General features: G+C 35.6%; 4 protein-coding genes across 5 annotated transcripts; 3 read left to right on the top strand and 1 right to left on the bottom strand.

Annotated features, from left to right (window-relative positions):
* Positions 1–6,997: 6,997 nt before the first annotated feature.
* On the top strand, positions 6,998–30,190 carry LOC114271435 (protein RNA-directed DNA methylation 3-like). The gene is made up of 17 exons (XM_082883113.1): positions 6,998–7,187; positions 14,963–15,210; positions 15,312–15,467; positions 22,643–22,801; positions 22,945–23,028; positions 23,611–23,678; positions 23,777–24,112; positions 24,221–24,272; positions 24,343–24,498; positions 24,597–24,740; positions 24,821–24,923; positions 25,018–25,167; positions 25,849–25,903; positions 26,010–26,065; positions 26,310–26,379; positions 28,048–28,084; positions 28,275–30,190. The coding sequence occupies exons 1-17, from the start codon at positions 6,998–7,000 to the stop codon at positions 29,742–29,744; spliced, it is 3,534 nt and encodes a 1,177-aa protein (XP_082739239.1). The 3' UTR covers positions 29,745–30,190.
* Positions 30,191–35,309: 5,119 nt separating this feature from the next.
* On the top strand, positions 35,310–42,225 carry LOC145797037 (uncharacterized). 2 transcript variants are annotated; one of them, XM_082883115.1, is made up of 11 exons: positions 35,310–35,544; positions 37,326–38,284; positions 38,374–38,514; positions 39,153–40,002; positions 40,216–40,302; positions 40,401–40,704; positions 40,800–40,884; positions 40,973–41,062; positions 41,186–41,437; positions 41,553–41,692; positions 41,773–42,225. In XM_082883115.1, exons 2-11 carry the CDS (start codon positions 37,328–37,330, stop codon positions 41,957–41,959), a joined length of 3,093 nt encoding a protein of 1,030 aa, XP_082739241.1. In that variant the 5' UTR covers positions 35,310–35,544; positions 37,326–37,327; the 3' UTR covers positions 41,960–42,225. The 2 variants fall into 2 exon arrangements, with proteins under 2 accessions (XP_082739241.1, XP_082739240.1); XM_082883114.1 differs by lacking the exon at positions 35,310–35,544 and having other exon boundaries at positions 37,226–38,284.
* A 579-nt stretch (positions 42,226–42,804) lies between these two features.
* Positions 42,805–45,966, bottom strand: LOC145797971 (uncharacterized). The gene is made up of 3 exons (XM_082885412.1): positions 44,582–45,966; positions 43,691–44,034; positions 42,805–42,819 (listed from the first exon to the last, which is right to left on the bottom strand). Exons 1-3 carry the CDS (start codon positions 45,669–45,671, stop codon positions 42,805–42,807), a joined length of 1,449 nt encoding a protein of 482 aa, XP_082741538.1. The 5' UTR covers positions 45,672–45,966.
* Positions 45,967–61,833: 15,867 nt separating this feature from the next.
* LOC114271407 (serine/threonine protein phosphatase 2A 57 kDa regulatory subunit B' beta isoform) lies at positions 61,834–68,440 on the top strand. Its single transcript, XM_028213027.2, has 2 exons — positions 61,834–63,380; positions 67,700–68,440. Exons 1-2 carry the CDS (start codon positions 62,238–62,240, stop codon positions 68,018–68,020), a joined length of 1,464 nt encoding a protein of 487 aa, XP_028068828.1. The 5' UTR covers positions 61,834–62,237; the 3' UTR covers positions 68,021–68,440.
* The last annotated feature ends 3,649 nt before the right edge of the window (positions 68,441–72,089 follow it).

The raw sequence follows: 72,089 nt of genomic DNA on the forward strand, positions 1-72,089 counted from the left end.
TAAGCTAAGAAAACAGGGAATCGCCTCGGGAAATGCACCGTCATGCATAGGCTGCCTCTGTTTTCCTTCCTTCACTCCTCTGGAGGCTGCCAAAACCTCAGGACTGCTTCCTTGGATGCTGGGAGACATCACCGGCTGCATGGAATTGCCACCGGCAGTGGGATGTGGCCACGGGCACAAAATGAAGCTGTCGGCAGAGAAATGATTGCCGGTCGGCACTTTACACTGCCGGTCGGCAGAGTGTTCCTGCAGAATCTGCAAATGACAGCAACAGAGGGCAAGGCAAAGCATGGCAGCACAATTCAAGGCATATATGCACCAATCATGTCCCTTATCATGGTAATGACTCAAAGGGGCACGTGCCTCGATTTTTGGACCACCAATCACGTATTTCCATGCATGACGGCCCGAAGAATCAAGTATGCAACTTTCATGTCAAATGAAATGCAAACCAAAACAAACAAACCAAGGCCCAATTCCTATCATCAAGTCAAGGAATAAGGCATGCATGCAAGATGCAATGCAACCTAGACATACAAGCTAAGGATGCAACATGGCATGGCAAGGCACTTACGCAAGCATACAAGCAAACATGAGGCAATGCTAATGGATGAAAAGGTGGTCCTAAACATGATTTAGGCAGCTCTAATAAGGCCTAAAACAGTGGCTAAAATGACCAAAACAAGGGACCAAAATACACATACACACATGCACATGTTAAGGCCCAAATGCTTAAGCATCAAAGGGCTATTTCTAAGCACATTTGAATGAGGCAATCATGGACAAATAGCATGCATTATAAGCCTTGAAAATATGTAGGACATGATGCCAAATTGACCTACCAATGCAAGCTATACATACAACGAGGCCCAAGGACCTAAAGCATGATCATATGACTCATGAAGCAAATGACCAAATTGGGTCAAAACAGTCCCAAATCATGCAAAAGCAAGCCTCAAGAATCACTTAGATGGCATCTAAGCAACCTAATCCTAGAGGTATACATCATGGCACAAATATGAAGCATGGAGCATCAACTCTTGAAGCAACAAAAGGGCCACGAAATGCAAACATTTAGGCATGCTAAAAGGACTGAAATAACATGTAGGGCGGTTCCAAACTACCGAAATGATGCAAGCAACGCATGCTACACATCCGCATACTTGAGGCCAACAAGCCCGAATACAAAGGAGCTATACTAAGCATGCCAAATCCGACCCAAACAACTATGGACAGACCTAAAACATGGCAAAATATGCACAAAAGCTTCACAAGACTAAGCCTAAAACATGCTTGAACAAAGGCTAACAACCTAAGGCGCATTGAGGCAATAACAAGGCATTACATGGTAGGTATGCTAAGCATGCATGGTGTACCAAAACCAACAATAAACAGAGGTATATTACAACATATTAAGCATGGAAAGTAGCCAAGACATGGTCAATACGCACTTTAACATGATGCTCCCTCAAGAGGCCAAAAACGGTCCATTTCAAGGACAACAAGGAGAGGGGGTGGCCCTCCCCTTTTGGAGACTTCAAGGCACCATCTTCACCACTGAAATCCCTCAAGATTTCAGTGGTGAAGAGGCCCAAACACAAAAGTCTCGAAACTTGCTCAAAATAGCACAAAATGGGGCCTTTCAAGGCCTAGGAGGGGTCAAACACCCTCAAACCACAAAACACTCTTAATAAACAACCAAGAGGGTCTAAAAACAGAACTTTTTTATATTATATACTAAGCTCAAAAACGATTTTAAGATAGGTAAAAACAAGATGCAAAAATGGGAAATAATGGGACTAGATTCTCACCCTTGAAGACCCCTTCACAAATGATGCTCCAATGGCCCTCCTTGGCTTGAATCCAGCTCCAAAACTTCAAAACCAACCCCTTAGAACCTCAGTAGCTAAGTGAAGGTGAAACACTATGTGTTTGTGTGCAATAGTATGACACAAACACACTTTTGCACACACAAGAGGGAAAAAGAGAGAGATAATGTGTATCAAACCCTAACCCTAGAACTCAAACCCTAACAATGGCTGTCTAAGCTCTCTCAAGTGTCTCAAGTGTCTAACCCTTGCAACAAGAGAGAGCCCCTCTCTTTATAGAACTTCTTGTCTTGTAAAGCTTACAAGACAAGCTTCATAAGAGGGAGATCCCTCCATACACGTGTATGGAGGGGAGCAATGTAGTCGGCCGGCCAAAAATGCCATTTTGGCAAAATTGAGTGCCGACCGGCAACAAACAGTGCCGACCGGCAATAAAAAGTGCCGATGGCAGCAAAAACCAGCCGGTGACCTCTAGCCACTGCCGGTGGTGTATGGGGATGCCTCACAAGGCATTCCCTGCCCTTCCAAGGCAAAATGCAAGTGTTTGGTGCAAAACCAGACACTAAACGGTCAAGTTCGGAGATCTTGAGGTAAGGCGCGTAGCCGAGACCTCCGGGAACTCCAAACGAACACAAACATGGATGATCACCGAGTGTTCAAACGATGACGTCCATGTCTTGAGGACGGTCAAAAATGGGGTGTCTACAATAGTAAATTTAAATATAATTAATTGGGCTCTAATGGAAGTAAAATTAGATTAATTAATTATGTGAGATTGTGATTAGTCATGATTAATTTAATTATGTGTTAATCAAGATTTATTAAGAATAAATGTTATTTAATTAAATTAATCTTAACCATAAATTAAATTGTAGAATGATTTAAAGTTTGAGGATATATGTAGGTGTGCGTGCTAAGAAGTGTATGTGTGTACAGAAATTTGTGTGTGCACGTGTGCCTGTGTGGGTCAATGGATGAAGGTGTGTGTATATGTATTAAGTTGAGGGATGCCTTCAATTCCTTTGCTGGAAGAAAGAAGAAAAAGGAGAGAGAGAGAGAGAGAGAGAGAGAGAGAGAGAGAGAGAGAGAGAGAGGTGTGTTGGAAATGCAACTAAAGAACCCAAGTATGAAAGAAGAACAAGAAGACTAAAAGGAAATTACTTCTAATTTTGAATTTGAAGTCTTAGGTAAGAATTCTAAGCCTAAATTTTGTAGATAATCCTGCATACATCATAAATTAAGAAAGTTCCATGAAATTTGTAAGGAAATGGGTTTGAATAAGAAAATAAAGCTAGGTTCATGGTTATGGAAATAAACATGGAAATTGATTATTTTTGGTTTGATGTTGAATATCTTGCATGAATTTGGGTCTCATTTCTACATGTATGTAATTTGGAAGAATTAAAGAATAAATATGGAAATAATTGTAGGAATTCTTTAAATTGAGCTTGGATTTGTGAACCTTGATATATATATATATATATATATATGAGATGTATATTTGCATGCATCATGAGTTTTGAAAGGATTTGAGCCATGCAAGTTATTATACATTTGATTTTGAAGAAAAGTTTGAAAACCATGAGTTCATAAGAATATGAGTTTTGATTTTAATTATTAACCCATGCATGTAATGCAATTTAAGAGTTTTATTTAATTTAAACAAATTTTGGAATATATTAAATTAGTTAGTTTTATTTGAATTACATATATTCAATGTTTGCTAGGAAATTGACAAGAAAATGAAGAATTGGAGCTAAGATCAAGTTTATGAATTTAAATTAGAAATTAATTATTTGGGGTTTAATTTGTAAAGTTATTATTAAATTAAGCTCCATAAATTACATGCAACAAAGATTTATTGAAGATTGATCATGGCTCATAATTATTTTCATGTTTTGATGAAATTTTGCATAAGTTTTGGACATAAAATTGGGTTTTAAAAGCTTAATTTATGTTTTAGAATTTATGAGTTTGAAATTGGGTTTGATATGAAGAAAATGAATTAAATCTAAAATTGGACAAATTAAGAAATAAATTATAATTTGAATTTGACAATTTGATCTTAATTTTTATTTAATATATGTAAATATTTTTCTAAGAGCCTTATAGCTTTAATTTCATATTTTGTAAGAAAAATGAAGAAAAGTTTTGAATCATTATATTCATGAAATTATAGCTTTAACCGTATCAAATTAATGAGGTTTTTGCATTAAAATTTAAAAATTAGTTATGTGTTCATATTTATTAATGATATTACATGTTGAAAAATGCATAAATCTAAGTTTTGAATTGAAACTCGGAAGGTAATCTTCAGTTTTGAAACTCAGAAAATTTACAAGCGGCTTGAGCAACCAATTGGTGGCTCGAGCGAACATTTTGAGCTTCCAATATTTTTACAGGCAGTACAGTCCGCTCGAGCGACCAAGTGGTGGCTTGAGCGGCAAAGCTATTTTCAGCATATTTTGAAAAATCACACTTTGTTTATATTTTCATCTCATCTCCTCCCAAAGCATTCTAGACATTATTTATGACTCAATGAAGATTAATAAGCTAACAATCAACATAAATTAGTTGATTAAAGAATAAGTTATTAACTTAATAGTAAGTAATTAAGAAGCCAAGTAAGAAATTGGTTTATTCATAAAAGAATAATTTAGTAATGAAATAATATGTGAAATGAGAACCCGATTCATTTGACTAAACAAGAATAAGCGTAGTAGACCTTCGAATTATTTAGACAGAAGACAAGAAAAGTCAAATTTCACCAAGGAAATGGATATTGTGTTTCAATATGTATATGTTATGTGTTTGTGGAGGTCATGTGCTATTGTCTGACTGATTTGTCTAATCTGCTTCTGCAGCTATCTATGAGTAATAACTTAGTAAAGCTATGTTTGTTATGAAATACTTTCTGAACAATATGATATGATATGAACTGTTTTTGATTGATATAAAGGCTATTTTGTGTTTCCATGAATAATGATCCATATTTTTGAAATATATTTGTGGTATCCTTAGCAGAGGCCCTCGCCCGGGGGAAATAATATTGTGGCCCAAGCCCTTGCCCGAGAGAAACAATACTGCGGTACAGGCCCTCACCCAAGGGAAACAATATCGTGGCCCACGTATGAGATATGTTACCCGGTACCGGAAGTTCCACTATGAAACTTGATATGCTTGACCAAAGAGATATGTTAATGCTAATGGATGTACCACGTATGATTTGGATATGAATATGAATATGAATCTGTTTTTGAATTTGAATTCTGATTTTTGAATCTGGTATGGACATCATTCATTAAAACCTTTTACTTTGTTATTATTCACTGGGCTCCAACTCACCGTATTACTTATATATGTCAGTGATCAGGCACGTGACCAAGCTTAGAGGCGTCTGCCTGGAATTTGTTTTTGTTAGCCAACCTATGTGCCTCCCTTGGAGGTTCCGGATATGTCAAGTGGTTATGGCTATGTGATTAAAGTTTAAGTTTTATTTTCTTATTTGGTTAAACAAGTCCTTGTTTATTTTGTATATAGAGCTAAATCCTTTTTTGTCTAATTTGCATATATATAATGACGTAATGATGATATGTAAATATGTATATAAAAAGTTTAAAATTTTTCTGTCTCACAAAAGTCTGCACAGCTCAATAGACGTTGTATATTTGTTATTTGCTTCTGCTAGCCCCTAATATTATGTTAATCTGTCCCAGAGGCCTTCGGTAATCCTAGGATTACCGGTCGGTTACGATGCTAAACCTATAGGAGGTTTTGGTCGTGACAGAATATTTGTTATTTGATTTTTTTTTTTTTTTAAAAAACCCGAATAAAGGACTGCCTTAATATAGGCAATGGAAAAACCTTTTCGGAAGAGACATGTTCGTTGCAAAATTTGAATATAAAATTCAAATTTTTCCAGCAAAAAATTTAAAATAACTTCAAATAATTTCGGCCCAAAAAAAGAAGTAACAGGCCAACCCAACTCATACTTTGGGTGTCCTTTGGGCTCATGCCCAAGGTTCAATCTAGGACCTTATATCTTCTTCAAATTTTTCCTAACTTTCCTATGTGGGACAAGAACACTCAATACTATTTTGAGAATTTTCACCAACATGTCTAATATTTATGAACCTCACTTAAGAGTCAATTTTTCATTTACCTATAAATTGTTTTGACTCACTAATTACATAATCTTGTTCACCACACGGCAGCGAACACATTGCTACTTGGACCCTCCAAAATCGGCTTATGGGTTCTACATAATTATTAGCATAAAGTTTTCGAAAAATTAGCATTTAAACCATTTTTTTCCAACATTAATAAGCCAATAAACAAACATTTTTTTGGTGTACCATAGTTAGGTGGAAGTGCCAGAGGGTGTAATTAGATTTATCTTTATTTTTTTCACTTTTGATAGATATTTGGAACTATATTGCTTTGTCACCAAAAGTAAATTTGTGTTTGAATTTTGAATTTTTGTAATGAAAAAAATTTGTCTAGTTTGGAGTTTTCAAAAGTAATTTGTTGCGTTTTCCATTAGCATTTTATTGTTTTTAGTGATATTTTTTAATATTTAATGATTTGTTTTTTACTTTTTAAATTCATATGATCTAGATATAGTTAAAAAGTACAAAATTCATGGAAAAAAAAATCTTTAAAAAATTCGTTATATACAAAAAATACAAAAAAAAAGAAAAAAAAAGAAAAAGTAAAAGAGTTCATTCCATTTTTGTTTTTTGTTTTTTATTTTTTTGGTATTTATTAAAATATTTTTAAATTTTTTTACAAATATTTTACTCTTTAAGTGCATCTAAATTAAGTAAATTTAAAAAGTAAAAAAAAAATTACCATCAACAAAAAATATAAGAATTAAAACCAAACTGATATTTAAAACTCAAAACCAAACTGATATTTTTTAGGGTAAGTAGGAAAATATCTTTTTTTAGGGTAAGTAGGAAAATATCTTTTCCATAAAATAAATATTAAAAACTTGCGGGTCTGAGTTTGAATAACTTCAAAAAAGAGGGACTTGAGTTTAAAAATAATTCACAATATTCCACCTGTCTGACATGAGACAGGAACACACCATTCTGATTGTGTGCCTATATGATCACAATGTTCACGTTCTGAGCTGAGTGAGAGTGAGAGTGAGAGTGAGAGTGAGAATGGCGTCGAAGAAGAAGGGTAAAGAAGTCGCCGGAGAGGACTCGTCGTTGTCGGGGAAGAGAAAGCGCAGCGACACTGCCAAGACCGGCCCTCGGCAGAAGAGGAAGAACCCCGCCGTTCTTCAGTTCTTCGAGGATGCTGCGTTAGAGGTTGACGATGATGACGACGACGACAGCGGTTTTGGCGATGGTAAAGGGAAAAAAACACATTTTTCCTCATTGGGTGGGTGGGTGGGTGGGTGTGTTTTATAGCTTTTTCATGTGTTTCTACGGTTTTGATGTTTGTTGTTTGTGCTGTTTTGCTTCAATTTTGACGGATTGTTGAATGGGGTTTGTTGAAATGAGGGATTTGAGGGAAATGATGTTGGAATTCTAATAAAAATAAAATTAATTATTTTTATTTAATTTGTTTGACCATTATGAACATTAATATTTATTTTAAATATTTTGGTTAGAAAGATATTATTATGTTTTAATATTATAATTATGTAATGATTAAATTTTATGAGATTTTCACTTATATATATATATATTCCTGTGTTTTCTAAAGATGGATGATGGACAAAAATGGGAAGAGATATGTATATGTGATATTGAGTTTTAACATAAAAGTACTTTATCTATTTTATGTATTTCTGGGCAACTATGGTTTGTGACTCGTTCATATCCTCGTGGTGGACATGAACATCGGATGAGGAAGGTTGTGAGCGCTTGGGTTGTGTCTTGGAGCCTTTGCACTCCAGTTGTACCTTCACGTGAGGAGGAACAACAGCTTTAGGGCAATGACTACACGCCTCTCAATCTCACAGGCCAATTCTTTCTTACTTTTTGTGAATTTACTTGCTTTCATATTTTATTTATCGTAATTCTCTTAATCATTTTATTAATTAAATTATATTAGTGCATAGCTTTTTTCTAACAATCTAAAACCGTTGAGTTTTTTTTTTAAAGAAAAATATCTATTTCAAATGTCAAGGAACAAATGTTTGGTACATGTTGAATTTAAAGTCGTCCCTTACTCTTCATATGTGAAATTAGTTGGTATCTTTGTCTAATTTGTTTGTTTTCATCCATGTGAAAGTTATTGAATTATCAAAACGAGTCTAGAATCTCACAACTATATATCTCTACTTTTGTTGTTGTAAATTATTTATTACTAGATATGTAGCTTGAAATTGGTTTGTTAAGTAATTCCTTTTAAATTATTTGGTTCGTGAGTTTATGTAATTCTGAGCCTTCCTCTAATTTGTAGAAGATTAATACTTATCTCTTGGCAACAGAAAGTTATTATAATTATTTATATATATATATATATATATGTATATAAGGGAAAAGTAGTTTTGTGTTTAACTTGTGAAACATTTTAGAGAATGATTAATATAAATTTCATATGTAGGGTTATTTGAAATTAGACTTTTATGATAGTTAGTGGCTTTTATAATTCTGTCATATGTTCTATGATAAATAATATTATAGCATATTTGAAATTTTTATTGTATATGCAATTGGTAGCTTTTAATCATTGGTGGTTAATATTGAGGATATTGTATTGCAATGTTAATGTTAAATAATAGCAATAGTCAAGGATTATAAATTAAAATAACTTGAAATGGAATATAATTGTTATCAAACAACATTTCGAATTTGTTGCTAAGTAGTACGTGAAATAGTTGCATATTTAATTTATTGCTCAATCTTTGATTTACCGTTGTTATATGTAAGTGATAGCATGTGACTGTTGAATATTAGTATTTGGATCTTAATAAATGTGTTATAAATTTTGAGAATAAATGTGTTATAAATTTTGTAACTGTTAAAAACTTAAAAGTGTATTGTGATTTTTGAGACATGATAGAATGTATGCAACTCTGTGTGTGATAATAGGTTTGACATGAGTAGATAAATAATAAAAATTTGATAACATTAGATTACTTGTTCTGTTTGCGATTTGTAGTTTGTTCATAATTGACAAGATTAAGATTTGAATTATTTTGTAACTGCTACAAATTTAAAGTGTGTCATGAATTTTACAATTAGTGAATTAAATGCCATTGGCCTTGTTAATGTTGTGGTTACAAATATTTTGAGGGTTTACTATATCCTGTAAATTATATTGTGTATGATTGGAAATTTATGTGATTTCTTTTATTTTAAAAAACAAAACAAATTATGTGCAAGCAATGATGTTTGTAAGTATGATTAGTCTTATTTGATTTTGTTTAATCATTTTGGTCATATCACAGCCATACATATATTTATGACTTATTTAGTTCTACTTTATTACGTAATCAATTATTGTACATATAAGATTGGATGCTATTTTGCCATAGGTTTTGCTATTTATAAAATATAAATTAGATTACAATGGGTAAATGCCATAATATTTATTTCATAGTTTAATTTAGAATTCACCATAAATGTCATTTAATATGTAATGGGAGACTTGAATTGTAAATTGATTAGCCCCATAGCTTTTGTAAAGAGTTACAAAGAATTTATATATATTAAAACAATTAATTGGTTATGAAATATATCATTTGAATATTGATGATTTTGGGAATTTTAAAAGTTTGAAAATGTGAGATAAATTCAATTGTGTTATTTGAGCAAGTTACATAATTATAATTGCTGGTAGAGTCATTGTCTTCTTCGCTTTAAATTATTTTTTAAAAGTTTAAAAATAAAAAAAAATTAAAAGAGAGAGAGAGAGAGAGAGAGAGAGAGAGAGAGAGAGATTGGAATGTGGTGAATGAAATTATTTGTATGTTTACAAATTCTTAGTTTAAGATTGGTTTATTCTAGGTACTAGCATAATGTTAATCTTGCATCATTATTTAGTATAATTAATTGTTGGTTTCGAAAAGGAAAAAGAGTTGTTGTGATGTAAATTAATAATTTTATTTTGTTAAAAATAATGAGGATTGCAATGTGGGGGGAAATTATTTTGAATAGTTAGTTTGGAGCTTGATCAATGTTTGTAGGTTTCACTCTGAAATCATTCTTATTAGCTGTGTGCTAAACTGAATTTATAAGTTACAAATATTTGAGGGTTTTTATATTCCATAAAATTACATGACTTAACATTATGTGTGAATGTGTATTCATGGGTTTTAATTCTTTATAATAGTTAGCAGTTTAATATACATATTGCTCAAATTAGTTGCCTCAACCCTTATTGGTGGAAAATATTTTGGATTGGAATGTAGTGGTAAAAATTATTTTGTTCAATATTCATATGAAACAATTTCGTTTGATTATGTCTAATTGTGTTACATGTAACTTTCGTGGTGTTAACAAAGTTAGTTCTATGTGTGGGAAGTGGTTTTGAATTATTACACCATTAATCTTGCTTTTGTAATTTTTAGTTAAAGTTTATTTAAAATGAAAGTGTGCCCACTTTTGTGTGCTCATAAAAGGGTTTTCATGATGTGTTTGCAAGAATCTTATATATTAGATTGGATGTTCTTGATCAATATTCTTTTAGATTTCTGTTTTATTTATTTGTATTGTATGATTAATTTATGACTGATTAATGAATTGTTGTCAAATAATTAAATGAAGAATTATAAATGCTCTGTAACTTACGGTCATTGAGTGGGGCTTGCATCTCATTGGTTGTTCACAGATTATTAATTACAGAAAATGTTCAATATATATTTCATGCTTACCATTTAGCCTTGTAGTAAAAATTGTTAAAGTTGAGATTTTGTTAAAATTCTTTTAAGTCTTTGGGAAGATTGCTAACGTGAAGTTAAATCTCTATTCATATAGTTGACTATTGCTTACTTTGTGAAAATTTTACTTTTTCAAATGTTTAAAAATAATTCAAACTAAATGTTTAAAATTGGTTAAAAAAATGTGAATATATGAGAGTTCTGTGCAATTATTGTCATACTTTAGTTGTTCTTATTTTATGATACTGTCTTCAAATGTTAAAAGATAAATATATTTGAAAATCTGAATTAATTTGAGGTTTTAAAAAATTTTCTATTAAGGAAATGGTGTGGAGAATTTTAAAGGTATGAAATATTCTGAAATTAGTTTGCTTATATAATTGAAGTTTTTTTCAAATTTTCTATTTAAACTCAAAATGAAAAGGAAAATGAGGTGGCTATAGCTAAAAGCACTATAATATTCTTGTTGTGTGAAACGAAAAAAAAAAATGAAATGAGAAGTGTTGTGAGGTTACACTAATATCTGTGTCTTGAAGAATTCTTATATGTATATTATGTAAAAATGAGGTGGAAATTTGAATTTTTTATTTTGGTTAAAACAAATTTGAATGTTTGTTTTGGCTGAATTATATCTGATAATTGTGAGAAGTTGTGTCTATTTAATTCAGTGTAATTTGAAAATAAATTCTTTATTCATAGGTCATGAATTAGAAGAGAAATTCGTAATACTTAATAAGGTTTTGATTTGATAATTGAATGGCTTATATATATTGTCAATGTGTTGTATATGAGTATAATTGATATTTGAGAGGCTATGTTAACATTGTTTATTGGAGAATTGTGTTTGAAAATTTTATAGGTGTATTAAAGATAAGTAGATGAATGTTGTAATGGAAAAGCCCTAATGATTGTAAACTCCATGAGATGAAGAAATACATTGTTGATCAACAGTTAGGCTTGAGAAGCCAGAAGAGGAATTTTGCCTCTGGACTAGCACTGAGGCTAGATCTATTATTTGTCGAGGGGGGTGAGTGTAAGCCCATTAGGAAGTCACCTAGGGAGGTAAACCCATCTTCTGTGATTGGAGATCCCATGAAGTTCAATGGGTAAAAACAATCCATATAGCGTGACTTGATTCCAACACTCATTTTTTAGGAGACACCATATCAAGGTTGATCTCATGCTCATCCCTAAGGCAGTAGTGCTAAAGAAGTAACTGGTTAGGAAGGGTTTTACCCTAAATGAATCCAAGGCAGGCAATCTCCTACAAGGTGCATTCTGTCACTGTACCTTTGAAGGGTTTTACTTAGTGGGAGTTGTCATGAGGCCGCGACTTGGAGACTTGGGCTAGTCTCTAGTAACCCCATGAGAATCAAGATCTAGTGCATGGCCTTTAAGAGCACTAACTTACGAACTGATGTCCAATACCAATGCTCTGTGTGTGACAAGTTGAACTTTGGCTCAAAGGGTCCAGTTCAAGATATATTTCACTATGATCCTTCAAATGAAAATTGTCGACACTAAGTGTGGTTCAAGCCCGGAAGGCTCCCACATCTATTGCGCAATATGCAGTTGTCCTTATATATATTTATATTGTTTTGAATATAAAGTTCTACATTGTGGGGGTATAATATAAACATTATGGTAGTATTAAAAATTTTATTTTTATTAAAAGTGGGGGAATGTTGGAATTTTAATAAAAATAAAATCAATTATTTCTATTTAATTTGTTTGACCGTTATGAACATTAAAATTGATTTTAAATATTTCGGTTACAAAGATATTATTAAGTTTTATTATTATAATTATGTAATGATTAAATGTTATGAGATTTTCACTTATATATATTCCTGTGTTTTCTAAAGATGGATGATGGATAAAAATCGGAAGAAGACATATGTATATGTGATATTGAGTTTTAACATAAGAGTACTTTATCTATTTTACATATTTCTGGGCAATTACGGTTTGTGACTCGTTCATACCCTCCTGGTGGACGTGAACATCGGATGAGGAAAGCTGTGAGCGCTTGGGTTGTATCTTGGAGCCATTGCACTCCGGTTGTACCTTCACATGGAGAGGAACAATGGCTTTAGGGCAGTGACTACATGCCTCTCAATCTCAGAGGCCAATTCTTTCTTACTCTTTGTGAATTTACTTGCTTTAATATTTTATTTATCGTAAATCTATTTTATTAATTAAATTATATTAGTGCATAGCTTTTTTCTAACAAATGTATGGTAGTTTTGTGTTTGAATGATTGAGAGTAGATTGTACAGTGGTCTATGTATGTCTTTTGGATAGTAAGAAGATCAGAAGTCCAAGAGATGAAGGCGATAGAGTTACTGTGACTCTTTAGTTGTTATCTAACTTATTATTCCACTAAAGCTCTGTTTATTTGGATGAAAAATATTTTTTGAAATTTTTTTTCGCATTTTTGGTATTTAATACAATAGAAAACGAAAGTTAACAAAAAATATTTTTTTTATGGTCAATGAAAAACAAACCTATTTGGGCTAAAAATGTTTTTCAATTTTAACAGATAGAAAAAAAAATTTCGGACTAAAATTTTACTAACATCACCATACCATCACCAACACCACCACTCCCACCTCCACCTCCACCTTCATTCCACCACCATCACCACCAAACATAAAAAAACATTTTCTTCGGAAATAATTTTTTGAAAAAAGTTTTCCATAGAAAATATTTTCCTTTGGAAAATGTTTTCTGCCCAAATAATGGAGCGTAACATCCTACATTTGCCCAAAAAATAGGAGAAAAGAATGATTGAGTGTGTTTTGGTTGTGATGATTAATGATGTTGAGCCTGTGTGTGAGTGTTTTTCTTTTTCAGAGTAAAAACTTTATTTGATATGATGCACTTCAATGGACAAATTTATATTTAAGCATAAATTTGAGTAAAAGCTTCACTAGTAATGACACAGTTGTAAATTAGAAAGTAACAAAATGGTCCTGAAAATTTTGAGTAAACATTTGAGTCTACTTGATTTGAGTGAAAAAATGGATAAAACTTAATTTGATATAAGTTTTTTTTAGAGAGAAAATTTGATATAAGTTTGATACAAGGAGTAGAGAGAGGTTTTTGAGTGTTTTTACCCAAATTAAAATTTCTTATAAGTTTTGAGTCAAGGTTGAAAATATAGCTGGAATAAATTTGATATGGCTTGAATATATGCTTTTAATGGGGGGTTTTTGAGCTGGTTAATTACACATTAGCTAGAATGAGGATCCATTTGCTATGAGTGAGGTTAATCATGGGACGTGCATGTATTACAGAGGAATGTCACTTGGTTACGCGTGATTTCGTAGAATCAGATTGAGTTACATCGTAACATTCTAAAACAAAATAAAGTGAAAATTTGTCAATAATGATAGTGTACATTAACTATTTTCAAAATCATCAAAGAGAAATTATTAATTTGATATAATGCATCTTTTAGTTTGGGTGCATGGTCTGAAAAAATGTGTTTTGATTGTTGTTACTTGTTGCTGTTCTGTATTCAATTGAGAAAATATGAAAACTGTTGAAATTGACGTGCCATTTTGTGCAGCTGGTTTATTGGCAGGACTCCTTTGTCATTGTGGTTTAGTATTTCATTTTGTGCTATCTAGTTGAGTAATCTTTTAATTTTTCTTTTACTGATTATTTTGTATTCCTTGAAGATGGGTAATTACTTTCTGGAGTACCTTTTAGGCCCTATTTATTAGAACAAATGAAAGAAAATAGCATAATTGAAAGAAAACTTTCAGGTCCCATTTTCTAACTTGATGATATCATTGTTTTATTAAATAGGGTGGGAATGGGGTTGGTTTTTTTAATTCTAGCCCACTGGACAAGGAAAAATTATAAGATTTAAACCTATTATTCCATTCTTACTCTCAACATTTTGATTTTGTCACTCTCTTCCATAAATCCATAACCCATAAATGAAGGGTGTTTTTGAAATATTAATTTTATACCCAAGTATGATTTGCAAACCAAATGTTGGATTTGGACAACCTTGGGATATCCAGTTCCCGTCATTAGTTCAATTCAATCTAAGTTGTCCTAGGATTACAATTTCCGTCATTATTTATCTAATCTGTCATCCACTTTGTGTATTTTATGTCAAAGGTTAGGTCTGCACCCAATCTATCCCTCCTACATTCCCATCTGATGGGGACTCAACTGGCTTACTTGTCATCCGAACATGACCTTAGAATTTCGTTTGATGTTTGAAGTCTTCAGACTGACCATTTTGTTTTTGTTTTTTTAATTACCAAAACAGACTTCCTGGATGATGAATTCAAAACAGAGGATAAAGTCAAGAATGAACCAGGAAAAGCTCATCACCTTCCATTTTTTCTAAAAGAGGAAAACCTTAGTGAGGAAGAACTACAAAAAATTCTGGAAGAGCGTTACAAACCAGGCTCCAGTTTTGTTACATATGCAGAAGATAAGTGTAAAACATTGAATGAAGGAAATGCAGTCAGGCCATTGTCTAGTGATCCAACCATCTGGAAAGTCAAATGCATGGTATAGTTCTTAATTATTCTAGCGGTTATGTTCCAAACTACCTCTCTGCACTTACCTTTCAATCTTTCTTTGTGTCTTCCTGAGAAACTTCTTCCATGTAGGTTGGACGTGAGAGACGTTCTGTTTTCTGTTTAATGCAGAAGTATGTGGACAAGCACTCTCTTGGAACTGAGCTGCAAATAATTTCTGCATTTACGCTTGAGCATGTGAGGGGTTTTATTTATATTGAAGCTGAAAGGCAATTTGATATTAATGCGGTAGTCTTCTTCTTTGTTAGTAATGGGCGCCCATGTGGCATGACCATTAAAATTTGATTTTGAATCCTTATCCAAATAGGTTTTGATTTTGAAATCAAACCTATTTAGGATAACCACTCTTGAAACAGACGTTATCAGTTTGAACTGATATAGATAGATATAATATATTAGATATTATCTGTATCTTAACTGATATGGATAGATATTATAATATATTAAATATTTGTTATATGGTTATGGGTAATCCAAGAGAAACAACGTTGAGTCTGTTTCAACCCATATTCTGACTCTCTCCCAAGAAACAACGATCAAAGTCATTTTGCACTGTGGTTTGTGTGGGTGATATTCACCATTGTAATATCACCCCACTGCTGGGATTGATTGATCTGATTCTGGAAGCACGTGATTTATCCACGAGGTTCAATCATCAAAAGGTATGATCTGATGATTTTATTCCGCTGCATGTTTTGTGTTTTGATTTACATTGGTATCAGAGCCAATGATGGATATTTTCGTGCTTTCTTTTGTCATGTGTATATTTATAAAAAATATGGAGATCCAAAATATTTTATTTTTATGATCATTAATGTCATTTTTAAGAACATAAATGATTTTATTTTGGAAAAAGGAGTCCGGCAGTACAAAAATCGGAACTGTCAGTACCCTGGAAGGCGGCGCGTGGCATTCACGCGCCACCACGCCGAAGCCACGCGCGCCCACGCGCTCCCACGCGCCTACACGCGCCGGATGCCATGCTGACGCGCCTGCACGCGCCATCACGCGCGCGTCGGCGGTGCTGTCCACGCACGCGCGCCGTCCGCGCCCGCACGCGCGCCGCGTGCTGGAGCCGCGCGCCGAGCCGAGGCTGAGCCGCGCGCCGAGCCGATCCTTGAGCCGACTTGCGCTGAGCGGCGCCGAGCCGAGCCGAGCCGTTTTTCCGCGCTGGCTTGGCTCTAAGGCTCTGTTTGTTTGTTTTTTAATTCTGAATTGCGTTAATTGGCCATAATTTATTCGTTATAGCTTTGTTTTAAGCATGGTTGGTACCCTTAGACTCAGAATTAATTTTTCTACATTCTATAAAATTTTGAAAATTTTACGAAAATAAAAAATATTTTTTCTGTGTTAATAATTCATTTTTTATGCTTTAAAATGATGCTGGTATTGCATAAATAATTTTCTGGGGTTGAAATTTTTATTGTGGACTTCTGAAATGTTTTAATATCTACTGGTAATATTGTCTCATTTTATCAGTTTCTGGATTTTTTATTTCTAATTTTATGTGTATTTATTAGTCATTTAAAATTCCAGAATATTTCAGAAAAATTTCAGAATATTTCAGAACAATGTACATTTTAATTATGGCATAATCTGAATATTGTTTCTGTTTACTAGTTTCTGGATTTTTTATTTCTAATTTTATGTGTGTTTAATTAGTTATTTAAAATTCCAGAAAATACCAGAAAATTTCAGGATGATGTACTTTCTGTTATGGCATAATTTAAATATTGAATACAGCATATTTTTTTTTGGGTTTGTAATATGTTGTAATTAGAAGAGCATGTTTATTTATTTATTTATTAGAATTCCATTATTAAATAAATATAGCATGAGTTATTTGTAGATTTACATTAAAATGCTATTGTATGGAATTTATCATGCTTTGTATATGCCATAGTCAGTGGGAGGTTATTCGGTTGAGAGAAATCTTTGTAGATTAACTCCCGAAAACCAATATTTTGCGCATAAATTAAACTAAATTTTGGATAATTGTCACTTGTGGCGCAAGAGATGATTACGAGCATAGCGGATTTTCGATCTTGCGACTTGTGTAATATTGTCACTATTTAATTTAGATTTTTGCGGCAAAATTATATTATGCTAATCAAATTAATCCCAATGCGAATTTCTCTCTAAATTGATTTAGCTTATGGAAGTTAATTTGGTTGACCTAAACTTAGTAGAGATGTTCAAATGTGAACAAACTAATCCCATTCTTTAGATGAGCAAAAGTCTTGGAGACTTTAGGTCAAACCTTAATTGAGCCAAAGTAAGGAAACATGACTCAAAGTCGCCGTGTTTTTGTTGCCTTGTTTGGCACAATAAAAACTAATGTGTGCGCTATAGTTAGCGGCACGCTACATAGTTTTGGTTGGCGAGTTTTGGAGTTATGAAATTAGTAAGCCCTCAATAGATCTGTATATGATCTTGACTAATGAGTTGCGCGGATTGACTTTGTAATTTGACTTGTAAATAATGTTACATCATTGGATGAAGTAACATTCAAGAGTCACGTCATCCAAGAAATGCGAGCTTAAATAAATTAGTCATTAAGTGTAAGACGAGTAGCCAGTACGAGCAGTGTTTTGCTCTCTACCCAATTATTGGGAGTGGATTGAGCGAAATTTCATGCACTATAATAGTGTGCGTTGAAATATCACGTGAAGTTAAAAGATTAGCGCTTAGAAGCTGCAAAATCTATTAACACTGAGTGAAAAGATTAGCGCTTAGTGGCTGCAAAATCTATTAGCATTGCCAACTTGTCTAAGTGTGGACACTTACTGTTTCCACACTTGAGTGTGAAACATGGATGAGGTGCTTCTTTGTGTGATTCCTTTACTAGGTTAACGTTTTGAATAACATTTACCACTAAGCGCAAACGTTGCAGCATAGTAATGAAAAGGTTAAGGCTGACAAGGTTGTTATGACTCTAAGAATTTAACGCATCGCTTGTAAGAGCATTGTGTTGAATTAGACTCTTTAGCCTAATTCGCGCTTAAGTTACTTCAGGAGCTATCATAGTTGATAGCTTATTCTCTCCTTCTTGTGGATAGTAGAATTAATTGCAAGTAACTATGAAGCGAGAAATAGAGATGGCAACAGGAGTATCGTCATCTTTCAACTAGATGTATTAAAGTGTATGGAGAATAAAATTGACTTGAAGATGCAGGGGATTAGCACTTACTAGTTAAATTTGCGACTTAGGCGCAGTTGATATCTCCATGACATCCTTTTTATGATCTAGTGAATATGACTTAGTCGTGAGTCATTACCTAGTTGGGCCTAAACCTTTAAAACTTGTCTTCGAGAACTCACACATTAAGATGATTGGAATTAGTTTATGACATTGGTCATGAACCAGTGGCTTATTATACTTAATCACATTAATGAGATGATGACACGATGGTTTGAGTAGGCCTTCTCGGGCCCACTCGCTTATGACATCCTGCTCTCATGTGAATGTGTAACTTTGTTCGCAATGGGTGCGCACAAGTAAGTAGGAAAGCCGCAGAAGGTCATTTGTTTTGGCGCATTTAGTCCACTATGATATTTTGTGACTAGATATGTGTGAGGGTACAATAGCTAAGCCTCAATCTCGACACATTTATAGATTACGATACGCATCTGAGTCAAGACTATTTGATCTCCCATAAGTCAAAAGTTTTGAGATGATTTTTGACATTGCACATATGAGGTCGAGATCAATTAGATAAGAGTTTTTTGTGCTTTTTAGTTTTGACCAAGGTGGCGAGTATCTATTTGAGTTATTTTTCAGAAAAACTCTGTGAAGAGAGATGGATGCTTAGAAAATTGATTATTCCTAGTACTCAACAACACACTGGTGTAGTAGAGATAAGGAATTAAATATTGTTAATGTTAGGTGGATAATGGCGCAAAATGTTTCCCAATTGGGAATTGCACTAGTTTGTTGCCTATATCCCTAACTAAGTGCCCTCCATATCAGTTTTTACACTCCATTTTGAGTAATGGGTTAGCAGAGAGCCATCTATGGGCGATCTGTAACCATTAAGCAGCTTATCTTTATTCTACTTCTCATAAGATTGCGAAGTTAAGACCTAGGGTTCTATAGCGCATTATTGTATGCTGTCTTGTAAACACAAAGGGTCGTGTGGCGCATTATTGTATGCGGTCATGCAAACCCTCCGGGTCATGCGCATATAAGTAAGCATCTTTGTGGTAGTGTAACTAAGTCACATAAAGTTTTATTAGTAAAGGTGACGTGAATAGAGTTTTCGGAACTCTATAAGATGGAGAATTCCAAGCATAGCGCTCTATGTAGCCTAGTTGAGAATGGAAAGAAATTTCCAATATCCTAGGGACAGTGGGAGCGATGTGCCTACTAATGGATTACTCCATTAGAGAAGAATACTCTACATTCTTAGTTGCGTGGTAGCAAATGTGAAAATTTTCCACGTCATCACTGGGTGATTGAGAGGGAAACATTCATGATTGCTCCGCAAGATGATAAAGAGCCTAGGATAATGCCTAAGGCTCTAGTCCCCTATTTTTTGAAAGTGGATCAATGTTGCGCAGTTTAAGACAAAGTCTTTGAGGATTAACCTTTTTTTATAATTTGGTTGACTTTCCATTTTGACGCAAAACTGTTATAAAGTTATGCGTAATTTGGATAGTCATTGTTGAGGCATAAGGCTCGCTAGATACCGAATGGTCGCACCATTGAGGAAAGTGTAGACCATGAGAAGACTTCCTCCTGGGGAGTGAGGTTATTTTGACTTAGGCTATAATTGACATAAGTTCGGAACATTGATTTGTGGACATTGTGACCCGATTTCTCATTAGAGAATTGGATAAGTAGATCCGTAGGGATTTACCTTCTGCTTTTATGGTGAAAAGTTAGGAGCGCAAAAAGGTTGCTAGTTCCAATAAATCTTTTACAGCCTAAAGCAGTTATCCAAACAGTGGTTCTTAGATTTCGTCAAGCCATGATAGGGCAACGATGATCGATGAAGACCACTGAGGCATGATCAATGGTCCAAAAGAAGTTTTTCCTTACTTAGTCATTATGAGCCAGGAATTTATAAGGTTGTCGCCACCTAGGGTGGGCAGTCCTCCATTTTAGATATGATGGACATGGGTGATGTAATTCATATGCTCGGATGTACGATCCTTAGGGATTGTTTTAAGAAAATTCTCGGTCTGTCTTCGATGACTTACATAGAGAATATCTTAGAATGATTCTAGATGCAAAATTGCAAATCCATTGACTTACCTATCGGTAAAAGCCAGAGCCTTAGCTATTGAGTGAATCCTCAGATTATCTTTGGGAGAAACAGATGACCTATATTCCTTGTTTTTTTCTTTGTTGTGGGAGCCTAAAGTACGCTATGTGGGCGTATTCGGCATGATAAGTTTTATCTTTGATAAATGGTTAACTGAGTTGTTTAGACATTGACCTTGCTCATTAGACTGTGGATAAAATGCTTTATTAGAAGCATATTAATTTGCTCCTTGTAAAATTCAATGCGCTAGTTGGGCGCATCTGCGCTAGTTGGGCGCATTAAGAATGAACGCAAATTGGTCACCAAAAATATCTTTAGAGAGGTTATTGCGCAAGAGATAGTGATCTTAAATCATTTCATGTGAGGCGCACATGGTGGATTCCGTTGTATATACTTATCGCAAGAGGTGCTGATAAGGCTTATGTTTGGAATCTATAATTGCGCAAGCTGTGGTCAATTTTTTTTAAATCGATCACTTATTTTGAGATGATGGGATGTTGACACTATTATGGTTTGTGTCATAATGATTAGCAAATGATGATGTCAGCAGGCAAGATTGGCTCACTCACACGAGCAATCGCCCTTGGCGCTTGGGAGCGAGCAAGGATGAGACTGGTGGTTTATTTTTATTCGGAGCCAAGAGAGGCTTAAATCATCCACTATGTATGTCGCCTTGGTTATAACCAAGATGAGGTCGTGTTAAGGACCAAACATGGATGTTAGTACCCACTTTCCATGTTGTGCCTGTTATGATTAGCCAGATTCGAGATCTCATTTGACGCCTAGAAGGCGAGCAAATAGAGAATTCGGGTTAGGCGCTAGAAAGCGACTAGACTAATATCTGTACGGTGTATCGAGTATGACGTCACTCTTTATGGAAGAGTTACTCCACCGTAACATATATTCATACTATATGTGCTTAGCGACCGAGTAATGAGGTGAGAGAATGGATCCCTGCTTCCTCACCGTGTGAGTCTTACGAGTCATTATTGATATGACTTTCATTTATGTACCCTTTTGTGACTTTTGACTATGTCATAAGGTAAGGGGTTGATGTTCTGCTACTTTGGTATGTTGCCTGCGGTCATGCATGATTCGGCCTTAAGGGACATCACTGGGAAAGCGGTCAATCCTAAACTAAATGGCATGAGTGCAAAGGGAAGATCATCTAGTATTACACCACTGTTGTATATTCACTGCCGGCAACTCACATCGCTCTGTATGAGAGGCGAATTGAGTGTGAATATATTGCAAGAATTGAGAGGGTCAAACATGCTCTTTTTGAGGGATTAGAGATGTTTTTTGGACCGGTGTAATTAGATGGGTCTGGGGTATATGAGACACTATTTCTTTTCTTTTTGGGTTGATGTCTCTATGCTGGCTCATTTTGAGTTTCTAGTATAGAGCTCCCACATGCAGGTGTTCTCAGCAGTCGCACGGTGCAGTGGCTAGTATGAGATTGTTCGTTTTTGGGGAGATTGAGATAGAGATGTGGCAGTGTCATGCCAACTCATGTGCGAGTGGGAGATGTTAGTAATGGGCGCCCATGTGGCATGACCATTAAAATTTGATTTTGAATCCTTATCCAAATAGGTTTTGATTTTGAAATCAAACCTATTTAGGATAACCACTCTTGAAACAGACGTTATCAGTTTGAACTGATATAGATAGATATAATATATTAGATATTATCTGTATCTTAACTGATATGGATAGATATTATAATATATTAAATATTTGTTATATGGTTATGGGTAATCCAAGAGAAACAACGTTGAGTCTGTTTCAACCCATATTCTGACTCTCTCCCAAGAAACAACGATCAAAGTCATTTTGCACTGTGGTTTGTGTGGGTGATATTCACCATTGTAATATCACCCCACTGCTGGGATTGATTGATCTGATTCTGGAAGCACGTGATTTATCCACGAGGTTCAATCATCAAAAGGTATGATCTGATGATTTTATTCCGCTGCATGTTTTGTGTTTTGATTTACATTCTTCCTTGACTTTTGAGTACTGGTTATTGGAAAAATGAAAGTTTTTGTTGCATCACCGGTATTTTTGGTCCTATAGTCCTATTGGCAATGTCGTTGTAGGTAAACTAGTATGGAAACATTTTATTATTAAATGTAGGCATGCAAAGGGATTTGTACTATATATTCAAGCCGACTAGCACCTGTCGCAAAGAATGAAGTTTCTCGTTCGTTCTGTGTGCGAAGAAAATACAATGAAGTTTCAGTGGGCACCTGTGTCCGAGTGAAGAATGGGAAATACAAGGGGGACCTCGCACAGGTATTATGGTTGTCTGTTGGACAAAGCTATTTACAAGCTGGTTTTCATGTTTATCTCTTCTCTGGCTATTTTCTTTGATTGAATTACCGCTATTCTAGCAGGTTTTTTATATTCTATTTACTGTTTCAATCATGTTTCTGTAGGTTATAGCCGTGAATGATGCACGGAAAAAAGCTACAGTAAAGCTAGTCCCCAGAATTGATATGCATGCAATGGCTGAAAATCTTGTAATGAGTTTCTCTTATCTCAGATGGGATTTCTTTTGTTTTATAATATCTATATATATATTCTTTTACTTTAGCATATCGTAGGAAATACCTTACAGAGTAATTGTTTATTCTTTTTTAAGAATTTTTTTTTTTTTTACCAACAATAGTGTAGAAGTAGAAGTAGAAACTGCAGCTATTCTTCTGGATGCCCATTTGGTGAAACTTCACTGTGATTCTTCTTTGACTATTTTTGTCTAAATATTTTTTTGAGTGGATCATGATGATACTGAAAATCAGTCACTGAGTTGCTCAAAATTTTCAAATTTTGAAAGCATTGTGTTTTTGGTTGGTTTTGTGTGTTCGACTGGATGACACGGAAAACAGATACAGATATTGCAAAGATCTATTCTTTTTCATCTCAATTTTCTGAAAAGTCTTGAGAACAGTGAATGTAACAGGCCACCTCAATTTTTTCTTACTGTTTTTCAAAAAGATTGCACCAAGAACCCATTATTTACTTTTATTGTCAGTTGCACGAAATAGTCTTAAATCTGTATATTTTGTCAGATATGTGAGATTTTTTTTCATACATTTGTACAGGGTGGAGGAATTGCTTCCAAGAAGATTGCTATTCCACCACCGAGATTAATCAGCTCTACTGAACTTGAGTAATATGCATACTCACATTTATTTATTTATTTATTTATTTTGGTCAGTTTGGAATGTCACAGTGAGTGTAACATTTGTTTACATGACATTGGTGTAGGGAGTTCCGGCCATTCATACAGTATAGACGTGATCGTCACACTGGCCAAACTTTTGAGGTTCTTAATGGGCTAATGCTCAAAGATGGTTATTTATACAAAAAAGTATCAACTGATTCATTAAGCTTCTGGGGTGTAATGCCTTCAGATGATGAGCTCTTGAAGTTTGAAACTTCTAAGAAAGAAGAATCTGATTGTGAAGAGTGGCTTACCCAGCTTTATGGTGAACAAAAGGAAAAATGCATTATAAAGACTGACAAATGTGGTGGGAAAGTCAAGGGTTCGACAAGCTCTAGCATGGCAAGTAGTTTTGAAGTGCACGATCTTGTGTTTTTCAAGTAAGGCCATGACCTGCACTTTTTGAGTCAGAGATCTTATCCCAACTGGGTATATTTATGTTCCTTGCTCTGTTATTTTTTAATTTTATCTTATTTTTTCCATTTCAGTCCGAAGGGTTTTGGGGTTATTGTAGGCACAGAGAATGATGATAACTTCAAGGTATAAAAATTTATTTGCGTGCTTCATCTCTCTCTTTTTCTGGCCTCTTACACATTTTGATGTGTTCCAGATTTTAAAAGAGGGTCCAGAAGGACCAGAGGTGGTGACTGTTGAACTGAAACAGTTGAAGAATGGGTCCTTCGACAAGAAATTCATTGCACTAGATCATCACATGAAAACAATATCAATTAATGATACTGTCAAGATTTTGGAAGGTCCATTGCAGGTTTGAAGCTAGTTTTAGATTAGGAGTTTGACCTATCTCTGTTAATGTCGTATACTGTTAATGATTTTCTTACAACTCCACTTTGTCATGCATTTCAGGGTCAGCAAGGGATTGTTAAGAAAATTTATAGAGGAACAATGTTCTTATATGATGAAAATAAACAGGAAAACAGTGGCTATATGTGCTGTAAATCTCAGATTTGTGAGAAAATTATACTTTCTGATGACGCACGTAATGGAAAGGTTGTACGTCTTATTACTCAAGTGTACTAGGTTTTTTCCCCCCCTTTTCTTTCTAATGTATTGTTCTGTTTTTTAATCAGGGTGGTAAATCAGGGCCTCCAGCCATTGACAATTTCTTGGCATGTCCTAAATCCCCTCTGTCACCTAAAAAGCCTCAGAAAATGAGGGAAAATAACAGCAACTGTATGTTTAGAAGTCTTTAATGCTTTTATATACAAACTGACAGTGTAAGATAATGACATCCTTTCTCCCTATGGGACAATTGTTATGAATGCAGTCAACCGAGAGGATAAAGATGGAATTTTCTCTATTGGTCAATCATTGAGAATTAGAGTGGGTCCTCTGAAGGGATACCTGTGCCACGTGTTGGCTGTACGTGGTTCTGATGCCACAGTAAAGCTTGATTCTCAGCAGAAACTTCTTACAGGTTTGGCGATGGTTGCTTGTGTCAGGTTCTGTTTTGGTGGTGGCCAAATCTATTGTACACATTCCTTACAAGGATGTGTATTATGTGGAATCAAATCCTAAAGTGATGTTGGTTTTGCCACAAAGTGGTGTTGATTATGATTTGACGTGGTGGTCGGATCCACCTATGTCAAATCAAAGTGGGCCAGCTTTGGTTACAACCAAAAAGTGGTGTTCGGTTACGACTGAAAGTGGTATTGGTTATGTCCCAAAGTGGTGGTTTTGGTTATGCCCCTAAGTGGGGGTTTTATGACTCAAACTGGTGTTGCTTATGATTTGTAAGTGGTGGTGGAATCCTCCTATGTCAAATCAAAGTGGGCCAGCTTTGTTTATGACCCAAAGTGATCTTTGGTTATGACTCAAAGTGGTGTTGGTTATGGTTTGAAGTGGCGGTGGAATCTGCCCATGTTAAATCAAAGTGGGCCAACTTTTGTTATGACCCAAAGTGATGTTTGGTTGGAACTCAAAGTGGTGTTTGGTTATGACCCAAAGTGGGGGGTTATGACTGAAAGTGATGTTGGTTATGCCCCACAGTGGTATGTGCGTATGATATACACTCAAAATGCGGTGTGCACTGTAACACAACCCTTTTGGTGGTAGAGTAAATCTTTGTTGTAATTTATGGTATATGTTAATTTTGCAGTTAAATGTGTGCATCTTTCCAAAGTTCGTGGAAAGCATTCTGCCATTTGCTTGGGGTATCATTTCGTATAACTCTGAACTCTTTTGATCAGCATGTTTTTAAGTTCAATGTTTGTGACAGATTCTTGATACCATTTTGATGTGTTGCTGGTTCTTTCAAAGTGTTGATGCAGAATCTACAAAACCATTTGATTTGCATGAAAAAGACTGCTCCGGAGGTAGGAATCTGTGGTACTTCGCTGAATATTGTTTTCAGTTTGATCAGCATAGTTTCCCATTTAATTTCCCTTTGTCTAGTAAATCTCTATAAGACTCAACTGGAACCTTTTTTTCTAACTTGAAAGTTACAGTTACTACAGTGTGTCAATCAATATAGTCACTGTAACACAACCCTTTATTTTTTTTTAATTGAGCGATGTTTTTATCTTATGTGGTGGTAATATATGGTCGTATATTTTGAAGATCGGATGGCGGGAGCTGGAACATTAGTGAAGGTCAAAAGATTGGTTGCAGGAGGACTGTCTACAGAAAGGTTGGATAATTTTGCATGTCCATTATTAATTTATCAGTGCACCTCCTCATCTTGTGTTCTCATTTACAGGTTTATATGTCAGTGAAAACTCTTTGAAATAATTGTGCATATCCATTATTAATTTACTCATGCACCTCCTCATCTTGTGTTATCATTTAAAGGTTTATATGTCAGTGAAAACTCTTCGAATTTTAGAGTTTAGTTTCAATGGTTCTTCACCATTCAATTTGAGTATTTTGATTTGATGGTCACGCTTGACTTTTCAAAGATATTGGCTATTTTTGTTTGTATCTATATGAAAAATGCCTTTGCTTTGACGGAAGATCATATTAGTTTCTGAATGTGAACGTGCTATCTGTAGTTCTAATATTATTGTACAAAATAATTGAAGTTACAAAATAACCTAAAAGAACTGTAAAAGAAGAATGATTTCTCCTTATCAATAAATATAGAGTACTTTATTTTGTTAATAATTGTCATTGTAGTCATTATTGAGCATATCTTAAGCTCGATATTTTCTTGGAAATATTATCATCCGTAATTTTCTAAATAACAGGTAATAAATTTGTCATGCATTCTGTTCTCTGCTGTTGCCATTCCTGTACTATTATTGTACAAAATAATTGAATTTATATATAACCAGAAAAGAATTATGAAGGAAACCTGTTATGTCCCTGTACAACAGAAACTGTGGGCTGTATTTATTTATTTTTGTAAGTAAGATCATATAATTAGGAAACTGGTAATTAGAAACACACCTCTAACACAGAGATTATTGCTTTTCTATATCTTCTTGTGTGTGCGAGTGCTGTTTCAAAGAGAAAGGGCTGGGGGGGGGTGAGGGGGAGCATTTTGTATTAAACTAACAAAAATACATTTGGAACTTATTATTCCAAAATGCTTTTTAATTGTGTGCATCATTTTGTAAATTCTAACGCTGTGTTTGGTTGGGAGATTTATGAAGGGATTTGGAAATGGAAATGGAAAAAATGTGTGAAACTAGGCGAAATGTAGGTATATTTTATTCACATTTCACCTATCTTTTCCCTTTCCCTTTCCAAATCCGTTCCTAAATCCTCCAACCAAACATGGCATAAGGAGTAGAATAGATTTCATTGATGGTTTGAACAAACAGGCTGTTCTCTTTCTTCCAATTTTTAATTTGTGAGTTGTATAGTTTGATTGCCCTAGCAAAGTGACGTAGATGTGATAATCATTATGATAAGAGAAGTGACAACCTTGATTCTTGATGGAGTGGAAACAAATTATCTATTTGCGAAGATACCAGTTTAGAGGAGACCATAATATTGCTCTTTAGTTGGGGAGGGTCATGTGTAAGTGTATCTTTGTTTGATGTTACTGTTGACCTGTGGTGGAACACATTCTATATATAATTGGGAACTAAAGTTATGCAACTTAAGTTATTTGATTATATTGTTTTTAACTTTGGAGCATAATGTATTTCACAAATTGTAGATTGCTAGTAAGCCATTCTTGAGTTGATAGTAACATTAGATTTCTTAGTGCATTTATTACATTATTGATGGCAGTTTGACATTCAACCTTCTGTGTTTTTCTTTTTCTGTTTAACAATGCATATGTTGTTGTGCTCTGATTTAATTTTACTTACTTTGAAAATTGAGCTGTTCTGGTGGCACTATTATGCAGGAGCTCTTGTCCTGCTTTCCCATCTTCAGGCGTCTCGGTTAGTTTTCTAACTTGGTCTAAATTTATTATGCACGAGCTCTTGTCTTGCTTTCCCCCTCTAACAAAATCTCTCTTCTCTTTTCATCCCCCCTCCCTCTCTCTCTCTCTCTTTCTGTGTCCACCACTTTTGTTTTCTTTTGTTTTTTTTTTTTTTTTTTTTTCTCTGATGATGATTATTTATTTCCCAGCTACTGCCAGAATCCAGCTTTGCAAATCCTCTTAATTCTGTTGATAAAGGAAGGAATGCTACTAAAAACCTGACAAGCAGCTGGAGTAAAGCAACTGCTGGTAAAAAACCACTGAGTTCTCGGAGCAAAGGAAAATGTGGTGGAAACGATTTATCTATTTGGAGAAAAGCAGTTGATTCAGTTGATAAAGGCACTGGTGAGAAAATTCCAGAAGGTTCATGGGGCAAAGCTGCAGAAAAGTGGAGCGATATAGAGGGTTTTAGTGGGAGCAAGGCAGCTTGGAATGGTTCTCTTGCTGAACCCAGGAATCAAATTGTGGGATGGGGTAATGCAGGTGGGAATATAGGAGATGAGTCCAAAAAAATGACAGTTCAAAATGACAGTTGGTGTAAGCCATTGGGTGGGAACCAAGGATTTGGTGGTTGGAACAAAAGTGGAATGGGAAAGGAGGGTGGCACAGATCAACGAGAAAGATGGGTTAGGACAGAAACATTTGATAGAGGGCGTGGTTCAGGTGGGAGAAGGGGAAGAGGAGGCAGTCGAGGAGGCAGAGATGAAGTTGGCAGAGGAAGATCATTTGCTCGAGGCCAGGTGGGAGTTCCGGAAGATTCTAGGGGTAAAGCTGTGGAGAAGTGGAGCAGTAAAGATGGGGCTAGCGGAACAAAGGCAATCTGGAACCAAGGCAGTAAAAATGGTTCTTGGGGTAGTTTTGAAGGATCTTCATGGAATAAACAAATCGGTGGATCTTCTTGGACTAAGCAAACTCATGTGAACACAGGAGATGAGTTCAATGAAAGGACAGATCAAAAATACAATTGGGTTAAGCCATTTGTTGGGGACCAAGGATTTTCTGGTTGGAAGAAAAATGGGATGGGAAAAATAGAGGACACAGGCCAACAAGAGAGCTGGGATAGGACAAAAACATTTGATGGAGGGCGTGGTTTAGGTGGGAGAAGGGGAAGAGGAGGCAGGCAAGGAGGTAGAGATCAATTTGTCAGAGGCAGATCTTTTGATCGAGGAGGATATGGAGGTAGAGGTGGATCAGAGAAAGGAGGTTTTCGAGGCAGAGGTCAATCAAACAGTGGAGGGTATGGAGGCAGAGGTGGATCAGAGATAGGAGGTTGTCGAGATAGAGGTCGATCAAACCGTGGAGGCTATGGAATTAGAGGCAGATCTGATAGGGGAGGCTTTCAAGGTAGAGGAAGGTCAGAAAGGGGAGGTTTTGGAGGCCAAGGCCATGGGAGGAAGGATCAAAACGATGATTGGCGCAGCAAAAATGATTTTGTTGAGAGATGGAAGAGTAATGATAGTGGAGGCAGATGGAACCAAGACAATGGTAACAGGGGCCAAATTTGGAATTCTGGTTGGAATCCATCAAAAGGAACTCTGGGAAGTGGAGCTGCTAATGGCCAAGCTGGTGGGCGGAACCAAGGAACTACTGACTCTGCTAAAAGATGGAGCACCATCTGATACATGGGGCAAGGCCAATGATGGACATGGCAGAAGAGGCCCGTGACGACTCTCAAAGCAATTACATTATCTAGGTATTATTGCATATTTGGTTATTTTATACTAGTGCCCATTGGTAGATTTCAAACTTTCTTCAAGTCTAACTGTCAGTTTTTAATCAGAAGTAACAGAACTGTGCTTTTTTTTCTTTTTTCTTTTTTTTTTGTGGCCTTTTATCGTTCATGTTTAGTTTCTCTAAATTAATTATTTGACAGTGTGACCATAGAAAGCCAATGATGTGATGAACTTTTGCTTGGCTATATTATCTGAGGCAGCTAATTAGACTACAATAGTTTGTTGCATGATGAGATGCCCTTGTTGCTTGTGGTTTTTGCTCAGTCTTATACTATATATAGCAGAAGCATATAACAGAATAGATGAAGGTGTTTAAAGTTATAATTAATATGTTCATTGTGTTTGTTGTGCAACACAGTACAATTTCACTGTGTTCTAGAATTGAAGAGTTTGTTTTCTTATTCTTCTAAAAAATAATTATTAGAGATCTAGAAGAAAAATAAAAACAACAAACCCTCGGTCGATATACACGTCACGTATAACATTATACAAAAGGGCACTTAGACCACAGGTCTAGAATTTATAACACTAATAGGCTCAAGCTTAAATCTTTTTCTAGCCAAAATGACATTATCTGTCTAAGAAGATACCTATGTTCAAAGTTTACATATCTATTCAAATGTAATATATATACTTGTCAGCTAGTTATCCAACTATTTGTTTAAATCTTATCTATTTATATTTATACATGTGTGATTTATCTATTCACCTATCTGTCCACCTCACCACCAACCGGCAGCAGCCACTATTGTCATTTTTCGGCGACTTTTCAACACATGTCTTTATTGCCAGAAAATATTAAATCTTGGATTAAATAACATATGACCCTATGGGAATAGACTTTTCACCAATTAATCCTATATAAAAAATACTCTTTGATAGTTTTTTCCTTAATTTGCCAAACACCAACCAAAAAATATGATGAATTTTTCCATGATTTGAAAAAAAAAAATATTTTTTATTTTTTAATAAGGTGTAGCTAACAAGTGTTCAAATCAACCAAACGAATCAAAAAATAAAAAAGAAGAAACATTTTTCACAAAATTCAAAATACTTTTCATAAATTTTAGATCAAATTTTAATAATTTTATCTACTCCAAAGCATTTCATACACCATAGCAGTGCACCAAATAAAATGATACATTGTCTATAAATAAATAAATAAAATACAAGATTCACAGTTCCCCCCCCCCCCCCCCACCATATCACTTCTCATAAATAAAAATATTAAGTCTAAGAGTTGTATAAAGTTATGGGGAAAAAATGAGTTTGATGCTACATAATTTTCTGAATTTATAAAACCCATCAAATAAATTAAGGAAAAGTCTGGCATCTCAGAATTAGAGTCTTAGGCTCTATTTGGAATGATTTCCAAACTATATTTTTACCCCCATATTCCAGCATGATGTTTGGATACCACACTTAAATCACATTTCCACAACATTTTACAAAATTTTGCACAAAACTTTGTCTAAGGCGTGATTTTCAAAAAAAAAAAATTTCAAATTTAGCCTAACCGATCATCCGGCCGGTTGGCCAGAACGGCGCAATTTTTTTTTTTTTTTTTTTTTTGCAATTGACATATGTTAATTTTTATATATTTGAAAAAAAATATTTTCAGAATTTTAAAATTTTTTTTATGTGCTTTAATAGAATTTTGAGTTGTATGTTTGGTTATGAATTGTAAGTTTTTTATCAAATATCATGTCACATAAAAAATTTTCCACTCAATTCAAAACTCTTTCACCAAACAAATTTTTCACACTCAAATCATAATTTCAAAACTTACAAACTCAAAATACAAGTCATACTCTCAAATCATATTTACAAAACTCTACCAAACGCAACCTTAGAATTTATCCAAAAATGGATATGTGTAGTGAAGATTAAATTGATGAAGTATGTGGCCCACGAAGAAAATGAATTTGAATCATTGATTGTCCATTCTAAGTAAATTCTTGGTAAATAATTCTAGATTTGTAGTATTGCTAATATGTTAATTATCTCTCACCCACCAAAGACAAATTACTAGTAGTTATTTGGTAATTAGGCAAGGTATTTTTATTTGGGGAATCTTTTTTAAAGTCCCTCGTATTAAGATTTTATAACATAAAGGACATGAAATATTTTCATAATAGTTGGGGTCCCTCAAATTTTTACAAAGAAATTTCAAAAGCAGAGAAATTTCGATCCAGATAAATTTTGAAACACATAGTGGTTTGAAATTCGTCTGAAATTTAAATTTCTCTGGTTTGCCCACAAATTTCTCTATATTTTGATCAATTTTGTTTGATTTGCTCACAATTTCCTCTATGTTTTGAATAAATTAGAGAAATTTACAGAGAAAATTGAGCTACTCACAAATGAATTTTTCTATAATTTTTACAAGAAAACACCATGCTAAATTCATCAAAGAACTTATAATACAAAATCTAATTATATTTTAAAAAATAGCAAACAGTACACATCCCAAAAGATCAAAAATAAAATTCAAAATTAGAAATCTAGTGAAAATCAAATAAGCAACATAAATTAGTGCGAGTTTAATGTAGGCAGGGAAAATTCAAATGCTAGACAAAATCAAGCAAGGCACAGAGCAAAAAAGAGTCCAATGTGTTCAGAGAAAATTAATCTAAAGGAGATATCTTAGTGCTAGAGAAAATTCATCTCAAAAGGAAAATTACACAGAGGGAGACAGCTAATCAGTGAAAATCAAACAAGTAATCTAAATTAATAAGAGTTTAATGTTTTCAGGAAAAATTCAAATGCCAGAGAAAATTCAACTCAAGGAACAACTAACTAGTGAAAATCAAACAAACAACACAAATTAGTGGGAGTTTAATGTGGTTAGGAAAAATTAAAATGCTAGAGAAAATTGGAGAGAAAATCAAAGAGACAACTAGCCATAGAAAATCAAGCAAGGCACATAGAGAGTAAAGTGAATCCAATGTGTTTAAAGAAATTTTTGATGCCAGAGAAAATTCATCTCAACGAGAAAAATACACAAAATGAGACAATGAACCAGTGAAAATTAAACAAGCAACATAATTTGATGGGTCAGGAAAAATTCAAATGCTAGAGAAAATCAATCAAAGCACCTAAGTTAATGTGATTATAATTGTGGTTAAAGAAAATTCGGACCCTAAAGAAAATTCATCGCATGGAGTAAACTAACTAGTAAAAATCAAACAAGCAATATAAATTGAAATGTCAAAGAAAATTCATCTCAACCAAACTAATGGCTAACAAATTACAAAGAAATTCATATCAACCAAACTACTAGCTTCGACAAGATGAAGCAAACACATAAAGTGAAGTGAATCTAATGTCATCAGAGAAAATTCAGATGCAAGAGAAAATTATAAATAGAATCACATAACAAAACCTAATGTCCTCAAAGAAAATTCGGATGCAGGAAAAAATTATAGACATAATCTAACATCATCAGAGAAAATTCATTGTTTGACTATTTTCCAAAATTATATCTCATTTTTAACGTCTTTCAAGTTGACTCATAATCCTTTTGTTACAAAGTTTTTCTTTTTTTTAAAACTTAGAAGAAAAAAAATATATATTATCAGAACCAAGAAATGTGGACAAAGATTAATGGAGGAAATTGACAAAAAGAAAAGACAATCTGTATTCCTATTTTCTTCTAATGTCATATAATTTTGCTACAAGTAAACAAGACATTTTGAGGAGAGCAAAGCGAACCCTTCTTATGATGGTTTGGGCTTAAGATCTGAAACAATTTGACATATTTCTACAACAAAATCCCCACCACAACTCCTTCCTCTACCCAATTCCAATCTCAATCCCAATCCCAATCCCAAATCCAAACCCAACCACAATCTAAAATTTATGTGTCACCCATGAACCAAAGGCACAGTACATCAATTAAAATCACATGATTCCTAATAATTGTAGTAATCAGTGGCCTTTCCTTATTGAAATTTCAAATAGAAAATACACAGACGAAAAATTGGTACATGCATATATATATAGAGAGAAAGATAGAGAGAGATAGAGCAATAGAGATTTAGTATATGTATAAATATATAGAGAGAGGGGGAGAGAGAGAGAGAGAGGGTGTGATATATAAGTGTGGAGGGACTTGAGGTTACAAAAAATATATATATTGTGCACCTCTCTCGTTACTAGAAGATTTTTTTCTTTAATTTTATTTTTTTAGAGGGTGTCCCATTACTAAAAGTTGGAGAGGAAAGTTAAACCAATTTTTTATTTTTATTTTAAATCTAAAAACTTTTGCCAACATATATGTTTTTAAATTTTTTTAAAGGGTATCATCATTATTTTTCCTTTTTATTTTTTTTTTCAGTGAAAAATATATTATGTTTCTTTTAAATTATAAAGGATTAAATTCATTTTACCCCTTTGTGATTTGGGAATGGACCACTTTACTTACTATCGTTCAAATATAGTCAGAAAGTTTCTATGTGATTTTAACTAAAGTATTACCATTAATTTTTCTATCCAAACTAACGGAATGTGCATTACACACACTATTTTTGAGAGCGGGTGTTGTTTTTTGAAAAATTAGAATGAAATTAATACAATAAAATGACAATTTTACCCCCATTTTCTCCAAACCTAAAATTAGATTAATATGTCAATTAAATTAAATTAAAATATAATTAAGAATTTATTAAAATATAAATTATACTTAAATAAAATATAAAATAAAATAAACAATAATTAAGAATTGGTCTAAAATGTAATTAAATTAACATGTTAGAAATTATAATTAAGAATCTAGGATTAATTGTGATCTAAAATATAATTAAATTAAAATTAGATTAAAAATTAGTAATTACAATAAATAGTTAAATATTTAGGATTAATTGTGATCAAAATATAATTAAATTAAAATTTAAAAATTACAATAAATAATTAAGAATCTATAATTAATTGTGATTTAATTGAATTAATACTATATATTATAAATTATGTGTATAAGAGATGAGAGAGAAATAAAATAACAAAAAATATAAGGTTTGAAAATATTATAGTAATTTCATATCATAGTTAACTTTTACATTTTAGTTCAAAATTACACGGGAGAAAATGATTATTTTTAATATGATAGAGGATAAAATGCTATTAAATCATACACAAAAGGGTCAAATAAATTTTACCCAATTATAAATTTAAAACACAATAGATTTTCACCCTCTCTTCACCGTGGAATACTCTAATCGTTTTTTTTTTTTTTTTTTTTTAAAAAGAGCCAATTTGAATAAGGGGATTTTTTTTTAAGATCCCTAATAATAACAATTTAGAGGCTAAAGGACACACAAAAAGATAGTGATGCCTCACGTCCCTGAAACAACTTGGCGCGCGTTTTTAATTATTTTGTGGACCAAAATACCCTCGCCAAAATCAACACAGAACCAAACTCATTCCGACGTCTCAGTTACATTCCAAACATCCAGCATCTTCACGAACAGGAGACCAGCAGAATTAGGGTTTCAACATCATCTGCACCATCGACATTACAGCTTCGTTATCCTCTCCAAAAATCATTCCCATTCATTCCTCACAAATTTCTCTGACCTACGTTAAAGCTTCGTTTTCACGGCTCATCATCATCTCAGTCCATCTTCGTCACGTCGCATCTTCATCGCGGACCATATCAGCTCATCATTCAAGTTTCATCCTAACTCTGGTCAGTTTTTCTACAATACAACTAGATTTTCTCTGGAAACACAGTTAATAGCATTTTATAATAACCTTTCATAAATTAGGGTTTCAATTTCGTAATAAAAAGCTACCTGCATTTGAAAAAATTTATTTCTGTGTATTTTGAACTTATTCTTCAACATGTTTGTTTGACTTTATCTGTAAATTTCTCTGGCATTTGAATTTCTCTGATTTTTGATTAATGTAATTTTCTTCTTTCAATTTTCTCTGGCAAGTTTATTTTCACAACAATTTTTTGTGTTTTTATCTTATTCTTGAACATGTTTCTGTAATTCTGTCTATAAATTTTCCTGCTCCGTAAATTTCTCTGTAATATGTATTTTTAATTGCAATGTCTATCTTAATCTAGAATGTCTATTGCTTTCTTGCATCTGTCTTAAGTTTCTCTGGTATTTATAATTTTCTCTGACCACATCACATCACTTTCCTCCCTTGTGTCTTTGTCATTTTAAATTTTCTCTGGAATTTTAATATTGTGGACTGGAATGAATGTTTCTTCTTGGAATTTTCTCTGCCATATGTACTTTGAGAAAAAGTTATTTCTCTGAATTTTGATCTTATTCTTGAATATGTTACTGTCATTTTGTATCTGAATTTCTCTGCTTTGTAAATTTCTCTGGAATATGTATCCTTCTCTGCAATGTCAATTACACTCTTGCCTCTGTCTTAAGTTTCTCTGGTATTTATAATTTTCTCTGGAATGAATGTTTCTTCTTGGAATTTTCTCTGCCATATGTACTATGAGAAAAAGTTATTTCTCTGAATTTTGATCTTATTCTTGAATATGTTTCTGTCATTTTGTATCTGAATTTCTCTGCTTTGTAAATTTCTCTGGAATATGTATCCTTCTCTGCAATGTCAATTACACTCTTGCCTCTGTCTTAAGTTTCTCTGGTATTTACAATTTTCTCTGACCACATCGCACCACTTTCCTCCCTTGTGTCTTTGTCATTTTAAATTTTCTCTGGAATTTTAATATTGTGGACTGGAATGAATGTTTCTTCTTGGAATTTTCTCTGCCATATGTACTTTGAGAAAAAGTTATTTCTCTGAATTTTAATCTTATTCTTGAATATGTTTTGTCATTTTGTCTCTGAATTTCTCTGCTTTGTAAATTTCTCTGGAATATGTATCCTTCTCTGCAATGTCAATTACACTCTTGCCCCTGTCTAAGTTTCTCTGGTATTTATAATTTTCTCTGACCACATCGCACCACTTTCCTCCATTGAGTGTCTCTATCATGGTTAATTTTCTCTGCTTGTGTATGTAAATTTTTCTTGCATTTTAATATTATGAATTGAAATTTTCTCTGGAATGGAAATTTCCTCAAGAATGTGTAATTTTTTTCAGAATGTGCATTTTTCTCTGGTATGTTTATTTTGTTCAATTCTTGATTTCAATATGGTATACTTCTCAGTGCCATGTTTACATTACTTTGTTTATTTTATCTTTGCTAATTGTGGAATGCAAATTTTCTTTCACTTGCCATGTTTTACTTTTTTCTATCATTCATTTTCTCTGGTATGTTTACTTCTATCTGTAATTTAAACAATTATTGAAAATTTCTCTCCCATGTTTATGATGCTGAGTTGATTTTCTCTGACATGTCAAATTTTCTGTAATTTTCTCTTATCTGTAATTTTCTCTGGCATCTCCAATTTTCTCCCTTATCTGTAATTTTCTCTGACATTTCCATTTTTCTCTGGGATTTAATGTTGACATCTCTATGCTTTAATCATTGTCTAGAAATGGCAAAACGTAAAGGCAGCGAAACACCGGAAACACCAAGCAAAAAACAGAAACTGTCTCAGTCTTCTTATGCACTAGGATCAAAAACCAGCAGCAAAACACTAGAAACACCAAGGAAGCAAGAACAACTCTCTCAGTCCTCTTATCATCTAAGATCAAAAACCAGCACTAAAACACCACAAACTCCTTCCCAAAACACACAAGTCCAAGCTGATGAAGCAACTAGCATCCAGATGAGTACCCCAACTTCAAAAGACTCAAGCTCAAGGGGGAAAAAACCTGTTAAACTCCACAGAAAGAGAGCTCACTACAGCATTCAATACCGATCCAACCTCTCATCTGTCGTCTCCTTCTTTCAAACACTTAAATTCAGTTCAAAACATCTTCTAGAGCTTCAAAAGACCCCATTCTGGTATTTGATTCAAGCTCTAACCACTGGAAGGATGGATCCAAAGAAATCTAGGAAATCCGATGATGATGTAGTTGCCATAATCCAATGTTACAATGAAAAAACAAAAGCATTCACAGTTGGGAAGAAGAACCTGACCTTTACAACAAATGACATGACCTTGATTTTTGGTTTGGAAGGAGGTAAAGGAGCCATGTCATTAAGATACTCTAAAAAGCCAAAATCTGCATTCCTCAGGAGAAGATTCCAAAAGGACACAAGGCTCACTGGTCCTGTTCTTAAAAATGCCTTGGTCAAAGCAATGAAAGGCAAGCAACCAACTGACTTCAAAGATGTAGCAATCATTGTTACATTGTACTTGTGTCTCACCCTATTTTTTGCAACAAGTGGGAATTCAATAGGTTGGGTTTTTATAAAGTATGTGGAACCTCTTGAATCAATGAAACAGTATGATTGGCCGGAAGCAATCACATCAACATTGATTGATTCTATCATGGCATTGCATAGAACTCCAGAAAAAGTTACGGGGTGTGTCATTGCATTGCTGGTAAGTATAATATCCATTCAAATTTGCAGTTATCATACTTACAAATTTGTGCGTTTACAAAATTTTATTTACTTTCATTTTCATCACAGTATTGGCTATGTGAACATGCAACTATCATTGACTCAGAAGACAGTAACACAACAGACTTCCCAAGATGTGCCAAGTGGAACCTTCAAACCTTGACGAAACAGCTGCAGAAGACACCAGTCCACTCTCTTGCACCTCGACAGGTTAGATTCCTATTGCTACCGAAATCTCAGTGAAATTTCAAAAATTTCTCTGACTACTGCTTTGTTTCCCTCCTTATGCATTGATTGATTAAGATTAATTTTCTCTGAAATATCAATTTCTGTTTTCTTCTTTGTTAACCACTGGTCTATTTCTGCCATTGTAATCAATTTTCTCTCCCATCCAAATTTCTCTGACCACAATTGTAACACATTAACTTATATGCCCTGATTCATTTTCTCTAATATCTGAATTATGTTCTTTGTCACATAATTTTCTCTGGCCCATCAAATTTTATCTCCTTGTATGTAATTTTCTCTGCCCATAACTTGTGTGCCTTGCATCTTTGATTAACACTGTTTATTTCTACCCTTCTAATGAATTTTCACTGGAATTCAAATTTCTCTGACACAAATATAGTAAAACATTAACTTATAAACACTGTTTATTTCACTGTTTCATAATTTTCTCTGCCCCATACAATTAACTCCATGCCTCTAATTTTCTCTGGCCCAATACAATTTTCTCTGAAGTTTGTTTCCAATTAGTATCATTTAGATGAATTTTATTTTCCTTATTTGAATTTTTTCTCTGAGTGAATTTTGTAACATTTCTCTAATAAAAGAGTCTCCTGTTACAGATTGATAACAAGCAGCTAGTCAAAAACCCATCTGAGGAGTTTTGTCTTGGCAAAAAGACGAAGAAAGAATTAAAAAAGGCAATTGTCATATTCAAGGAGAAATTACAAGATCCATCTGAAGATGGAGGGAATGAACAAAAAGAAGAAGAAACCACCAAAGAAACCAGCAATGGACAAGAACATCAAGCAAGCAGCACAGAAGAAGAAACCACCAAAGAAAGTGAAGAAATAGAACCAGAAGACAAAGAACAAAATGAACAGAAAGAAAATGATGAAGAAAGTGATGAAGAAGAAAATAATGAGCAGATGGACCAACAACATGATGAAGAAAGTGATGAAGAAGAAAATGAACAGAAAGAAAGTGAACAAGAAGATGAAGATGAAGATGAACAAGAAGAAGAGAACAAGGATGAAAGTGATGAAGAAGAAAATAATGAGCAGATGGACCAACAACATGATGGCATTTGTGGCTCAACAATGCATCAGCCTGAAGAATTTGAGGAATCAAAGGATGCCCAAATTGCTGATCTACGTCAAAGACTGAAGGCACTGTCTCAATCTAAAAAAGAAGAAGACAGAAATTGGATGGAATTACTTGCTGAAAAGGATATTTCAATAAGAATCCTGACATCACATAACTCAGAACTTCAAGAAAAAGAAAGCACAATCCGAATGAAACTAAGGATGTTGGAGGTTGAAAAAGCAGACGATGCAAAAACAATTCAACAGTTGAGGTGTTCAAATTCGGAGCTTGAAACTGAAAATGCCAAATTGCATGAACAAGTTCAAGAACTATCTGTCCAACTAGCAACACAACCATACCGAACACCAACACAACTTCAACCACAAGGTCAGTGAAAATCTTGAGCCACAAAAAGTTATGTCCTTGTGCCATCATAACTCAGAGAAATTTCTATTTATTATAATTTTCTCTGTCATTGGTAATTTTCTCTGGAAGTTATATCTCTCTCAACACATTAGTCATATTTCTACTGCTCATTTCATTTCTCTGTATATTTTCTTATTCCATTTTTGGGGCTTGTTTGATTTTCACTGTATATAGTTGGAATGCAACTGGAACAACAACCAACAACCCAACAAGAGCAAATCCCACACAAACAACAACCGAAACAAAAGAAGAAACTCTATGGTAACTACAAAATATTGAATTAAATAAATTTACATATTGAAATATCATCTGTTGCTTCAGAGAAATTTCACTTTTCCTAATATTTTCACTGCCTACAGTCAAAAAAGATCCAACCTCAATGATAAAAAATTTAAAGGCAAAAGAAAGGAAGGAAAAGCAGCATGATCCAGAATTCCAATATCCGAAAGTTGCGAAAGTGACTAGAGCTTCAAAACAAGCTGCAAAACAAGTTGAGCAAAGCACAAAGGACAAAGAAGTGCTTGATGCTGATGCATACGTCTTGCCTCAACCTATAAACATCACAAAATCTTGGGTCTTTCCACAAACTCTTCCCATTTCAAGATTGATAAAAGATCATATAAAAGACATCTTGCAGCACATATCAAATGTGTCTGGGCTTGAGTAAGTACAACAAACAAAATAGAACATAACAAACAACAAATTACAAACTTATGTTGCATTAACAACAATTCAATCCCTTCTTTGTCATCTTGTAGAGCTTTAATTTGGACAAGTGAGTTGAATATCATTACCTTTGAAGACATTGGAAACCTCATAAAGCAAAAAGAAATTGCCAACAATGTAAGTCTTTCCCTTTCATCAACATTTCTCTGCAATGTTCCATCAGCCTTTATAAAACAATATTACAATTATAAATCATATTTTTCAGGTCATTGATGGCTATGGAGAGATCCTTTTGGCTGACCAAATCAGAGAGAAACAACAACCAACCTCATTTTTTTTCACATCCATGTGCTTAGTATGTTACTACTATTTTATTTGATTTTCTCTGGAATTTACTTTCTACTTTCTCTTCTTAATATACTTCTTGAAGTCAGTTGTGTCACTAACAAAACCATTTTTTGATTTTCTCTGAGCACAGAATTTCATCAACATGACAGAAAATCAAAGTTTTCGAGTGTCCTTATTTGACAAGCATATTGAAACAGCATGGAGGAACTATAGGTTCCTCCATTTCCCAATAAATACTGGAGGTAATGAGAAGTCCACACATGGAAATCACTGGACCTTGCTTGTCCTGGACAAACAAGACAATTTATGGAGGTTCTACAACTCATTGAGGCCAAGGAGGGATGATGCAGAAGACAAATATGTCAAAGATGCAAAACAATTGGTAACGAGTGCAAATTTCTCTGATCCATCATCATCTTTATGTGATGATAATTTTCATAGAATCCCATTGACTTGTCCGTAAATTTCTCTCTTATATAAAAATTATTTTTTTGCAGCAAGATTACGTGGAGAATTTTCTGAAAGCTTGTCTTGAAAGAGACGCTCAATCACAACACTCTTTCAAATTAATTAACTCACAAAACACAAGTTATGACTTTGAGTATGTCAACAATGCTCCACAACAAGAAAGCGATTCGTAAGTTTCATACATCTATAAATAAGATAATTTCTGTTGCATGTTTCTTAAAACTAACCATACCTATAATTTGTATGCAGTCTGGATTGTGGCCTCTTCGTCTGCTATATAATGAAACAATATAGCAAGCATGAACCTATCAAATCCAAATTATCCACACAAGAGATAAGGTTGATGAGGGCAGAACTCATAGAGAGATTTGTGACCGAAGTTGACAGGTCATGGACTGAACCAATTGAAATACCCCCAGAAGAACCACAAATGTAATAGTGAAACTAGTGAAAGGAAGACAATGTACATATCCACACAGAGAAAATTGTCTCACATATATGTATATATCCTTTCTTGTTCATACATTGAAGGAATGATGATCCTTGACGTATATGTATATATCCTTTCTTGACTAATCTAAATTTCATTTTTTTTTTTTATTTCGACTAATGTAAATTTCAACAATTGTCTACCAGAGAAAATTGTCTGCAGAAATTTCTCTGGTATAAACTACCAGAAATTCACAGAGAAATTTAACTTGTATCGTCCCAAGGGGATGCCTATATGATCATGTAATCTGTAAAACTTTGTGTTGGTACAAAACAATCATCAAACTCAACAAAACACAAAGCACACAATAATTTTATCTGCCACTGGAAAATTTCATTGCATGAATTTCAAATTTCAGACCACAATGCCCATATAGTTTTCTCTGTTGGTGAAAAATTTCTCTGGATGAAAATTTCTCTGGCTTTGACACAAATTTCTGAGTTCAAGTGAGTCCAGAGAAATTCTATCCTGGTCCAGAGAAATTCTCAACTCAGAGAAATTTTTTGAATGCTCTGTCTGCTGTGCACATTTCTTGAAATGACTGATATGAAGCTACCAGAAATTTACAGATAAATTTAACTCCTATCTCACCAAAGAAGGTGCCTATATGATCATTCAATCTCTAATGCACTGTGTTAGTACAAAACAATTATCAAATTGAAAAAACACAATCCACACAGTACTTTAGTCTGCCATTGTCAAATTTATGTGGATGAATATGAAGCTTCAAAACACAACACACAGAATTTTCTCTGCCATAGGAAAATTTCTCTGGATGAATTTTACAGGTACTACAAACCCACTGCCTATAGTATATATCAACAAACACACTTTAACTCATATTGAAAAATTTCTCTGGATGAATTTGATTGATATTATTATATACACTGTCCAAAAAATAAATTTCACAAAACAAAATACACAAAGTAATCATCAAATGTATTATTCCATCAATAAAATGTATAATCCTCAACTATTTAACAAAGGTTCCTTGCATGTCCTCTTATTATGGTGACCAATACTCTCACAACGACTACACTTAATCACCCTTTTAAACTCTCCAGTAGAAGCAGTTCTGTTCTTCTTCGGCCTCCCAGCAGGTCTCTTGCTCAATGGAGGTAAAATCATAGCATCTTCAATGCTACACACAGGTTTTTCAACAGTTGGAACTGGGCCAATCGAAAAGGAGTATGCTTGACGATACATATCAGCATGAAAAAATGGTTCAACAAATGAATTCAAATTCTTTCCACTCCTAAAAATTGCAGCAACAGCATGTTGACATGGATACCCATTTATTTCCCATTTTCGACATGAACAAGTTCTCAACCCAAGATCAACCATAACCGAAGGAAAACAATGCACTTCAAAGACATTATCAGATGATAAACTCACATTCCATGTCCTCCCGTCCAAAAAAGACTTCTCCAACACACTATCCATACGAGGACACAAAATTTTATTCCATTTACTAGAGAGTAGCCTCCTATCAGACCTCATATTCATGATTTGCAACCGTATCATGTCCACCAAATTTGTTATTGGCAAGTGCCGAGCTTCTCGTATCCATGAATTGAATGACTCGGCAACATTTGAATACATCTCACCATAACGTTTCCCTGCAAAATATGCATCACTCCAATTTTCATATGGTAAACTTCTCAACAAAACACTCACAATGTCTCTTCCCTCACTTTTTAACTCATTTAACTTGAAATGAAATGATGCCTTTGTTGGAGCATATGCACATTCTGAAAACTTGGACACAATCGTCTCCCTAACCAAATTTGTGTTTCCACATGACAACTTATCCCTCAAATTTCTCTTTAGATGTTCCAGACAAAATCCATGAAAGCAGTTAGGGAAAAACCTAGCAATTCCCTCCACAATTCCACAATGTCGATCTGATATGAAACTTATCACCCTTTCTGATCCTAATACTCCATATAAATGTTCAAGAAACCAACACCAATTGTCTTTATTCTCAGCATCAACAACAGCAAAAGCTACAGGAAAAAAACCTACAAAACAAATAGGAACAAGCATATTAGGTACACACATGCAGAGAAAAATAGAACAATAAACATCCAGAGAAAATTCACACATTGGCAACATCCAGAGAAAATTGAATAAGTGACCAGCTACAGAGAAAATTCACACAATCATAATATACAGAGAAAATTCACTTAGTGACCACCTACAAAACAACAGAGAAAAATAGAACAATAAAACAACAAGAGAAGTTTGACACTGCCAACATCCAGAGAAAATTCACACATTGGCAACATCCAGAGAAAATTGACTTAGTGACCAGCTACAGAGAAAATTCACACAATCATAATATACAGAGAAAATTCACTTAGTGACCACCTACAGATACAATTCACACAATGACAACATCCAGAGAAAATTCATACATTGACAAAAATCCATTGAAAATTCTCACAGTGGCCACAACAATAGAAAATCCACACAGTGGCCAAAACCAGAGAAAATTCACATTCACTCAATTCCTACATGTATAGAAAATTCACATACTTAGATAAAAATAGATATATTTACAATTACCTTCATTCCCATCTTTCCCCGTTGCAGCAAGCATAACTCCTTTGTATCGTCCTTTCAAAAATGTTCCATCAAGAAAAAGCAATGACCGACAATATTTGAAACCAGCAATGCATGCATGAAAAGCCACAAACACTCTTTTGAAACGCTTGTTATCTTCAAAATCTAACTCAAAACGACTCCCTGGATTGTTCTTCAATGCCTCATCAAAATACCACCGTAATTGATCAAATGACAAACAAGAATCCCCATATGTACTACATTTTGCTTTCTCAACACTCAACCAACCACAGTTATAACTAATTGAGACCCCATACTTTTCTTTCATTCCTTTCACAACATCCACTGGACGAGTTAAAGGTTTTGCACTTACCTCTTCAAGTATCAGCCCAGAAACCAAGCTGGAAGTCATCCTCGAATGTTTACTCGTACGAACCGCCACACCACACGTATGTTCATTGTTCAAAGTCCTTATGTAGAAGAACCCATTTGTTTTTTCAACAGAAGCATGTACACGCCACATACATCCCCTTGATTCCTTATATGCACATTCTGCCGTAACCCTCAGCTTGTCATTTTTAACATACGTAAACTGAAAACCAACCTCAATAGCATACTTGCATAAAAAAGTACGGAACTCAACCACACCACCCTCAAACTTTTGTCCAACACTCGTAATATTATTCCGCCAACTAGCCGACAATAACACCTTTTCTTGGTGAGAACAAAACTTAGAGAGTGAATTCCTTTCAACATCCACCAGCCTATCACACTCACCATCCACAACATCTACCCAATTAGACCCCACTTCATCCTCTTCATCAGAAGTACTACATCTACTAACTGAAACATCAACTATATCAACACCGCGTGCACAAACAACCCTCAACATATTCAGAAAATCAATATTATTTCGAACCATACAATTCGGATGGCCCAAAATAGAATATGAAATACACATAGTCTCAGGTTTCAAATTCTCCCATGTTTTACACAAAATGCCAACCAATTCCTCAAAATTCAATTCGCATGAAACATTAATGACAATAGTATCATTCCCATATTTGCACAGCAACAACACTGCACTGTCCATTAAAACTGAAACAAAAAACAACAAAAAAAATCACACAAACACTTCACAATAACAACATCTCTGGTCAGAGAAATTTCTAAAAATTATAATTTTCTCTGAACTTAAAATAAAACTCCAAAGACATCTACAAACTGATATTCACCTTCAAGATGATAAAAAACAAAATCACAGAAACTTAATGAATCACAGAGAAATTTACTGCTAACAATTAAACACAATTATAGAAAAAAAATCACATAGAATACAAGTCCAGAAAAATACTTTTCTCTGAACTACAAACTGAAAGTGAGTAACAAACTTACAATTTTCTCTGAACTACAAATACAAGTATAGAGAAATTTATGAACTTACATTCACTTTCTCATATTCTATCGCCATTACAAACTTCTAATAATATGTCCATATGCACTTATAATTTCCTCTGGACTACACAAACAATAGTGCAGAAAATGAAATTTCTTTGGTTTGAAAAAACATAGAACACAACTATAATTCATCAGCATGTTGATAAAAAACAGAGCACCAAAAATGAACTCTAAACATCAAAATCACCTACACTGTCAACACTATCTGAAATTGATCAAAAAAACAAAGAATGAAAAATTAATTCCAAAAATAAAAATCAACTCTATCAAGCTGGCCTCTCTCTAAACAAAAATAAAAATACATTTGGAATCTAAATCGAAAACAAACCTAATTCAACTCAACTCAAAAACCTACGCGATCAACACACTGTCAACACTCTTTCAAATTGATTAAAAAACAAATAATAAAAAATTAATTCCAAAAATAAAAATCAACTCTATCAAGCTGGCCTCTCTCTACACAAAAATTCAAAACAAATATCAAAATGCATGTGCTATCTCCATCGAAAACAAACCTGATTCAACTCCACTGAAAATCTACGCGATCAATACACTATCACACCACTGAAATCTCCGACGAAATCTCCAACAAAATCTACACGATCGTAGCAATCTTTCTCGTCAACTCCACTGAAATCTCCGAAGAAATCTCCACCATAAAATCTCCACTGAAATCTCCGACGAAAACTCCGACAAAATCTCCCCTTCAAATTCGGTTTCCAAAATGTATCAGTTAACTCAACCATATAATATTCAAACAAATTTATGTTATAAAGGAAGGGTAATTTAGGTACTTTATAACCTAAAATAAATTTGAGGGACCTTAGCCATCAAAACATATTATAAAGGACCTCTCCTCATATCAAAAGTAGAGGAGGGACCTTAGGCCAATTTTCCCTTTGAATAATGATATAATCATTTATCTTTTATGAAATCAAGAAAATTAAAAGAACAGTTAGGGCCCTCGTTGACGTTCTTTTCTTCGCACTACCATCAACTTTCCTATTTTTACTACAGATGAAAAACCAAAAAAAAATCTTCACTGTTCCATATCTCATCGTCCGCTAGATAGTGCCACATGACTTCGTGATTGAGTAACCTTTTCAATGGACCTTAAAGGAAAGATTAGACTACAGGTCATCTAGGAACCCAAGGCATGTACCGTATTTGGTAAAGGTGTGGGAGTTAAGATTTCAGGTTTTGAATTCGAAATTTTTTGGGTCAATTTTTTGAGCGTAACGCAATTAATTAGGAGATTAGTTTTAAATTGTTGTTACTGCAACATTTAGTATGGGTTCACTGTTGGGCTGTGCAAGTCCTAACTTAAGTAAAACTTATCTTGAGAGGACGGAATAAGTTTTCAGAATATAGTCTCGGATTCAGAACAAACAACATGACGCTTAACTTGTCTTGAGAGGTCAAGACAAGTTCTCAGGGTATAATCACTGACTTAAAACGAACAACAAAGCACTTTGATGATCTCTGCAAAAAACACTACCTTAGAACTGCAGGAGGAAGATTTTTCTATAACAAAATAAAATAAAACAAAGGTCATCTTGAAAAGAGTAATTAAGGTATGAGTACAAGAAAGAGACATGTCAATACCCACCTCATCCATCTAAAAGTTATGTCATCTTGCATAAGAGCATGACATACTATTTTAAAACAAAATAAAGATAAAAGTAGGGTAAAATTAAAAAATTTAAGCAATAATTATTCTTATCTACAACAAAATAATTTAGAGAAAATTATTGAAAATTTTAATCTAAAGAGGATGTAAGGCATTAACTTTTATGAGTATTTTTTTTGGGTAAAAAGTACACTCATTGTAAAATATTTTAGTGAAAAATATATTTTAATTATTTAAAAAAATATTTTATTTTCAATTTTACCATTTAACCTATCTGTTCAAATATTTTTTATCTGTTCAAAATTTTAAAACCTATCTATTCAAATGTTTTTTATCTGTCAAAATTATTTTTTTCTTGCCTGTTCAAATTCACTAAATTTGTATATATCTACTAAAATTTAGAAAGCTTATTTCTCCTATTTATTCAGTTTAGTTTTTTTTATTCGATTGAGAGAAAGAGGTATCAGTTTAAATTCTTTTAGCTTTATCTGTTCATTTTTTTAATCTGTTGAAAATTCTTTTTTATTTGTTAAAATAACAATTCAACAAGCAATCACAATCTTTATTTTTTTTTTTATCTGTTGAAACAATTGGTCTGCATCTGATATTGAAATAAATTTCCTAAACTAAATAGAGCCCAAATTTACTTTATGCTCAAATTTGTGGGCCTAATTTGAACTAGTAATTTGAATTTAATAATTTTCCTGCTTGGCTTATGGATAAGAGTGATGCTAGTGATGCTAGAAAATTTGATAGATTATTTGGGATCTATAGCATTTTCCAATGGATAATGATGTTGTCTCTCTGTCTTCATCACATATTGGAAATGACAATACACTATTATTCTGCAAATTGACTACTAGTGTCCTCGCTGTGTGAATTGTTCTCCATCTCCCTCTACAAACTTAGCTTATGATCTATTGAAATGGATGGCCGTAATAATGGCCACTGGAGCCGCCGGAGAGAGAATATAATCTCAGGAGCCACATGAGTCAAGAAGCACATCACCTCTCACTAGCTTCGACAATAGCGAAGAAGTCGAATTAGGACTCTCCTTTTGCAAAACGTCATTTTGCAATACCAAAACCCTAATTTGAACCCCAAATTACAAATCAAAGAGACAGAGATAGAGACAAAGATAGAGCGTGTGTGTGTGTATGTGTGTATTGGTTTAGTATTGAGAATAATACCAAATGAGAGATCGATGAAGGCGACAATGGTGGACTCGGCGGAGGCCTTAGAGCGGAAAGTGAAAGTAGCGATGCTAGAGTGATGGATGGTGGTACGGGAGATGAAGTAGTTCGGATGGAGGCCCATCACAATGACCTTGGTCGTGTGTTTTCGGAGATCGATCGATGGATTCTATAGCTCGAGGTAATAAAAAACCCTAATATCGTGAGGTAAGAGAAGACCACGTGAAGGCTTGTAGAAGAAGCCTACGGATAAGGGATCCTGATTTTGCAAAAATGGAAGAAAAAAAAGGTGTGCCCAAAGTTCGAAGAAATAAAGAGAGAGAGAGAGAGAGAGAGAGAGAGAGAGAGAAAGACTCTACCAACCTTCACTACACCCATGGTGTTCATCTTCATTCCGATTTGTCATCACTAGTGCCCTACGTATCACGATCCAAAGCTGTCCTTATAGATTTAGCGTCGTAACCGGCCAATAATCTTGGGATTATCAAAGGCCTCTGATATGAATATCTTATAACATAAGGGGCTGTGGAAGCAAATATACAAAATACAACGTCCATTGAACTGTGTAGAGATACATAGGACAGAAATTTCAAAATTTTATATACAAACACGTGACGTCATAATTATAGTAGTCTTACGTCACATTCATTACAGATATAACCAAAAGGGGACTTAGCCCAATATACAGATAAACAGAAAATTTGTTCCTAATCCAAAAAAATAAAAAAAAAAACCAGTCTTATACGTTTACAAAACATGACCACATGGCTTTCGAAACCTCATCGGAAGGCACAAGGGTTGGCCGACAAAACAGAGCCCCAGGCGATCATCATTGGGCCTGCCTATGTGCCTAATTATCTACATACATACATAAGTAATGGAGTGAGCGGAAGCCTAGTGAATAATAACAGAGTAAAAGTTTTTAATTGAATGATGTTCCATATCAGATACGGAAAACATATTTCATATCAGAAACAGATTCATATTCTTATACAGAAATTAGAGTTCATGCTTAATCATATGTGGTACATCCATTAGCGTTAACAAAACAGATACAAAATAGTTACAAACAGATACAGAACATATGCAGAACAGATGGTGGTTATGTATAACCAGTTCCATAAAAGGAACCTCCGGATCTGGGTAACAGAGAATAGATATGCTGAGCTCCATAATGAAGCCTCCGGTATGGGTAATAGATTACAGACATATTAAGTTCCATAATAGGACATCCGATACCAGGTAATAGCTAATAGATATGCTAAGAATACCACGGATGCATTGTTAGAAATTGGACAATTATTCATTGTACAGAACATAACATTTTAGAAAACAGATCTTATTTCATTATACAGAAAATAAATAAAGTTGAATATAGCTTTACTAAGTTATTACTCACACATGGCTCCGAAAGTAGACAGACAGAACAGGCAAATTAGATGGCTTACGACGTGTGACCTACACAAACATAACAGATACACATATTGAAACACATACTCAGATAGTACTTAACTTATAGTATTTTGTTCTTAGTGTGTTTCTAAGTCTTATCTTCATTATTATTTCTTAATTAGAGCTTAAGAATGCCTAAGATATAATGAGGATGCCAAAATGTGATTCAAAACATTTAATCAAATTTGCTAAAAACAGGGTCTTCGCTTGAATGCAACTTCTTTTGCTCGAGCGAAGGTTCAACAATAAGAGTGGTCACTCGAGTACAACTTCAGTCGCTCGAGCGATCTGTAAACTTTGCAAAAGTATTGGTTGCTTGATTTTTTCGCTCGACACACGCTCAAGCGTAAGACTGAGGTCTTTGCTCGAGCGTAACTCTAATCGCTCGAGCGGTCTGCAAAATGTGTAAACTTCTACGAGCATGCATTTTATGTTCGAGCACACTTTTTCTCGCTCGAGCGGAAGTGCAAAATCAAGAGTGGTCGTTTGAGCGCAGAATCTGTCGTTTGAGCGGTGAGACAAAATTCTAAAATTTCCAGATTGATGTTCTAAGTCCAAAACTCAAATTCAAAACTGCAAAACACAACTTTGGGTCCCAAAACTTGAGAAAACACTTGTAAACTTTTAAGACACCATGAATTAAGGTTCATTACACAAAATCAATGCCCAAAAGCAAGTGAATTCTTCAAAACCAAACTTGAACCATATGTGTATATATCATGCATGTGTTGTCAAGAACTCAAACCTTCCAAAACATATACAAATGGTGTCACGCCCCCAAACCGCCCCTAGTAGTTTGGGTGCCGTGATGGCCAGTAATCCGAGATTACCGAAAGCCGACTTACAAAGTCACACACAATCAGAGTATAAAATATGGGGCTTACGAGTGCGGAAGCAATATATATACATATACAGAATCTAAATAGTCCATGAGAGCCGTGCTTAAGTCCAATGAATGACATACATCTTTACAAAGTCTTACAACTTAGATACAATAAGGAAATGAGATACAAAACACATCTTGACCAAAAGGCTTCTCAAGCCGACGTATACAAGTACAAATGAAAACAAGCCGAGAAGCATGATCTTCAAGACGGTACAAAATGATAATCCAAAACATGTCGGCAATGCACCCAAAAACACATCGGCATCACGTCTAGGCCTCAATGCCTTCTTGTTCGTCACCTACATATATATAGAGAGGGTGAGCTTGGATACTCAGTGAATGATATTAGAAATAAAGGTTTTTGCATGATTGATATCCAAGATTTCTTTCAAAACAATACATAGCATACTTTACAATCAAGAGGGAAATCAAGTTCATTGCCGGCCTTTCAAGTTCTTGGATGTTATTACATCTACATATTACAAGTGCGATGACATATCAAGACAAGAGTGCAGTTGCATTATAGTCCCCTGCAGCTAAGGACTTTCAAGACAAGAGTGCAGTTGCATTATAGTCCCCTGCAGCTAAGGACTTTCAAGACAAGAGTGCAGTTGCATTATAGTCCCCTGCAGCTAAGGACTTTCAAGACATGTCATCAAAACAAGATAGCGTTTAATAAGCAAGTAGGGATAGTCATTCATGCTAAATCAAGTACTTTTCAAAACAAGGCAAGACGAGATTTATGAAAACAAGTGTAACATAGCTTTATTAAAAATACCACTCACTTAGTTTCTTCACACGTCGGGGTCGAGACAAGCCCAAGTCCTACAAACACAGGGCAAAGCCTATTGAATGCACCTTCAACAAGTTTCGTATGTACACAAATGATTTCGGAAAACATGCTGGCCACCAACCAGGTCTAGGCCGAGGTTCCACACCTCCTCACCGAGGTGTGTTCCCGAGGGCCACATGCAAGGAAAAGAGGTCGGGAAACTCTGGGTTCCCCTCTGTTGATGAACATGAAGAGCATGAATGTGGAAACATGAAAAATATGGATGTTCAATCATAATCTGTCATCACAGATCTGGGGTTTTCATGCTATGAGTTTGAAAATATGGACCTGGGTACCCGTACTTGGAATTTTTGCGGAAACAAACACAAAAACATGATTCTTTATGCAAGCTTTCGGATCAAAACAAGACTTTTCTTGAAGAACACATGAATGTCATTTTCTCTTTCTAAAATCGAGTTTCAAAACGATGCATGGCTTACAAATCATTTTCAATCATGCAATGCAATAACATAAACATAAAGAACATCATGAGCAGATCAAGAATCTAACCTTAGAACGCGGATCTAACGGTCGGATCTCTAGGAATCAAGCTTGAGGATCTACTTCTCACTCTAAACTCTTTCTCCTTCCTAGAGCTTCTCTCTCTACAAGACAAGGTTATGACACCAAATGATAGTTTTCTATACCCGGTTCTGGGGTTAACCCTCTGCTGAGACACGTGGCGGCGACTGGTTGGGTTCTACCTGAAAAGGTGGCTAACAGGCCAGACAAAGCGTGATGGAAGGGTGTTCAACAAGCAAAGCGGTATGGGCTCTCTGACGGGCTATGACATCGGCTAACAACAAGGCGTATCTAACAAGCTATACGGAATGGCACACCGGCAAGGGGTGACATCGGCTAACAAAGGACTTCGGCAACTAAAGTGACAATGACCTCGGCTAGGAAGGACAACACTTGACTAAGTTGTGCCACATCTTGGCCTAGATGCGCCACACCTCGGCCTAGGTCATACCACTCCAGGACGAGATCACTTGGGTGCAAGGTAACATCTCGGCTAATGTGGTCAAGGCAAGGACGGAGGTCGACAAGGGGTTCCAAGATACTTCTACTAGACTAAGGATGACCTCGGCTTGGAATAACATCGGCTAGTATAACTCAGGCAAGGCATGACCTAAGTTTCACATCAAGGAAGGAACAAGACAAGCATACTACACTTAGACAAAGCACAAGGCTTCAAAACAAGGCATGGATCACATTAACTCAAGCGAAACAAATCACAACACACACATGCAACCTTAACGAATCATAATCACACAGATGCTCGTGAACATGATGAGAACATAAAATGTGGGTTCCTACAGTCTACCCTCCTTAAGGAAGTTTGGTCCCCAAACTTAAGTTACCTTGCCCCACGAATAACTCCGGGTAACGGATTTTCATCTCCTCTTCCTTTTCCCATGTGGCCTCCTCGCCATAATGCTTCTCCCATTCGATTTTCACCATTGATATCGACTTGTTTCTCAACTGCCTCACTTGTCTGTCGATAATTCTCATCGGCTTCTCTTCGTAGCCCAAGTCTTCATTAACTACAACTCCGGAGTAATCTATTACATGCAGTGGGTCTCGGATGTATTTTCTCAGCATTGAGACATGGAACACACTGTGGACTTGGCTCAAATCTGGCGGCAAAGCGAGTCTGTAAGCCACGGTGTTAACTCTCTCAAGAATTTCAAACGGCCCAATATATCGGGGTGCAAGTTTACCCTTCTTCCCAAATCTCGAAACTCCTGTCATCGGCGAGACCTTCAAAAACACATGATCCCCAATTTCAAATTCTAACTCCCTCCTTCTTTGGTCGGCATAACACTTCTGTCGACTCTGTGCAGTTTTAATCCTCTGTTGAATGAGTTTGATCTTTTCAGTTGTCACCTGAACCAACTCGGGGCCAATTAGAGCTTTGTCTCCTACTTCAGTCCAACATATCGGCGATCTGCACTCCCTTCCATACAAAGCTTCATACGGCGCCATGCTAATGCTGGCTTGATAACTGTTGTTGTACGCGAACTCTACTAATGGCAAATGCGATTCCCAACTTCCCCGGAAATCCAACACGCACAGTCTGAGCATGTCTTCGAGTGTCTGAATCGTCCTTTTCTGTCTGTCCGTCGGTCTGGGGGTGAAAGGCTGTGCTAAATCTCAACTCTGTTCCCAAGGCTCCTTGTAGACTCTGCCAAAATCTAGAAACGAACTTCGGATCTCGGTCTGACACAATGGACATCGGCACACCATGAAGCCTAACGATCTCATTCATGTACAATTCGGCAAGTCGGTTGGCATTGAATGTAGTCTTGACAGGCAGAAAGTGAGCTGACTTAGTAAACCTGTCGACTATAACCCAAATGGAATCCATACCTCTCTGCGTCCTCGGCAAACCCACTACGAAATCCATGGAGATGTGCTCCCATTTCCACTTAGGAATTGACAAGGGTTGAAGAAGTCCTGCCGGTCTCTGGTGTTCTGCCTTCACTTGTTGACAACACAGACACTGAAATACGAACTCGGCTATCTCTCTTTTCATGTTTGGCCACCAAAAGGTCCGCTTTACGTCCTGATACATCTTGGTGCTCCCTGGATGAATGGCAAACTTGGAACTATGGGCCTCTTGCAAAATCTTCCTTTTCAACTCCGGTACGTCGGCCATGCACAATCTTCCTTCAAACTTAAGCACTTGATTCTCTATAGTGTATCCCGGCCTCGGCTTGGTGACGAATTCATCAATTACCTTCTTGAGGAATTTATCCTCCCTCTGTCTGGTCTTCACTTCCTCAATGATGGTCGGTTCCACCGAAATTGCTGTCAGGCATGCCAAACTTCCAACTAACTTCCTGCTCAATGCGTCGGCTACGGAATTTGCCTTACCTGGGTGATACTGAATCTGTATGTCATAATCCTTCAGTAGCTCGAGCCATCTTCTCTGCCTCATATTTAACTCTTTCTGAGTGAACAGGTACTTCAGACTCTTGTGGTCGGTGAAAACTTGGCAAGATGTTCCATACAAGTAATGGCGCCATATCTTCAAAGCAAAAACCACGGCAGCTAGCTCCAGATCATGGGTGGGATAATTCTTTTCATTGGGCTTCAACTGACGAGACGCATACGCTATGACTTTACCTTCTTGCATTAACACGCAACCCAAACCTTTATGTAAAGCATCACTGTAAATCTGAAATTCCTCATTAGCCGATGGTAGTACCAGAACTGGTGCTGTGACCAACCTCGTCTTCAGCTCCTGAAAAGCCGATTCTCTTTCATTGGTCCATTCATAAGCTGCTCCCTTCTTGGTTAGTTGTGTCAATGGCACTACAATCCTCGAGAAATCCTTCACAAACTTTCTGTAATAACCTGCCAAACCCAGAAAACTACGAACCTCGGACACGTTGGTCGGCGTCGGCCAATTCACAATGGCTTCAATCTTACTGGGGTCAACTGATATACCGTCCTCATTAATCACATGTCCTAGAAATGAAATGCTGGAAAGCCAAAATTCGCATTTACTTAACTTGGCGTACAACTTCTTATCTCTCAAGGTCTGTAGGGCAAGTCTCAGATGATTCTCGTGCTCGCTCGCACTCCCGGAATAGATCAATATGTCGTCGATAAAAATAATGACAAACTCATCTAGGTACGGCTTAAAGACTCTGTTCATCAAGTCCATGAATGCTGCTGGGGCATTGGTTACTCCGAAGGGCATTACCAAAAATTCGTAGTGGCCATATCTTGTCCGAAAAGCAGTTTTCTCGATGTCCTCGGCTTTAACCTTCAACTGGTGGTAGCCTGACCTAAGGTCAATCTTGGAAAAGACTCGTGCTCCTCGTAGTTGATCAAGCAAATCGTCAATTCTAGGCAATGGGTACTTGTTCTTGATGGTCACCTTATTAAGTTCTCTGTAGTCAATGCAAAGACGAAGCGTGCCATCTTTTTTCTTAACAAATAGCACGGGTGCTCCCCACGGTGAAGTGCTCGGCCTAACAAATCCTTTGTCCAACAATTCTTGTAACTGCGATTTCAGTTCTCTAAGTTCAGCTGGGGCCATTCTGTAGGGTGTTTTGGAGATGGGTTGTGTTCCTGACAGGATGTCCACGGTAAACTCTATTTCCCTGTCGACAAGGTGGCCAGGCAACTCATTCGGAAAGACATCGGGAAATTCCTCAACAACGGGTATGTCGGCTAACTCAACATTTCCATTCAAATCACTTAGTATACTGCATAAATAACCCTTACATCCTTTTTGGATCAACTTGTAGGCCTTCATGGATGAAATTAAGTAAGGTGGGGGTACTACTCCTTTACCCTGGAAAATGACCTCGGCTAGATCTGGGGTCTTCAGCGTGACGCTCTTAGTAACACAATTAATGGATGCGTGATTCGCTACTAACCAATCCATCCCCAATATGACATCGAAATGGGTCATGTTCAAAGGCATCAAATCGACTAACAACTCTACACCCTCAATCATAACAACACACGCCCTATAAATGGATGCAACAATCATGTTTCTCCCAGATGGAATAGACACAGATAATACATAATCAAGGGGTTCTAATTCCCTATCCAACTTCTCGGCGAATAAGGTGGATACAAATGAATGCGTAGAACCTGAATCAATCAATACGTATGCATCTTGAGAACAAATTGAAATGGTACCTGATACCACTGCTTCAGCATTCTGGGCGTCTCCTGGCACCAATGCGAAAACTCGGCCCTGTCTCGCCTGTACTCCCCCGATGTTATTCTTCTGTGCAGAGCCCGAGGTGCTTCCATTCCTCTTCCCATCATCGGTCCTTGTTTTCGGGCAGTCCTTCACGTGATGGCCTATCTCGCCACACTCATAGCAAGCTCCTGTTGCCCAACGACAAACCCCGAAATGTAGCTTTCCACAACTCGCGCACATCGGCTTGGCGTTACCTTCCTGATTTGAGTTGCTGGAACTGTCTGTGCTCATTCTCTTCTTGGCATTGAACGGAACTCGGCGATTATCATAATTCTGTCTCTTCCTCTGACCCTCACTTGAACTCTGGTATCGGTTTAAATTAGCTTCAGCCAGGATGGCCTTGTCCAGTACTCCAGCGTATGTCGGCATATTGAGCATGTTGACCCTGTCTTGTATCGGTCCACGTAACCCACTTTCGAACTTTCTCGCTTTTCGGTATTCGTCGTCAACCATATGGGGCGCATATCTCGCTAATTCGGTAAAGGCACGATCATACTCTGCCACGGTCTTGTTCCCCTGTGTCAGATTCTGGAACTCCGTGGTCTTTCGGTCTCGGACGCTAAGGGGAAAATGTTTGTTGTAGAATAACTCCAGGAATCTGGCCCAAGTCAAACCCGGATTACTTTCTCGAACCATCATCCACCACCTGCGGGCGTCATCGTCTAACGTGAACGCTGCCAGAGATACCTTCTGAGCGTCTGTACTGGGGAAAATTTCAAACAGCTTCTCCATTTCTAAAACCCACGCCTCGGCTTTCATTGGTTCTATGCCCCCTTGGAATCTTGGCGGTTTCATTTTCTTGAACTCTCTGATCAGGGTTATCGTGTCGTTCCCATACAAAGCCTGTTGTAAAGGCACTTGTGGCACTGGAGGAGGTGGAGGCGGAGCTGCATATCGGCCATTGGTCTGCTCGACCTGGGTAGAGGTGGTACCAGTATCCTGTGGCCTCGGTTGTCTCAGTTCACGAACCAAGCCTTCGACTAACCTTTCCAGTCTCTCCAACCTATCCTCGGAATGATCTCGGCCAACTGGAGGTCTACCTCTCCTCATGGCGCTGGGTGTGGAGGATGTGACACTTAGAACAAAAGAACAGGTGAACGTGTATGCAAGAGACTATGATCATGTTGATGTAACAAATTGTTCATGCCAAGACGATGCACACCTTTTCAAGTAGCAAGCAACATGATGCAATCCTAACATTCTTCTAAGGGACATCCTATGCTCTTTAGGACTCAAAGTGTGTGAATAACGTACTATAAGGATCTTGTGCTCTGATACCATTCTGTCACGCCCCCAAACCGCCCCTAGTAGTTTGGGTGCCGTGATGGCCAGTAATCCAAGATTACCGAAAGCCGACTTACAAAGTCACACACAATCAGAGTATAAAATATGGGGCTTACGAGTGCGGAAGCAATATATATACATATACAGAATCTAAATAGTCCATGAGAGCCGTGCTTAAGTCCAATGAATGACATACATCTTTACAAAGTCTTACAACTTAGATACAATAAGGAAATGAGATACAAAACACATCTTGACCAAAAGGCTTCTCAAGCCGACGTATACAAGTACAAATGAAAACAAGCCGAGAAGCATGATCTTCAAGACGGTACAAAATGATAATCCAAAACATGTCGGCAATGCACCCAAAAACACATCGGCATCACGTCTAGGCCTCAATGCCTTCTTGTTCGTCACCTACATATATATAGAGAGGGTGAGCTTGGATACTCAGTGAATGATATTAGAAATAAAGGTTTTTGCATGATTGATATCCAAGATTTCTTTCAAAACAATACATAGCATACTTTACAATCAAGAGGGAAATCAAGTTCATTGCCGGCCTTTCAAGTTCTTGGATGTTATTACATCTACATATTACAAGTGCGATGACATATCAAGACAAGAGTGCAGTTGCATTATAGTCCCCTGCAGCTAAGGACTTTCAAGACAAGAGTGCAGTTGCATTATAGTCCCCTGCAGCTAAGGACTTTCAAGACATGTCATCAAAACAAGATAGCGTTTAATAAGCAAGTAGGGATAGTCATTCATGCTAAATCAAGTACTTTTCAAAACAAGGCAAGACGAGATTTATGAAAACAAGTGTAACATAGCTTTATTAAAAATACCACTCACTTAGTTTCTTCACACGTCGGGGTCGAGACAAGCCCAAGTCCTACAAACACAGGGCAAAGCCTATTGAATGCACCTTCAACAAGTTTCGTATGTACACAAATGATTTCGGAAAACATGCTGGGCACCAACCAGGTCTAGGCCGAGGTTCCACACCTCCTCGCCGAGGTGTGTTCCCGAGGGCCACATGCAACGAAAAGAGGTCGGGAAACTCTGGGTTCCCCTCTGTTGATGAACATGAAGAGCATGAATGTGGAAACATGAAAAATATGGATGTTCAATCATAATCTGTCATCACAGATCTGGGGTTTTCGTGCTATGAGTTTGAAAATATGGACCTGGGTACCCGTACTTGGAATTCTTGCGGAAACAAACACAAAAACATGATTCTTTATGCAAGCTTTCGGATCAAAACAAGACTTTTCTTGAAGAACACATGAATGTCATTTTCTCTTTCTAAAATCGAGTTTCAAAACGATGCATGGCTTACAAATCATTTTCAATCATGCAATGCAATAACATAAACATAAAGAACATCATAAGCAGATCAAGAATCTAACCTTAGAACGCGGATCTAACGGTCGGATCTCTAGGAATCAAGCTTGAGGATCTACTTCTCACTCTAAACTCTTTCTCTTTCCTAGAGCTTCTCTCTCTACAAGACAAGGTTATGACACCAAATGATAGTTTTCTATACCCGGTTCTGGGGTTAACCCTCTGCTGAGACACGTGGCGGCGACTGGTTGGGTTCTACCTGAAAAGGTGGCTGACAGGCCAGACAAAGCGTGATGGAAGGGTGTTCAACAAGCAAAGCGGTATGGGCTCTCTGACGGGCTATGACATCGGCTAACAACAAGGCGTATCTAACAAGCTATACGGAATGGCACACCGGCAAGGGGTGACATCGGCTAACAAAGGACTTCGGCAACTAAAGTGACAATGACCTCGGCTAGGAAGGACAACACTTGACTAAGCTGTGCCACATCTTGGCCTAGATGCGCCACACCTCGGCCTAGGTCATACCACTCCAGGACGAGATCACTTGGGTGCAAGGTAACATCTCGGCTAATGTGGTCAAGGCAAGGACGGAGGTCGACAAGGGGTTCCAAGATACTTCTACTAGACTAAGGATGACCTCGGCTTGGAATAACATCGGCTAGTATAACTCAGGCAAGGCGTGACCTAAGTTTCACATCAAGGAAGGAACAAGACAAGCATACTACACTTAGACAAAGCACAAGGCTTCAAAACAAGGCATGGATCACATTAACTCAAGCGAAACAAATCACAACACACACATGCAACCTTAACGAATCATAATCACACAGATGCTCATGAACATGATGAGAACATAAAATGTGGGTTCCTACAAATGGAGTGTTAAAGTACAAAACCACAATGAGCTCCTATAATTGAACAAAAATAGGTCCTTGCATATATGAATTTGTTGAAATCAGCACTCAAAATCCATGAAATGCACATGTATGTATGACATGTTCATCTTCTCTACATTACTAGCTCAATTCTTGCATAACTCTACTTAATCCTTTAGAATTCATGTCCTAAATACCATGATTATACAATCTAACTGTTGAATCCTTACCTTAACTTCTCAATCAAGCTCTAGATGGTGAATTCACTAAGATTCCAAACCAAATCCTTGAATTCCAAGCTAATTCCTTTGTTTGCACTTAATTCTCTCTTAGTCCCTTTCTCTATATGTTTGAAGTCTCAAATATGGTAAAATGAGAATGTGAGTGATGCTCTATAATCAACTTAAGCCTTATATATGCTTGATTAGTGGTGATTAGTTAAAGTTAATCAAATGGACATTAATTATTCTAATTTAATCGCTCCGAATCAAATTTCAATCAAACCTACCATAAAATTCTAAAAATTCCAAATAACACATAAATCAAGTCAATTTCGTGATCGAATACCGATAAGACCTTCAATTCGCATAACAAAACAGAAACACAAACAGATATTCCTACAGTAAATAAACACAAATAATGCAATACACATGCAATTAATTTAAAATTTCATCTCAATTACTCATTAAGCATGCTTAATCACGGTTTAATAGCTAATCATAGTTCGGGATTGTTACACTACGCGTCACCTTCTTCTTGTTGTAGTTGATGTGGTGGTAGTTGTTGTTGTTGTTGGTCAACATGAAGTTTGACCGATTAAGGTTTTGATGAGTATGGAGGTGGATGGATTGGTATTGTGAGATCAAACCCTAGAACCAGAGAGAGAGAGAGAAGAGAGAGAGAGAGAGAGAGCTCAAAGGAGTGTAAGAGAGAGAAATAAAACGCGTGAAAGGCAAAGATGGTAAAGGGGTATTTTGGTTATTTTGTGGGAACTTATCCTTAAAAGCCTAATATTTCATACTATGAATTTTTGGCGAAAGAAAATTCAAATTTTATGAACAGAATGCCCAATAATTTAGCTATATCAAATTAAACAAAATAAAAATAGAAACAGAATAAGATTCAAATTGTCAAGAATAGTTATTCTTATCCAATGAATAGTTTAAAAGCAATCAATTGATTTTTCTTGGGGAAAAAGGAGGTTGGCTATTTTAAATTTTATTGGTAGTCATCATATAGTTCTTGAAATCCATGTTAATCTATATCTCTTTATTTATTTTCATTTGTTGAACTTTTTATTTTAAAAGTTAACAATATTAGAAATTACTATGTAAAATATAAATGAAAAGTTCTAGGTTAAGGATTTGAGAGCAAAAAAATAAAATAAATTAAAAAATTAATGAAATAAAATATTATATTTAAATTATAATATTTTTTTTATAAAAATTAAAAAAGTCAAAAAATTCACCACTAACAAAACTTTTAAACCTCAAAAATAATTAAAAAAAAGTAACCCACGTCCCAAAACGAAGGCATAATAACCTTACTTAACTAAAAATTTCTGAAAAAATGAATTATTTTGATATTCCCAAAACAAACGCAGCCTAAACTGCCAACACTTCCGACGAAACAAACACGAACACGCGCTCACTGTCTTTCGCTGATGTCTTCGGATCTCTCTCGTGAGGTAATTTTTCCCCTCATTTTCCTGTTGATTTCCTGAGAAAATTATCTCTCTCTCTCTCTCTCTCTCTCTCTCTCTATATATATATATATATAGAGATATATACACACACACACGCACATATATCTGTATTTACTTCGTACACCGATCGATTTCTAGGGTTTCAATTGTTTGATCAATCGCTCCGATGATCATTGCATAGAACGATAAGCACATACAATTAAAAAAAAAGAAAAAAAAGATTAGTCTAGGGTTAGTGTTAGAGAGTAAAATAGTCCCAATCATGTTGAACAAATTCATCAAACGTGGACAGCGTAAGGTCCCCAAATCGGAAGCCATTGAACCCCCCACATCGAACCCCCAACCGAGTGTGACCGTGAACCATGCTTCCCGCTCCGCCGTTGGGCCTTCAGCTTCCAATTCCAACTCACAACTTGTATCTGTGTCTGCTCCACCCACTTCTGGTGTGGTTGAAATCTTGCCCATGTTGAAGGACGTCCCGTTGATGGACCGTCACGTTGTTTTCATCCGTAAGCTTAAAATTTGTTGCTTTACCTTTGATTTCTCCGACCCGTTGAAGTCGGCTCGTGAGAAGGAGATAAAGAGACAAACCCTTGCGGAGTTGATTGAATTGGTGCAGACAGGGTGGTGTAAGTTGAACGAAACTCTACAAGAAGAGTTGGTTCGGATGATTTCGGTGAATATTTTTCGGTGTTTACCCCCAGCAACCCATGAAAATAGTGCGACCGAAATTGATGAACCGGATGAGGATGACGCGTTTTTCGAGCCTTCGTGGATTCACTTGCAACTTGTGTATGAGTTGCTTTTGAGATATGTTGTGTCAACTGAGTTGGACACTAAGGTCGCAAAACGATATATTGATCACTCATTTGTGGTGAAATTGCTTGATTTGTTTGATTCCGAGGATCCACGAGAGCGGGAGTATTTGAAGACTATTCTGCATCGTATCTACGGAAAATTCATGGTTCATCGACCATTTATAAGGAAGGCAATAAATAATATCTTCTACCGGTTCATATTTGAAACGGAGAGGCATAGTGGGATTGGTGAATTGTTAGAGATTCTTGGAAGTATAATAAATGGGTTTGCGTTGCCGATGAAAGAGGAGCATAAGTTATTCCTTGTTCGGGCACTTATACCACTCCACAAGCCGAAATGTGTTGCCTCATATCATCAACAATTATCTTACTGCATTATCCAGTTTGTTGAGAAGGATTATAAGTTGGCAGATACTGTCATTATGGGGTTATTGAAGTACTGGCCAGTCACTAATTGTGGGAAAGAGGTTCTCTTTCTTGGAGAATTAGAAGAAGTTTTGGAAGCTACACTGACCGAAGAATTCCAACGCTGCATGGTTCCTCTTTTCAGACAGATTCGGCGTTGCCTCATCAGCCCGCATTTCCAGGTTTGAGAATGTTACATGTACTTTATCTGCTGTTATATTATTCCCCTTCTAGGCATCCATGCATGTTGTTGGATGAGTTTATCATTGCCATTCTTTTATAGATTGATGGATTGTTTGATCCCTGTAGTTAACATTTTTTTCTTTTTCTTTATATGAATATAGTTCAGGTAACTTATTCAGGTCAATAAGCAACTAGTTTGATTTGCTGAAAGAATGAGAGTGAGAGCAGGATAATGCCTTAAGGCGGCCTCCTTTTATTTTAGGTTTCTTAGAGATTATAGTTTTTTAGTTCATTCTTTGAAGAAACAATCAAAATGTTTTCACATTGAGTTTTACGAATGCAAATTGAGAGGCTATGTGTATGTTGTTAGAGGACTGCAGGTCATATGTGATCGTCCACTTTATTGCTACCTGTTTATGTTTTATGCTTTTTGATAAGCTTTTTCTTATCTTCTTGATGTTTTATACTTTGCACATTTATTTATGTTTTATATGAACAATTTTGATTTGGCTACTTACCAGTTTGTCAATTTCTATGTTTTTCTTTCCTACTCACCCCCCCAAGGGGTGACTTTTGTACTTCAATTTCTGCTTTCCATCTTTTGAGTGAGGCTTTATGTTTTTTATCTGAGTTGTTTTTGAATTTTGAAAGTAGGCTAAATGAATATTTTTCATCAATTGTTAGCTTGAGATTTAATTGCATGTACATGAAGCAGAAGAAATTAGTAAAATGCATCTACATTCTCTACCGGTTAGGAAAATAATATTCCCACTTATCAATTGTTAGCTCAAGGTTAAGTGTGTACATGAACCAGAAGAAAATTAAGTCTCGTTTGAAAATAGACTATTTTAGTAATTTTTTGACTTTTTATGAAAAGATGTGCAGAAAAATGGAGAGAATGATCTGACAACTTGTGGTGACTTTTTGGTTAAAATGTTATGTTGCCAAACTAGTGAAATGCATATAAGGAATAGGAAAAATAATGGCTCGGTTTGGTTTAGTTTTTGAATCATAATTTGAGTTTTGAGTTGTATTTTGAGTTTTGAATTTTTGAAATGAGTTTTGAAAAAAGAAAATTTATTTGGTTAAGAGTTTTGAAAAGAGTTTTGAGTTTTGAGTTGTATTTTAAAATATTTTGGGTTTTTTTTAAATATGTAAATTTTTTTAAAAAATATTCTTTATATTTTAAATATATTTTTTAATTTGTTTATTTTAAATATTTGATTTTATTTTAAAAATATTTTTAAAAATATTTTAATATTTTAAATATTGTTTTAAAATTTTTTTGTTACTTTTTTTTTTAATTTTAAAAAAAGTATTTAATTTAAATTTTAAATTTTTTTGTATTGCCCATATATATATATATATATAAATCATAACAAATTATTCGGTCAATACTTAAAAAAATAACAAAATATTTTTTCAAAAAAATTAACAAATAAACAATATTTTTCTTCAAAAATAAAAAAAAATATTTCTTGAAAAAAATATTTTTAAAGAACAAAATAAAAAAATATTTTTTTGAATTTAAAAAAAAAAAAAAAGAGTTTGGTTGTGAGTTTTGAAAAGAATTTTGAATTGTAAGTTTTGAAAAGAATTTTGAATTGTGAGTTGTGTGTATGCGTTTGTCCAACCATTTGCTCTATTGCTTTTCTTTTTCCCTGAATTTTCCTTAAACTTTATCTGCTCATTTGTGCACTAATGCGATCAAGGCCAGTTTTCCTACTGTGCGGCATTAGGTGCATTTGTTATGATTATTTGTGAGTTGATACCTATAGGCTGAAGACATTTACTGCCTTACTACTTGGAAGAATTAACTTCGAACTACAAAATCAAACAAAACAAAGGTGGTCCAGTTTGCATTGTCTGCTTACAAATTTAATCCCAATTTGTTGTCAAAATTCTTGGCAAGAAGAATTGATTTTTTAGAAGAGCTGAATTAAATGCAACTGAGTATAAACAATAATTCTTCTTTCTTCTGGAGTTACAGAAGACTGAAACATAAGAATCCATTAATTTTGGTGATAGAGTTGTAGAACTTGTTCTCCTTTGTTTCTCTTTGGCCCTTGTTTTCATTCTAAAGCATCTGAAGTTCTAAATATTCTACCATCTTTCTCAAATAAATTTCATAATAGATCTCTCAATCATAAAACCAAGTTACTTTTTCAAAGCAGTTGTTTCATGTCTTTATCTCAGCACAATTACTCTTGTAAAGTTTATTATATGACACATAATTTATTACCACAATAATTAGTGCAAGTTTAAATATTACTTTTGTTCTTGTATATTGGAACTAGTGTGCTTTTACTCTTTCATCAAGCCTTTTTTTAAAATTTAAGATCCTTATTAAACAAATTAGTAGAAAAACTATTCGTTACTTAAACACATCCAAACTTCAATGGGAATGTCGTGTAGCCTCTTTTACCTCCACTACTCTAATTTTGCAAAGTATTTATAACTAATATTACTTGTAGTATATATATTACTACTAGAGTTATCAAGTTCTTTTAAACTTAAGTTTCTTGAGTGGTTTTCATTAAATAGTTTTTAAAAGTGACTCCCATACCATTCCTTGATTTCATCTTTCTTAACTAGCATTCTTTATATCTTTTTGAAATTTTGTTATTCATACATGTATAAAAGCTTTTTGACAGTCTCCTTTTGTTTTAATTGCTTTTTAAACCTCTTCATTTGGGCATTAAGTTTCTTTAGATGGTGACTCACTTCTGTTAGATTCACCAAGAACCTCTTTTGCTATTTGTTTCTTTAATGCTCATGGCCATCTCACATTACATAGGATTAGTTTTCTCATTCGAAGTCCATTTTCCTTCTTTAATCATTATGTTCTTAAAGAGTGCTAAATATTCACATTATAAGTTCCACTGTCTGATTCTTGGTTACCTACTTCCTTTTCTCTTCCTCTTCCACTCCATGATACATTCATCTTATATCATTAACCTACATTGTGTAATTAGACTCTCCTATTATTAGTTTATAATCCGTATGGGTTCCTTTATTAACTCTACTAATTAGAAAGAAATCTATTTGGCTACTATTGGTTCCACTTTTAAATGTTATTAATTGTTCTTCCTGCTTCTTAAAGCATGTCTTTGCTAGCACAAAGTTATATGTCATTGCAAACTCTAGGATAACATTACCTTCGTCATTTCTCTCTCCATATCCAAAATCTCATCCCCACTATATCTCCTCATATGGTCATTAACATGATTGCCTATAAAAACTCTCTCCGCTTTGATATCCCCTGTACTAATCCGTCCAAATGCTCCCAAATTTGTGGCTTACTGGATTCATCTTAATTCCTATTTGAGGCTCCTAAGCACTAATTATATTTAGTCTCTCTTTCAATATTATTCTATCTTCTTTTAATAACTCATATTTAGTGTCTCTTCCAATATTATTCTATCTCATTTTATTTTAATAACTCTGCTTGTGCCCTGCTTATTGTTTTTATACAGCCTGTCCCAAGCTTGGATAAGGAGGATTGTGTGTTAAGTAGCTTGACAGTGATTTGTAAAATTCCCGTCAAATTTCTTATGAACATGAATCCTAATATGAAATAAAACTAAATCCTTGGCAGAGCAGAATGGGAAAAAGTGATTCATGTAGCTGACCCCACTGGAATGGGACTAGACTTAGTTTTGATTGGTTCACTTTAGTTTATTTACTTTGATCCTTTACAACTTTAAAATTTTTGTCTACAATTGTCCCTTCTCCATTCCCATGTTTCTCTTTTCCAGAATACTGGAGTCCATATTGTACTCTTTCTATTTTCCCAGATTTTTTCCTTACCCATTTAGTTTCTTGTAAACAAATAAGATTGATTTTCCTTCTAATCATAGTATCCACTAGTTCCAGACATTTCTTTGTTATTGTTCTTATTTTCCAAGTTCCTAAGCTTTTCTTACTGTTATGGACTAGCTTCTCTACCCATTATTGTACATTTACTTCTTGCCACACCTGAGCACCAACGTGGCATGTCACTTGGGGAAACGCCCTAGCTAACCCTCGTTCATTTATCACTACACCTGGGCTCCAATGCAGCCATAGGCAGAGTTCAACCTGTGCTTAGTCATTTTCTTCAATTTTTTTTTTTAAACATTATCAGCTATCTTTCTTGTGTGATAAGGAGCTACTTGGAACTAAATATATGATCTTGTGTTTTTTACTTGCTCAGATATGTCTTTGTTCCCATTGTGGTATGGTGTTCATGGTTTGTTTCTTCAATTTTCATTGTGACATTACACAAATGCACTATGTAAGCTGTATGAGCTGTTTCTAAGTCAAAAGTACATGACAGGTAGCAGAACGAGCACTCTACTTGTGGAACAATGAACACATAGTGGGCTTGATTGCCCAGAACCGACAAGTAATTTTGCCACTCATCTTTGAAGCATTGGAGAAGAACATAGAGGGCCACTGGAACCAGGCGGTTCATGGGCTGACTGCCAATGTCCGAAAAATGTTCCTGGATATGGATGCAGAGCTGTTTGAAGAGTGTGATCAGCAGTACGCTGAGAGAGAAGCCAGGTCCAGAGAATTGGAGGAGCAACGCGAGTTGATGTGGAAGAGACTTGAAGAAGTTGCAGCTCAAGCTGGGGACGACATGGTTATTGGCTAGCTGAACAAGTATCAGATTAAACTCTTCTTCCCCTAATTCTGAGCTGATATCCCATTCTATCTGCTCGAGTTGTATGTAGGTTACATAAGAATACTGAGTTATACGACATCAAGAAAATGTAGCAGTGGTTCTCCTGCATATTTTTTTACTCCCCAAAGGAAAAAGGTTCTGTTTAATTACATTTTTTTTTCTTCTCCTTGGCTAGATAAAGCTCGGCTCTTGGATCATTTATTTTTGGTTCCTGGTGTCGGGGTGGGCAGTGTTTTGCAATTTTTTTGTAACGATAAGAATAATAGTGGCTGAACCGGTGGTGGTAACCTATGATTATATGTTTCTGGCCGGACAGTCATTTTCTGATTAGAAAAAAAACAGATTAAAGGGTTGTGAATATGAATATCATTACTAATTGTATTCAGTAAATTCTGACTCTCTTTGGAATTTTTATTTATTTATGGCATGCTGATATAAATCTATTTGTTTCCACATATAACATATACTTTGTTGAATTTCAGTTTTTGTTGATCTAATTAATTGATAATGCAACTGGCTACTGGGTGGCTAAGACATCCATGCATCCGAGCTCTCCGTCCCAACCATCAAGCTCCTTTCAACTTTCTGAAGGGTTCTGGAAGCGTTTGTGGTCCATTAACGCCCCTCCCAAGCTCAAGCACTTTTGGTGGCGGGCTTGTAAGAATCTTTTGGCTTCTAAGGTTAATCTCCATCGACGACGATGCTCACCATCTAAGGTATGCCCTGTTTGCTTGAAGGATGATGAATCAGTGGAACATCTGTTATTTGATTGCCCATGGACTCAAGCTGTGTGGTTCGGAAGTCTATTGAATATTAGAATTGAAAAAGGGTCTGTGGTGAATGTAGCACATTGGACAACTCAGTGGATGAAACCTATGCGCCAGAATGATGACCAGGATTTGATAATTAGCAAGAGTGTTTTTATTGGGTGGTATATCTGGAAAGCGAGAAACGTTTTTTTATTCAATCAAGTCCCTATTAATCCCATGGATACCATTGCGAAAATAACACGGGTGGAATGAGTGCCAAGCACATTGTCAAAAAGGCCACTCTGCTCACATTGATACACCAGCTCCAGCGTTGGTGGAGGCCCAAGGCTGGCAACCTGCACCTTCTGGGGAGTGCAAAATTAACTGTGATGCAAGTTTTAACAAATGCAGAACCATAGCAACCGCTGTTGCTATTATGAGAGATTCAGCAGGACGTGTTATTGATGGGTTAGTCTCCTTGTTTCCAGCTTCATCTGCCTTTGTCGCTGAAGCACATGTAGTGAGGATGGTGACTATGATGGCCCAAGCCTGCGATTTGAATTCTACCATTGTTGAAAGTGACTGTAAAGAAGTTATCCAACTGGGAGTGGGTGAAACAGTGCCTCCGTGGGAAGGTTTGGCAATTTTGCTAGATATTCGCCACGTGGTCAGAGTGGAAAACTTGCTTCTAAAGTGGACTACCGGACAAAACAACCAGGTTGCTAATTGGGTTGCACAAACCTATGCTTGTAATCTTTTGCCTTTGGATTGGGTGGCTAACCCACCTGTAGCTCTTGCTGCTCTTATTAGTGTTGATGTACCCCCTCCTCTTCGTTGATTCTATATATACCTATCGTTCCAACAAAAAAAAAAAAAAATTAATTGATAATGCGTGTACATTATACAGTTATGAGCTAACAATGCACCAATTTCACATTATAATCCTTGGGATGTCAAATAGCTGTTGGAATATTTTCTTAGAGCAATTCCAACCTTCGGATCCGTAGCCTTTTTAGGGTACTAGGTGTGAAGACACTCTTACGAGCTTAATAACTCGAGTTAAAAAGCTATGGATCCGAACGTGTCACGACTCCAACCCACTCCTAGAGGTTAGGGAAATGATCGGTTAGTAATCATAGATTACCTATGGTATCTTAATCAAATCACAAAATATTTATTAAATATCGGGGCCTAAAGCGGAAGCAAAAACAGAAATAATATTGTCCATTGAGCTGTGCATATATGATATAAACCGAAATACTCAAAACATTTATCAACACACTTATAATATATACAAACATTTATCTTATATACAATTCAAGATCACATACATGACTTAACAAAACTTGACAGAGCTAAAGCTTTACAAAACTTGACAAAATAAAGCTTAAAAAAGCTTGGCCAAAAACAAAAGTTAAAGCCTCAACAAAGGCACTTCTTCGGATGGTCTTCACAAAAAAGTTGACTCCAAAGCAAACTCTAATGCAAATCTTCCAGATGCTCACCTACATATATAGGGAAGGGGGTGAGCTAGAAGCTCAATGAATAATGTCAACCTAAAGAGGTTAAATGAATGAGATCAAGAACTTTATAAAAAAAATATTCTTAACATGATCAAAACATCTTTTTAGATATATTTATAATACATAAGGTTCATCAAACCTTTCATAATTAAACACATTACGTGGTACATTCAATAGCATCATACGAAATAAACAGAATAAAGTTCGACAGAACAACCTCAAAGGTTCAAAAACATACAGAATGTCCATATTGGCCGAGCTTATACAGAATGTCCACATTGGAACGAAAACATACATAGCGTCTATAACGGGTCGATTACATACAAAATGCCCATAAAATAATGAAGCCATACAGAATGATCATACATGATCGGAGCCATGCATAACGACCATCAAAGATTGATATCATTCAGAACGTTTATAACGAATCAATAACATATGTCGAACGTTCACCTGCAATTAGGGTCGAGTGATGGCGAGCATATACTGTGGGGTTTTACTAATTGGGTGTTCTTTTGTAGGTTCTTTCCTTGCTTATCAGGTTATGATGAATCCTATATCATTGAAGTGGCTGATTGGAGGGTTGAGTGATGTGAGCAAGCAAAGTATTCTATGCCACTGTGGGTTGAGTGAAGAGAGACAGTATACTTGTTTTGCTCTAACATTTATTATATATTATATATGTTTTATGCAGGTTTATGGAGCTTTCAAGTATACTACCTATCTTGTTCTATTGAGAAATCTGGTGAGGTGTGGGCCAAGTGGTGTGAGGTTCTATATGGAGTGTAAGAATGTTTTTTATTGTGGGCCGAGTGTGGGGAGGTCTTATACAGTGTGCTTGTTATTTCTGCTGCTTTATGATCTTCATTACGGAGGTGGTAATTTTTATCCATGGCTGGTTGTGGTTTATGTCGTGGTTCGGTGGTGTGGTAACTCCTTATTCCGTAGTTACCTGAGGCTGTTAACAGTTTTTTTCTCTCTTGCTGTGGAGGAGTGGTGGCTGATTGCTGTTCAGATCTGGGTGGCAGTTGGCAGAGTGTGTATGTACTTGGTGATGGCTGCTTCAAGCGCCTTGCTATGCTACAAGTGGGAGCTAATCAGTGGTCTTTCTCTTTATTTTTATTTGTACACAGTTGTAGTTTGCAGTTTGCCTACTCCTACGGGTTGTGTAGGAGGTTTCATGTGTACTTTGGTGTCTCGTGTAACAGGTTTTTTGAGCAATTCGGTAGGATGGGCCCCTCTTGGTTCATCACTTCGGGTTGTTTGGGTTACTATTTTTGTATTATATTTATTTTGTTACAGGTGCCTATCCCTACGGGTTGTGTAGGGAGCTTTTGACTGTTGTTGTGGTGCTTGTTGGCTGCTGGTTTTGTCTTTTGTACAAGGTCCCTATTCATCATAGGATATGGCCTTTGTACAGTTCGATTGGCTAAGTTTTCATTTGGCTCTCCTAATATTTGGATGTAGCTCCTAAGTGTGGTCTAGTTTTTTTATTTATTATTTTTTTTGTGTTTCTTTGGGCTTCGGTGGCTGTGGGCTGAGGCTCGTGTTGTTCTATTGTTGTTAGGGCCTGGGGTATGCCCCTTGTGTTTTTGTAAATCTTTCTGTTTTATATTATTTCTTATTCACCCAAAAAAAACATATGTCGAACGTCTATGACAAGTCGAAGATAGGATGGAAGTTTCCAAAGATCAAAGCATATGTTTATGGATGTCGTGTTAAATGATCAAAAAGGAATCTCATTTATTCTTATCAAAAACATAATTT

Source organism: Camellia sinensis, chromosome 8, assembly GCF_055761805.1.
Source record: "Camellia sinensis isolate YWXY chromosome 8, ASM5576180v1, whole genome shotgun sequence".
In the NCBI taxonomy this organism is placed as follows: domain Eukaryota; kingdom Viridiplantae; phylum Streptophyta; class Magnoliopsida; order Ericales; family Theaceae; genus Camellia; species Camellia sinensis.

Bases quoted from the DNA above. Each gene is read 5' to 3' on its own strand.
- LOC145797037 (XM_082883114.1), top strand. From the start codon at position 37,292: ATGTTGACATCTCTATGCTTTAATCATTGTCTAGAAATGGCAAAACGT. The intron at 40,303-40,400 runs GTAACTACAAAA...CACTGCCTACAG, and splicing joins ACAAAAGAAGAAACTCTATG to TCAAAAAAGATCCAACCTCA. The intron at 41,438-41,552 runs GTAACGAGTGCA...ATTTTTTTGCAG, and splicing joins TCAAAGATGCAAAACAATTG to CAAGATTACGTGGAGAATTT.
- LOC114271407 (XM_028213027.2), top strand. From the start codon at position 62,238: ATGTTGAACAAATTCATCAAACGTGGACAGCGTAAGGTCCCCAAATCG. The intron at 63,381-67,699 runs GTTTGAGAATGT...AGTACATGACAG, and splicing joins TCATCAGCCCGCATTTCCAG to GTAGCAGAACGAGCACTCTA.
- LOC145797971 (XM_082885412.1), bottom strand. From the start codon at position 45,671: ATGGACAGTGCAGTGTTGTTGCTGTGCAAATATGGGAATGATACTATT. The intron at 44,035-44,581 runs GTAATTGTAAAT...TTTGTTTTGTAG, and splicing joins GGGGAAAGATGGGAATGAAG to GTTTTTTTCCTGTAGCTTTT.
- LOC114271435 (XM_082883113.1), top strand. From the start codon at position 6,998: ATGGCGTCGAAGAAGAAGGGTAAAGAAGTCGCCGGAGAGGACTCGTCG. The intron at 24,924-25,017 runs GTATGTTTAGAA...TTATGAATGCAG, and splicing joins GAGGGAAAATAACAGCAACT to TCAACCGAGAGGATAAAGAT. The intron at 28,085-28,274 runs GTTAGTTTTCTA...TTTATTTCCCAG, and splicing joins TCCCATCTTCAGGCGTCTCG to CTACTGCCAGAATCCAGCTT.